Genomic DNA, 65,957 nt, shown 5'->3' on the forward strand with positions numbered 1-65,957 from the left:
TACCTTACTGCTTTTCTTGTTGTTTTATTGGTTTGTTTTCTTTTTTTTTTTTCATTCTGTTTTTTTATTATATACCTTGATGTTACTGTTCTTGTTCTCATGCTTGTTTTTTTTTTTTTTCTTTTCCTGGACCCAAAGACCTCATGTGCATAAGGATCACAGAATCACCGAATGGTCAGGGTTGGAAGGGACCTCTGGAGATCATCTAGTCTAACTCCACTACCAGAGCAGGGGCACCTACAGCAGTGGCACAGGACGGCTTCCAGGCGGGTTTGGAATGTCTCCAGAGTGGGAGACTCCCCCACCTCTCTGGGCAGCCTGTGCCAGTGCTCTGCCACCCTCAAAGGAAAGAAGTTTCTCCTCATGTTAAGATGGAGCTTCCTATGTTCATGTTTGTGCCCGTTACCTTTTGTCCTGTCACTGGGCACCACTGAACAAAGACTGTTCCCATCTCCCTGGCACCCTCCATTTAACTATTTATACGCATTAATAAGATCCCCCCTCAGTCTTCTTTTCTCCACACAAAAAAAGCCCCAAGTCAGCTTTTCCTCATCAGAAAGTTGCTCCAGTCCCCTGATCATCTTTGTAGCCCTTTGCTGGACTGTCTCCAGTAGTTCCCTGTCCTTCTTGAACTGGGGACCCCAGAACTGGACACAGTACTCCAGATGCGGCCTCACCAGGGCAGAGTAGAGGGGAAGGAAGACCTCCCTCGACCTGCTGGCCACACTCTGCTTGATGCCCCCCAGGATGCCATTGGCCTTCTTGTCCCCAGGGCGCATTGCTGGCTCAAGGTCATCCTGTTGTCCACCAGGATTCCCAGGTCCCTTTCCACACAGCTGCTCTCCAGCAGGTCAGCCCCTAACCTGTACTGGTGCATGAGGTTATTCCTCCCCAGGCTCAGTACCCTACACTTGCCCTTGTTGAACTTCATAAGGTTTCTCTCTGCCCAACTCTCCAGCCTGGCCAGGTCACACTGTATGGCGGCACCACCTTCTGGCACGTCAGCCACCTCTTCCAGTTTTGTGTCATCAGCAAACGTGCTAATGGTACACTCTATCCCTTCACCCATGTCATTGATGAATATATTGAACAGGACTGCACCTGAGCTAGATCGAAGCTCCTTGTTTAGACTAGCTTAATAAAGAATCCAGCAGAAAATTAGTTGTATCAACTTCTGCATCTTCACATCTCCCCTGGAGCTGGGCCCCAGCATGCAAGAGGGGTTCAAGAGGCAAATGCCCAGCTGCCCCTTGGAGGTTCAGCCTTGGGGGCCCTTAGGGCTGCCCCTGGCTGCCTCGCTGGGCACTCTGTCTCTGCTGCCTGTGAGTCTGAACTGCTGCTCCCCTTGAGCCATGGCCAAGGACAGCAGGATGAGGTCGTCTTTTCAGTGCTGGTATCTCCACACATCCACAGTCTTCTGTGCTCTTGCCTTTGTGTTACCCAAAAGGTCTTGTGGAACTTGTGACAGTCCTGTTGTCCAGACAGTGGCATCCCTGTGGCTGCAGGCAGGAGCAGGTCACGTGAACCTGTTTACCAGAGCTGGTCTCTGTGCAGGAACCACCATAATCAAAATGGTTTCTTAAGGGAGGGCCCAAAGGCTGAAGGCCTCTTCTCCTCTTTCAGCAGTGCGCCGTGCCCAGAGTAGGTGCTGAATAGCAGCTCCATCACCCAGTTCCTCCTTCTGGCATGTGCAGATACTCGGGAGCTGCAGCTCTTGACCTTCTGGCTCTTCCTGGGCATCTACCTGGCTGCCCTCCTGGGAAACGGCCTCATCATCACCGCCATCGCCTGCGACCACCGCCTCCACACCCCCATGTACTTCTTCCTCCTCAACCTCTCCCTTCTGGACCTGGGCTCCATCTCTACCACTCTCCCCAAAGCCATGGCCAATTCTCTGTGGGACACAAGGGCCATCTCTTACTCAGGATATGCTCTTCAGGTGTTTGGTTTTTTGTGTTTTTTTTTTTCTTTTTCTGAGTTGCAGCAGAGTTTTCTCTTCTCACTGTTATGGCTTACAAACAGTACATTGCCATCTGCCGTCCCCTGCACTACGGGACCCTCCTGGGCAGCAGAGCTTGTGTCCGCATGGCAGCAGCTGCCTGGAGCAGTGGGTTTCTCAATTCCCTCCTGCACACGGCCAATACATTTTCACTGCCCCTCTGCCAGGGCAATGCCCTGCACCAGTTCTTCTGTGAAATCCCCCACATCCTCAAGCTCCCATGCTCAGACACCTACCACAGAGAAGATGCAGTACTTGTGATTAGTATCGTTTTTGGATTTGGCGGTTTTGTTTTCGTTGTGGTGTCCTATGTGCAGATCTTCAGGGCTGTGCTGAGGATCCCCTCGGAGCAGGGGCAGCACAAAGTCTTTCCCATGTTCCTCCCTCACCTCCTCATGGCCTCTGTTTGTCAGCACATCAGCGTTTACCCACCTGAAGCCCCTGTCTATCTCACCTCCCTATCCCTTGACCTGGTGGTGTCAGTGCTGTACATGGTGGTGCCTCCAGCAGTGAACCCCCTCATCTACAGCATGAGGAACCAGGAGCTCAAGGGTGCTCTGAGAAAAATGATGGTTGGATGTTTTTCAGAAGTAGTAGAGTGCCTGTTTTCTTCTGCACAGCATTCAGAGTGTAACTCATTACAGGCCCAGAATGTCTTCTCAGGTTTTTGCTGTGTGTGTGTTTCTTTGTTTTTCTTGTTATAATGTTGTGCTCAGCAAAATTTTATTGTTCTTCCCACTTCTAATTCATTGTGTACCTGTAGAATTTGACCCACAGACTGTGTAAATCAGGTGCAGTGCTCTCTGTGTATTCAAACAAAAGAAAGGACCCTGCAGTGACTTGTTTGTCTTAGATCCTTCCTCTGAGACCTCTGTAAAGACACAGGGCAGTGCCTGTGTGCAGAGGTGGAGGGGAACGAGTCCCAGCACAGCAGCACTGCCAGGGGGCACCAGCCTCGGTCTTGCCAGAGCTGCTCTCTTGCCACTCCCACGCTCTCCTTTGGAGCCCTTGTGTAGGTGTAAGGGCTCAGGGGTCACAGTAGTAAATACCCACAACAGTGACTCCCACATTAGCCTGTCCGTTAATTCTTAACGATAAGCTCTCAACACATTCTTCATCCAGCTGCAGGCAGAGCTCAATGAGTTCCAGTTCTTCTGTCCCATAGAGAGCAACTCCACCACCTCACCCTGCTGGCCTGTCTTTCCAAAAAAGTACATAGCCATCTGTGACAGCATTCCAGTCCTGCGAGCTATCCCACCATGTCTTTAATTGCAATGAGATCATGGCCCTGTGACTGCACACAGATCTGTACTTCTTCCTGTCCATTAACCACACTGCGTGTGTACAGCCGTTTCAGAGAGGTCATCAAGCATGCAGGTTCCCTGGAGGAGAGCGAGAGGATCCATCACAGTCGTACACGCCCTGGAGGTGGTTGGCTTTCTGGATATCACCTTGGGAGTCCGCTAAGGAATATTTGTCACTGCTCTGGTTGGCTGTGGTTATTGCCCAGCTGGATGTGACAGTTTCAAGCCCACCTCACCAAGCTGGCCAGCCTGCTGCCAAAGACTCCCTTGCCTCTTCTAGACAGGTGGATCCCATCCCTCTCTAAAAGGCCATGTTCATATTTTATTGTCATAAAAGCAAAAACCCTCATGATAGCACCAGCCACGTAGCCAGGAGTTGACATGCATTATGCGTCCGTTTCTGGCTGCTCCCTTCTCTACCTGGTAAAACAGAGGAAAAGACTTCTATGTAGTCTAAATCGACCCTCTTCTACCTTAGAACTATTACCCATTGCCCTGTCGCAGCAGGCACTGCCCAAAGGGCAATGATGCCACGCTTGGTTTGTTCCTGCGAGCTGTCAGCAGGCAGTGCTCGGAGCCAGGCGCTGTTGCCTGCCACGGGGCCTGCACACCCTCATCCCACGAGCAGAGCATGCAGCGGGCCAAAGAGCATGGCATTGGGTGGGTGTATCACATCCACTACCATGCACGAGCCTCTGGGAAGATCAAACGATCCAACGGACTGCTATAAACTACACTGAGAGCCATGGGGGTGGGACCTTCAAACGCTGGGATGCCCATTTAGCAAAGGCCACTTGGTTAGGTAACATTTGAGCATCTGCTATGGAGCTCTCCCTGCCCAGTGAGAACTTTTTCATACTGTGAAAGGAGATAAAGTCCCCATAGGGCACATGAAGAATATGTTCGGGAAGAAAGTCTGGGTTATTCCTGACACAGGCAAAGGCAAAACTATCCGTGGGTTTTCTTTTGTTTAGGGCCCTTGGTGCACTTGTTGGGTGATGCGGGACGATGGGGATGACCAATGTGTTCCTCAAGGGGATTTGATTTTGGTGAGAATGGCAAATGAATCAAATGATATGATATTTATTGCTAAATTACCACTCTATGTCATCACTACTACAGTTGCTATATGCTCTATCTATGGCATTGCAGTGAAAGTGACCTAAATTAATGAAGAATGAACTTTGATGAAACTGAGCAAAGTGCAGAAGTGATGGAACCAGAAGTGGCTGCAGTAACTGGCACCCGGGAATTGTCTTGAGATTGACATCTTCAACCCACAGATGATGGGCATGGGCCCTGCCGGCTACACCAGCTGTGAGCTCCAGATGCAGCACGCAACAATTCAACACCACACACCACGTCTCCTGCCGGGAAAGACAGTTACAACAGATGGAGCCCAAAGTCATGGACTAAATGAACTCAAGGGACATTTCAGTGGGATGGGCCATGGACTAAGGGAATGATATCTGTGTGCATATATACATATATGAAAGACAGGAAAATGGTGGTGATTTAAAGAAAAGTGTAAGACCTGGGCATGAGGTAGATGGTATAGAATAAGGGGCGGACGCTGTCCTGGTTTTGCCTGGGATAGAGTTAATATTCTTCCTGGTAGCTGCTGTGTTTTGGATTGACTATGAGAATAACATTGCTAACACGTATTGTTTTAGTTGTTGCTGAGTGATGCTTATATTGTCATGGACTTTTTCAACTTCCTGTTGAAGGTGAGGGGCCACAGACAAGACAAGCTGGCCAAAGGAATATTCCATCCCATAGATGTCATGCTCAGTATATAAATGGGAGTTAGCAGGGGGGCAGGGATCGGTAATCACGTCTCCTGACAGGCTGGGGAGTTAATCATAGGGAAGTGACAGCAATTTGTGTTGCATCACTTTATTTTGTTTATTATTATTATTATTAGTAGTAGTAGTAATAGTATCTTTTCTGTTACCGTTCTTTTAAACAATATTTATCTCAGCCCATGTCTTTTTTTTCTGTTTCTCCCTTTTCTCCCTATTCTTCTTGGGACATCCCATTAAATTTAAGAGCTGTTATCTGACCAGCTACATCTGACTCAGTGTTGTGCAAGGGTCAGACACAGTAGGATCAAGCCTCAAAAAAAGTAGTATAAACCCAGAAAAATATCAATAAGCAGGATTATCACCAGAGAAAAATTCAGGCTCGTGGTCTAAGATAAATTCTGGGCAATGTGCAGAGAAGAGGCGGTAGGTTATTGTCGGTGAAACAGTGTCCATTGGGCCTGTTTCCGCACGGCAGCCTTGAGCTCCTGGTTCCTCATGCTGTAGATGAGGGGGTTCACTGCTGGAGGCACCACCGAGTACAACACTGCCACCACCAGGTCGAGAGATGGGGAGGAGATGGAGGGGGGCTTCAGATGGGCAAACACTCCAGTGATGATAAAGAGGGACACCACGGCCAGGTGAGGGACACACGTGGAAAAGGCTTTGTGCCGTCCCTGCTCAGAGGGGATCTTCAGCACAGCCCTCATGATCTGCACATAGGACACCACAATGAAAACAAAACACGCCAATGCTAAACAGACACCAACCACAATCAGCCCAGCTTCCCTGAGGTAGGAGTGTGAGCAGGAGAGCTTGAGGATGTGGGGGACTTCACAGAAAAACTGGTCCACGGCATTGCCCTGGCAGAGGGGCAGTGAAAATGTATTGGCCGTGTGCAGGAGAGAATTGAGAAACCCACTGCCCCAGGCAGCTGCTGCCATGTGGACACAAGCTCTGCTGCCCAGGAGGGTCCCGTAGTGCAGGGGTTGGCAGATGGCAACATAGCGGTCATAGGCCATGACGGTGAGGAGAAAATACTCAGCTGAAATAAAAATGAGAAAGAAAAAGAGCTGGACAACACATCCCCAGAAGGAGATGGCCCTGGTGTTCCAGAGGGAGTTTGCCATGGCTTTGGGGAGAGTGGTAGAGATGGAGCCCAGGTCAAGAACAGAGAGGTTGAGGAGGAAGAAGTACATGGGGGTGTGGAGGCGGTGGTCGCAGGTGATGGCGGTGATGATGAGGCCGTTTCCCAGGAGGGCAGCCAGGTAGATGCCCAGGAAGAGCCAGAAGGTCAAGAGCTGCAGCTCCCTTGTGTCTGCGAATGCCAGGAGGAGGAAGTGGGTGATGGAGCTGCTGTTGGACATTTGCTGCCTCTGGGCAGGGGCACCTGTCCAAGAAGGAAAAGGCAGTCATAAACTGGGAGAGACTTCTCTGAGGAAATCCCAATGCCATTCCTCACAGAAATCCCCCTCCCACAGCTGAATGAGGAATGATCCAGCTCATTCCCAACCCCACAAACTCAGTGACACTCTCCCTTATCGGGTAAAATACTACTTCGTCACCTACTTTCCATGAGGGCACCTCTGGGGCACGAGTCAGAGGCAGAGTCAGAGGCAGAAGAGAAGCTGACCCGCACCCCCTCCCAAACTCCTTAGATGCAGAGTTCAACAGAGGGGTGGGGAAACAAGGAGAAACACGTCTGTGCTCTGAAAAAAGGAAGCGAGGAGAGGGAGTCAGGCAGGCGTGCAGTGAAGCCTTCTCCTCAGTGACATTGTCTCCAGACAGAGACACTGCATGGCACTTGCTTTTATGTTGTGCATCACTTGTAGGACACAAACACATCTCCTTGACTGGAGGTGCAGCTGCTGAGAAGGCATCTTGGGCTCTGGACCCTTTGGCTGTGGGGCAGGCGGGAGAGAAGAGCAGAGGCTTGCTGCCGAGAAGTTGTCTGAAGTTCAGGGGGTGGCCGGAGGTGCCAGGATCATCCTGCCTGGGCACTTCTGGCAGGAGCTCCCTCTCTGTCCCTGCCTGTGTCTGGGCTGCCAGGAGCTGCCCCTGCCTGGAGCTGCTTCTCTGCCCCCGGGTCTCCTCCCTGCCAGTGCCCCAGAGCCCATCCCACCCGCTGTGTGCTCAGCTCTGCCCTGCAGACCCCTCCTGGCAGCACAGTGCTGCCCGGGGGCATCTCTGGGTGTGCGGGGGCTCAGGAGGGGTTCAGGGAAGTACTATCGAGAACGGGGGTCTCTGTGCCTTCTCCACAAAGGAGAAATCCATTCCCACCACCCACTGCCCACCCAGCAGCAAAGAGGAGAAATCCCACAGCACAGACTTGTTCCCTTTCAGGGGAAAGGTGCCTCAAAGTCCGTCTTCAAAAGGACTCTGTGCAAATGTCCTGGGGGTGATGTGGATCTGGGAGCAGCCCTGACCCACACAGGTCCATCTCAGCAACAGAAGGCATCTGCCTTGCTGGCAGTCACTCCTTCCACCCACTGCTTCTCCCCACAGAAGCTCCGTGGGAGCTCCCCGGACAGGCGCAGAGCTGACCCTGGCAGAGTCCCTGCCCCGGCACACAGCCCTGGGGTTCATGGATCCTGCTGGCAAGGACAGCCCTGGCCACCACTGCCTGCACACCCCTACGCACACCTCCACAGCCATCCCCAGCAGAAGGCAGCCCTCGGGCCCTGTCCCTCTCACCGGGCAGCAGGGAAGCCCTGCTCTGGAGCACATCCTCCTCCTCTACAGCACTGAAACTGAGAGAGTCCTCCTGACAGAGCCCAGCAGCTCTCAGATGGACCACCTTGAGGAGATTCCTCCAGGAACTGGAGCTGCATAGCCTGGCACCCCGAGACTTACCACGCAGAGGGCGGTGAAGATTTCTGCCCCATTGAGCTCTCAGCACCCCCCACTCCCTACTGCCTTTAAGCTCTCTCTGCCTCGCAGGTCTCCCCTCTCTGCCTGCAGGCAGTGCCCCCAGCCCTGCTCCTGGGCAGAGCTGTCTCTCTGCAGCGCTGCCCACTTGCCAGGAGCTCCCTCCGGCCCAGCAGCCCGGCCCAGCTCAGCAGCAGAGGACCAGCCCACGGTGGCACTCTCTCTGTCCCCTCTGGGCTCCTCCTTGGAGGTGTCCCTGCGGCTCCAGGGGAACCGCCTGTGAAAAAGGCTGATGCAATCTCTCATGTTCCCTCCCTCCGCTGCGCAGAGACACTTACTTCCAGCAGTGTTATTTCTCCCAGCAGAAGAAGAGCTGGCCATGAGTACCCCGTCTTTTTGTCCCACCAGTAGCACACACGGGTTCTTGGACTCTTGGTACCAGGAGTCCTTATGGCAAGTCACCGCTTGCCTGGTGCCACAGCTGGGGGGCTTCAGCCCAAAGGTGCAGCAATGATCTCAGACAGGGGCACAGACAGGACGAGCTGGAGCCGTTCCTGTGGCAGACAGAGCTGTGACATGGTGGCAGAGCTCAGTCCAGCTGGTCTTCAAGGACAGCCTCCTCCAAGCTCTGCTATAGTCCAGATCGCAATTCAATCTAACCCCGAAAGGCAATTCAAGGGCACCAGAATGAGTGCTTACTCCTTCAGGAAGTGTTCAAGGAGAAACAAAGCCACTGTGTGGCCACTGCTGAGTTTCATAGAGCAGGTGGAGCTATATCGGAGATTCTCTACATCCTCTTTGCCTCAGTCTGCCCCAGCAAGGTCTCCCAGAGCTCTGAGACTCGGGGCAGGAATCTGGAGGAACGCCACCAGCAGTGGATTGTTCCCAAGTCACCTTAACTAAAACAATCCTTACCAGTCTATGGGACAGGAGGGGTGGCAGCTGAGGGAGATGACAGGGTAAGCCAATGTCCCAGCGTGTCCAATGACACTCCGTAATCATTGAAAGGCCATGGAGGTTGAGGGAGGGAACACAGAGGGACATAGACAGGCCAGAGGGATGGGCCAAAAGTAATATCATGATGTCCGATAAAGAGAACTCTGAAGTCCTGCCCTTGAGGTGCACTAACCCCGTGCAATGACAGAGGGCAGGGGCGGTGTGGCTGGGTGGCAGCTTTGCGGGAAAGGCTCTGGTGGTCCTTCAGTTTCATTAGGCAAAACAGGAGCCAGGGGCAAAGAAGGCCAACAGCATCCTTTGCTTCTCTTTCCATTCCCTGAAATCCCGAGTGCTTCTCTTTTATTCTCCTAATACCCTCCCAAAAGAACAGCCCACCTGTGCTGGTTTGAGGCGAAACAGAACTCATTTTCTGTTCAGTAATTTGACTTTGCAGCCAAGCCTCCTCGAACTAACTGAACTCTCTGAAATTTAATGCATATTGGCCATAAGATGTTGGCTCTCAGAGTGACAAAACCTGATTATTTATAATTTATGCCAAGGCATGGTATGCAGAGAGGCTCTTGCTTAGACTTTTTGCTATAACAACCAAGGGCAGCTCACTTTGTTATATGCCCCATTGGAGGGTCGGAAGCGGTAAAGTGTAGAGGGGATGCACCTTTGGATAGGATCAGAGAGGACAGGTAACCCAAAACTGACTAACTTATCTAAACTGACAAGTCCTTTCTCTCTCTCCCTCCTCTCCTTGGAAAGAGAGGTGAGGGAGAGCATCTGTCGTTTGTCGCAGTGGCCAGGCCGGCCCAAACCACAACAAGGGTGAAGGAACTGCACTGTTGGACTGAAGGCAGTCCTTGCTCCTGCACACAGAATTCCAGCCACAAATAACTTCATGTTCATTTAAGATTTGGTTGGCTGCCCCGAGGAATTGTCCCTGACACACCCTTGGCTGGGCTCAAGCAGCATCTTGTCTGGGAAGCTCTCCTAACAAACAGCCTCATCCCAACTTCATTGCGTGGTCTGTAAATGGAGAGGCAAGCTCTGCAGTCAAAGTGGAAGGTTTGTGGATGATGGTGGTGACTGAAATGACCCACAATGCACCTTTGGTGTGGCTTTCTGGGTGCTCAAAACCAATGGACCTCTGAAGGAAAGTCAATCTGGAATTGGAGCTTACGGAAAACACATTTAAAACTCTTTTCTGCTGAGTCGTTTGGAGTAGCAAAATTCCTGTTAGTGTTTGCCTGTGTAAAGGCTGTATGGGAAGTGCACAGCATAAAACAGACCATGCAGCTTGAGCTAAAATATACGTTAAGGAGGAAAAGGATGTTACAAACTCAATAAGCAGGTGATTGAACCAGGGCAATGCCCTAGGAGATCCCACTGTCTTAAAGTAGCAGATCCTACTTCTCCAGCCTGTCAAGTTTACGTTAGTCATTGCAAAGTGAAAAAGGAAGCCGGTGCCATTGGAACCCTGTGGTGTGGCATGTATGATTCACAGGATCTCCTGAGAGAAATGGATGATGAGGTAAAGAAAGTGCAAAAAAAACCCCATCTGTAAATTGAAGGAGGAGGAATTTCCCAAAATAAAGACAATCATCTTAATCAAAATTTGAGAGGAAGATCTCAGGGTAAACAGATATAGACCCTGGTTACAAATTAAACAGCTGGACTTGGAAGTTGGACAAGCACAAGATTTAGAAAGAGAACTAAAGGTTTTAGAAACTGAGCTACAGAAAGCTGGAACAGCAGCTCAGCTTCCAGCAGAGTAATATATAGCCATGAACAGAAGTCACAACCAATGCAGTGCACTCCCCTCAGTCTGGGAATTCAAGAGTATGTCTAGGACAAGATCCATAGGGTCTACTCGGAAGGCCCAGGTTCCTGTGGGCTGGCACCAGGGGTTCTGGAGTGCTTGCCAGCAGATTCTTGGGGATAACCCACATCTGAAGTGGCCATTGGGAATAGGAGAAACTTGGCCCTATTATTAGCGGACACATGATCATGCACGGACCCTCTTCATGTATGGCAAACTCAGGCTGAATAACTCCAGAGTAGAGTCACTTTGAGTGGCTATGAGAGAGCCCATCGTCTTGACCCAAGGTGGGAAAATGTCATCTTCCAAGCTGGGCAATGAAAGGGATTAATGTGAAAAGACCCATCAGGTGAACCTGCATCGTAAGGGAAAACAAATTTTCCTTGTCTAACACAGACAGAAGCCCCCCCTTGCAAAACCAACGTAATGGCCACCACTGCCAATCTGCTGCTTTAACTGTTCCACACCATAGAGTCTGATCTCAGCACTGACTTTATCACAATAATTATGCATGAGCTCTGCAAAGCCTAAACATAAGATGTGCTGCCCTGTCTCTGGCAACCAGTGGGGCAGAGGAGAGGGAAAAGCCAGTAACGGGGTTTGGATGTTGAAGGTGGGGTCCAGCAGAAATGAGGAGTCAAGGGAGTGGATGGGGAGAGATAGGCAAAGGTGAGACAAGTTCTGATCTTGATTGTGGGGCCACTACTGTTGTAGGAGCATGACTGGCTGGCAGCTGGCCCCAGCAGTTTGGGGACAAGAGGTTTATCACAAAACCGCTCTTCCCAGCAGAGCCAAGATAGGGGCAGAGGGAAAGGGGAGTGGCAGGCCAGGGGGAGATGGCTGGCATGGTGATGATTCTGAGGGCACTTCCACAGCAGCAGCCTGGTTGGCCCTCAGGAGACATGCCGGCCAGCATGCAGGCTGAGGTCATCCAGCGCATCAGAGACCCCACCCAAGAGGAATTCCGTCCTTGGGGAGGGGAGGGGGTGAGGCAGGTGGAAGAGGCCCACCTGGGTTCTGATCCTGGGGGCACCTCTGTTACAGCAACCTGACCAACCATAGCAGACAGAAGGGCAGGCAGGGCTCATGGCCACCTGGCTCAGGACGAGCCCTGACACTGGGGCACTGACATCTTCTCCTTATCTCCAGGTTGAACATCCCCTCTTACACCCAACACTCATCTTTCATCCTCTTAATATGCACTATGGTGGAGATCCTATCTCGGCATTTTTTATGACCTCCTCCTAGGTTCTGACAGGCTGCAAGGAGGTCCCCCTAAGCCTTCTTTTGCTCTTGACCTTCCTTGCAACCACTGGCTCAAGGGGAGCTTTGCCTTCCTAAAAACAATGACGTCAACAGAGATAAGTTTCTTCCTTGTCATGTCCTTGCTGTCACCTCCGGGCAGCTGCTTCATGGCCCCTGTCAGAGCCAGCCTCGTCCCTCTACTCACCCAGCCTCCCTGCCCCACAAATGCATTATCACCATGGGAAGACCCGTGGTGCACGAAGAGGTTTCTAGGTCAATCAAAACCACAGTCAGTGGAGAAAGGGAAACAAGGGTGGGCTCTTTGTGTGCTGTATTATGTTAGTGTAAGATATCTACCCATATAGACACACAGCAAAAACGGATCCTTCCAAGAGCTGGTCTGACACCTTCCATGTATCCAGAACCTGGCCCCAGGATCCCCTCGTCCCCCTGATCCCCCCAGGCACAGACAAGCACACGCTCACGCAAATGGCTCTCTCCAGCACAGAGTCACAGAACCATTGAGGTCAGGAGCCAGTCAGCGTCCACCTTCTCTGGGCTGCCCCTTCATGCTTCATTTTAGTCAGGACCTCCTTTCTCACCCATGCCAGGCTCCTGCCAGCTTTGACAGACTTCCTGTATGATGGGGTGGACTGTTCTGGAGCTGCAAGAGTCCATCCTTGACTAGCAAAGAGCTCTCTGCCCCCCTCTTCTCCGCATGGCACTATCCCATGGGATTCTTCTGATCAGGTCCCTCAGAAGGCCAAAGCCTGCTCTCCTGAAGTCCTGCTCTTGGCCTTGTTCCCTTCTTTCAGGAGCCTCAACTCTACCTTCTCACCCCTGACTGTGACATCCCTGACAGTGGGAGATGGGAAATTTTTTTTTCTCCACTCTGGAGCAGGCACGGAGACCCCAGTTCTTGTTAGCGTTTGTCTGAGCCTCTTCTTGTCCCCTTGACATGCAGAGATGTCCCTGGGCAGTGCCCTGCTGCCAGGAGGGATCTGCAGGGCAGAGCTGAGCACACAGCGGGAGGGATGGGGTCAGTGAGCACTGGCAGGGAGGAGATGTTGGGACAGAGAAACAGCTCCCGGCAGGGACAGCTCCAGGCAGCCCAGACGTGGGCAGGGAGTCGGAGGGACCTGCTCCCACAAACACCTTGGGAGAGGGGACTTGGGCACCCTCCCTGCCATCCCCTGCAGTGCAGACACCCACTCTGAAGGAACGCCCTGGTCTCCTCTTCCACCCAGCAGAGCCCAAAGTTACAGTTACTGCAGCGTACATATTATTCTCTTTAAATTTTAATACATGAAAAAGGAAGAGGAAAACACCCACGAGTACCCATTTTAAAGAAAAGATTGTTCTAAGAGTGTCACAGAACGACTGGCAGGAGGGGCGAGGATGGGGGGAATTTAATGTTTAAGGAATGAAAACGCGTTACAGGTCTTTCTGTTTCTGAGAAGTCCCATCCCCAAGTCTTTAATCACATTCAAATTTATCAAGACGGTAGATTACCAAACTGAAATATCATACTGGGTAATACGAAACCATTATGATCTCTGAGAAACAGGCACCTTTGACTAGATTTAAAAGAATTTAAGACTTCTCTAAGAACATTGCTTACATATATTCACCATAAATGTTCTACCGTAAAACTTCAGTACTGCCCTGATATGGTTAACTTGTAGTACCAGGGAAAAAAATACAGTTAGAAATGAATGATGAAATGATGCTCAGTAGCACTTGAATGACAATTTCTTTGGTGTAGAAAAGAAGTCACGTTAAAAAGAGATTCCAAATTGTCATTTAGATAGAGAGAAAACTCGTGTGCAAGATGGCTTTCAAGGGCCTGCGTAGATTATACCTCACAGATACACTCTTGATCCAAAATGTTGCTGGTGAGCAGTTTCTGCAACTGCCACAAAACCAGTTCTCCAATGCAGTGGAGTAAAACAAGTTGAAGACAACATTAAGTCGCCCAAACCACTTTTTCCTCAAATTGCCCTTCCGTTCTGTTTCTGTCCCTTTCAGCGCTCTCCACCAGCTTTCAAAGACATCTGGCAAGTTTGTTCTTATAAGATATCCTCCCACATTTCCTCATCGTTTTACCTGGCTGAGCCCAGCGCGGCCTCTGCTCCCTCTCTGGCACGCAGCGCTGCCAGGCCTGACCGGTCACTATGGCCACGGGGACACGGCACGCCGCCCCCGCCCAGCCACACCTCACGCTCATTGTGACAAAAGGCCTGTCACCAACCCAGGCCGCTGCTGTCCCTGCTGTCCTGTGACCTGTCTCAAATGGGTCTCCTGTCCCCCCAAGTCTCTGGGTCCCTCCTGTCCCCCAGGGGCCTTCATCACCCGGAGTCACCTCCCGGCAGCCCCTGGGCCAGTGCTGGCTCTCCCCACAGCCCTGTGCCCATCCTGCCACCCCCTATGCCTCTCACCGCCTGCTGGCCCTCCTGTCACCCCCTGGGCTGTCACCTCCCGGGCTGTCACCCCCGCTGTCCCCTCCTCTCTGCAGCCAGCCGGGGCAGATGCAGCGGGCTTTGCCCTGGGGCACCCGACTGCCCACGCTGCAGGGCCAGCCAAGGCAGGGGACATCTCGGGGACTCTGAGAGCACCTTGGGGCAGGGACGGAGAGTTCAGCCAAAGAGGCCAACGACCACCTCTGTTTATTTCCATAAACCAATGCACTTCCCAACCGCGGCACACACACAGTTGCTGCTTGAACTCTGCGGAGGAGGACGAAGGAGTCAGGAATGAACCGTCAGCATCAGGATGTGCCCCAGGAGACCATTTCTTGCTCTCTCAATCACCACAGCTGCTGCTGACACAGCCCTAGCGCATGGAATCCTGCCTTGAATGACGAGGTCTAGCTCTGCTGGTTGATACGCTGAAGCTTGCAGACGCTTCTGGGAACACTGCTGATTTCTCAGCCTTCCTTCCTAGGAAAGATGCTGCAGCCCCTTAAATCAGCTTTGTGGCCCTTTGCTGGAAGTCCTTTAGGAGGTCAAGAGCTTCCTTGCACTGGGGAGCCGAGCACTGGACACAGTACTGCGGATGTGACCTCACCAGTGCTGAGGAGAAGAGATAGGTCACATCCCTCCAGCTGAAGACAATGCTTTTCCTAACACAGCCCAGGAACCTCTTGGCCTTTGCTGCAGCGGTGCATTTTTTTGGATGCTTGTGCAATGCCTCACACAACTGTGGCCTGGGTACTCATAGACAACACATATCTCATCATTTCCATAGTGTCAGTGTCAGTGTGTGTGCCTTCGGAAACCATGCACGTGCTAACAAGCAATGGGATTTGGGTGAGTGACGTGTTTGTACAGTGAATATGAACTACAAATTCAGAGAATCATAGAATCATAGAATCATAGAATTGTCTAGGTTGGAAGAGACCCTTGGGATCATCGAGTCCAACCATCTACCCTACTCTACAAAGTTCTCCCCTACACCATATCCCCCAACACCATATCTAAACATCCCTTAAACACACCCAGGGATGGTGACTCAACCACCTCCCTGGGCAGTCTATTCCAATGCCCGACCTTGTGACCTTCATACCCTTGGGAAGGCAGGATTTCAAAAGTTTCAAGCAAAGTCTTAACTGTCAACAATGTTGAGTTTATTTTTTTTTTTTAACTAAGACAAAGTTAGACTTTCTTTTTTTTTAAATACATCCCCTGTGTCCCCCCTTCCACTCTTGCTCGCCCAGCAAGACTGCAACCTGCTGCCTCCTGTTCTGCGGGTCGTGAGCCATCCATTGCAGAATGGCCTTGAACATGGCCCCTTCTTTCCCACTGAGATCCTCCTTCTGCAGGACGCGCTGAAGCTCGTTGACAGAGAGCTCCAGAAACTCTCTTGATACCCTGGTCACCCTTTCCAAGTGATGGGGGATGAACGCGTGGGCTGCTTCCCGCAGGTCAGGACAGTATTAATACTTGGTGAATCTCCAGAGGCCGACGCAGTTCTCCAAGCACAGCTGGGACTTTAAGAACTCGCAGCACAGTCTGACGATGCCCATGATGTTGAACTGGTTGGCCGCTATCAGCAAACGTTCAACGTTGTTGGCCGTGACCGGTACTGTGCCGGTGTAGGCGTACTAGATAATGAGCCGCATCATTTCAGGTGAAGTCCCGGGGATTTTATAGACAACGTTCCTGGCATTGCTCCAGCGGGTGGAAAACAAAACCCTGAAAAAAGCAAAGCAGTGCTGGGGGAAAAGCATCTTTGCTGCGTTAAACCCGGACCCTGTTATGCCCTGTGCCTCCTTCCTGGGGCACCAATTTGGGCACGCGCTGTAGCCAAACAGGGAGGCCGTGGGGTTTATTAATTCATGTGTTACGAGCCGGTTGTTTTAACAAGGAGTCACCGCCTCTGTTTTAGTTGTTGCTGAATGATGCTTATACTAAGTCACGGACTTTTTCCACTTCCTGTAGAACGTGGGGGGGCACAGACAAGACAAGCTCGCCAAAGGTATATTCCATCCCATAGATGTCATGCTCAGTATATAAATGGGAGTCAGCCTAGGGTCAGGGATCCATCATCGCTTCTCTGGACAGGCGGGGCAATTGATCATTGGGTGGTGACAGCAATTTGTGTTGCATCACTTTATTATCATCATCATCATCATCATCATCATCATCATCTTTTCTGTTATTATTCTATTAAACAATATTTATCTCAGCCCATGTCTTTTTTTCCTTTTTCTTCCTTTTCTCCCTATTCTATCTGGGACATCCCATTTTATTTAAGAGCTGTTATTTGTCAGGCCATATGTGGCACGGAGTTGTGCAAGGGTCAGACACAGTAGGATCAAGATTCAAGACAAGTAGTATAAACCCAGAAAAATATAAATAAGTGGGATTATCACAAGATAAAAAAGCAGGCTCGTAGCCTAAAATAAACTCTGGGCAACGTGCGGAGAAGGGGCGGCAGGTTATTGTCGGTGAAACAGTGTCCATTGGGCCAATTTCCATAGGGCGTCCTTGAGCTCCTGGTTCCTCATGCTGTAGATGAGGGGGTTCACTGCTGGAGGCACCACTGAGTACAACACTGCCACCACCAGGTCCAGAGGTGGGGAGGAGATGGAGGGGGGCTTCAGGTGGGCAAACACGGCAGTGCTGACAAACAGGGAGACCACGACCAGGTGAGGGAGGCATGTGGAAAAGGCTTTGTGCCGTCCCCGCTGTGAGGGGATCCTCAGCACAGCCCTCAAGATCTGCACATAGGACACCACGATGAAAAGAAAGCACCCCAATGCTAAACAGACGCTAACTACAATAAGCCCAACTTCCCTGAGGTAGGAATGTGTGCAGGAGAGCTTGAGGATATGGGGCATTTCACAGAAGAACTGGTCCAAGGCATTGCTGTGGCAGAGGGGGAGTGAAAATGTATTGGCCGTGTGCAGGAGAGAATTGAGAAACCCACTGCCCCAGGCAGCTGCTGCCATGCGGACACAAGCTCTGCTGCCCAGGAGGGTCCCGTAGTGCAGGGGTTGGCAGATGGCAACGTAGCGGTCGTAGGACATGATGGTGAGAAGACAAAACTCTGCTGAAATGAAAAAGTCAAAAAGAAAGAGTTGAGCGGCACATCCTAAGAAAGAGATGGCCCTGGTGTCCCAGAGGGAATTGGCCATGGCTTTGGGGAGAGTGGTGGAGATGGAGCCCAAGTCGAGGAGGGAGAGGTTGAGGAGGAAGAAGTACATGGGGGTGTGGAGGGGGTGGTTGTAGGTGATGGTGGTGATGATGAAGCCGTTTCCCAGGAGGGCAGCCAGGTAGATGCCCAGGAAGAGCCCGAAGGTCAAGAGCTGCAGCTCCCGTGTGTCTGCGAACTCCATGAGGAGGAAGTAGGTGATGGAACTGCTGTTGGACATTTGCTGCCTCTGGGCAGGGCGACCTGTTCAAGGAGGGAAACAGAGTAGGTCAATGCAGACTTCTGTAAGCAAAATCAAAGCCATTTTCGGTGGGCTCTGTCCCTGCTGCATACACTCCCTTCCTCATGTCCATGGCTGAAGCTCTGGTTGGCGTTGGCTGCCTGTGCCGTGAGGAGCAGGCCTCTGCCCAGTGGCTGCCAAGGAGTCAGCCCTGCTCTGCAGCAGGGAGTTCATAGGGAGGGTGGTGGCAGGAGCCAGTCCTGGTGTTCTGCTTTGGCTGATGAATCCACTCCTTACGCAGATGGGCTTCTCAACATATGAACACCCACTGCTACGGAACAGGGATGGCCGAAGGCAGTTGGAGAGGCTTTGGGTATTTTACAGCTCTCCCACCTCCCCTGAGCATTTTTCTGGGATGTCAGAAACCCTCAGCATTTCTGCTGCACTCCAGGAGAACAGAGGGAGTGCTGTGAGACATGAGGATTGCCTGGGGCAGAGAGCAGAGTCAGGGGAGATGGTTTGTCCCTCCATCTTGCACCGTCATGAGATGGAGGGGGATTACCCTCTTCTATTATGCAATCAGACAGTGCTGAGAGCAGAAGGATCCATCTCAGACCATGAAATGTCTCACCCTTTCTCAAGGTCTCAGCACCCCACCTCTAGCCAAGGACACCCACGGCTCATTTCACCCACCCAACGGCTTTTCCTCAGTCACAGAGTCTCTGTGTTTCTCTGTGTGTCTTCTCGATAACACAAAGGTGCTATGGGACAGGTTGGCATCCTGGAGGGCAGCTCACAGCTTCCATGGACACCCAAAGGACATACCCAATTTATGGGATCTCACTGAGAGAAAATGGACTCCTTCCCCACCCACACAGCCTGCATTGCCCACAGCCCCACAGGTCAGAGGAAAGCTGGGACACTGGTTCCCATGGACACACCGGCAGGAGTGGAAGAAGATCAGTGTGGGACTCTGCAGCTGAAATTCCCATCCCAGGGAGGCTGACAGCAATAAAAAGATAACTTTAAAGGAGACATGTGGAGAAACCAGGAGAAATCCCATGAGGATCTGACTGGGAGAGTCACGGGGAGAGGCAGCCGGGCACTCAGGACAGCGTTACCCTCACCCTGCTGGGCCCGCCACCGCCCAGACACTGATCATGCAGGGCAGGTGCCCTCAGCCCCACCGCTGGGCAGCAGCAATGGGGCACGTGGCAGGAGGGATGCCCCTCGCCTCTCCTGCTGCTCTGCCGGGCACAGAGCTGACTCCCACCCCAGAGCCCATGGCCGTGAGGGCTGAGGGCTGTGCTGGGTGGCTCAGGGAAAGCATCTGCACTGCAGGGGTGGCTGGAGGTGCCCCTATCTCCCCTGCAGCAGGGCTTCCAGGAGCAGTCTCCCTCCTTCCCTGCCCATCTCCACTGCCTGGAGCTCTCCCTGCCAGCAGCCTTTTCCCTGCCCCCACATCTCTTCCCTGCCAGTGCTCGCAGACCCCATGGCAGCCCCCGTGTGCCCAGCTCTGCCCTGCAGCCTCTGTGTGCGTGCAGTGGCTAAAGAGCAGGTGCCACAGACCCTGGTAAGACTGGAAAGGGGATGCTGGTGCTGTCTGTAGCCCCCAGAGCTGGAAACCAAAGACACAGATTCAGGAAAGCTCCTTATCTCTACAGGGTCCCTCCTTTGGTCTTTCATTTGAAAGTCCTCTTGGACATGTGCCACTGCCCACCCAGCCAACGTAGAGAAGAAAGAGCAAAAGAAATTTACCTTCATATTAAGGGAACTCCATCTTGAAAAGTCCCTCCAGGAATGACCAGAGGTCATCTGGAGGTGTAAAGAGCCCTGACCCACAAAGCACCCTCTTCAAGGTGAAGGACATTGCCTAGCCAGGGGTTGCTCCTTCCACCCACAGCTTCTCCCCACAGAAGCTACGTGGGACCTCTATGGGCAGGCGGAGAGCTGACCCTGGCAGGTGGCAGAGTCTCTGCCTGGCACACAGCGCCTGAGGTGCAGGGACCCTGCTGGCAAGGACAGCCCTGCCAACCTCTGCCTGCACACCCACCTTCACAGCCCTTTGGCCATTCCTGGGAGAAGGCAGCTGTCATGCCCTGATCCTCTGATGGTGAAACAGGGAAGCCCCAATCTAGAGAATGTCCTCTTCTTCCACAGCAGAGAAGTGTCAGCGTCCTCCTGAAAGATCCCACGGGCTGTGGGAGGTGCCAGCTTTTGGAGATCTCTCCAGCTACTGCAGCTGCTCTGCTTTGGGAAGAGTTCTCCCCGCATTCACCCTCAGCATCCTCCCTCTCCAGACTGCCTTCAACCTCTCTCTGCCTCCCTGCTCTGCCCTCGCTGCCTGCAGGCAGTGCCCTCAGCCCTGCTGCGCTGTGCAGAGGAGCTGCTCCTGGGCAGAGCTGTCTCTCTGCAGCGCTGCCCGCTTGCCAGGACCTCCCTCCTTCCCAGTACCTCAGTGCAGCTCAGCAGCAGAGGACCAGCCCACAGTGGCACTCTCTCTGTCCCCTCTGGCCTCCCTGGAGGTGTCCCTGGGGCTCCAGGGGAACCGCTTTTGAAAAAGGCTGATGCAATCTCTGATGTTCCCTCCCTCAGGTGGGCAGAGACACTTACTTCCAGCAGTGGTATTTCTCCCAGCTGAAGAAGAGCTGGGCAAGAGTACCTCTTCTTCTTGTCCCATCAGTAGCACACATGGGGTCTTGGACTCTTGGTACCAGGATTCCTTGTGGCCAGTTACCGCTTGCCTGGTGCCACAGCTGGGGGGCTTCAGCCCAAATGTGCAACAATGATCTCAGCCAGTGTCTGAAGGAACTGGGCTTTTTTAGCCTGGAGAAAAGAAGGCTGAGGGGAGACCTTATTGCTCTCTACAACTACCTGAAAGGCGGTTGTAGAGAGGTGGGGCTTGGTCTCTTCTACCAAGTAGCAAGCGATAGGACAAGAGGAATTGGGCTTGAGTTGCACCGGGGGATGTTTAGATTAGACATTAGGAAAAACGTCTTGACTGAGAGGGTTATCAAGCATTGGACCAGACTACCCGGGAAGGGGTTGAGTCACCATCCCTGGAGGTATTGAAAAGACATGTAGGGGTGGTGCTGAGGGACATGGTTTAGTGGTGGACTTGGTTAACAGTTGGAGTCGATGATCCTAAAGGTCCCTTCCAACCTAAACGATTCCAGGATTTTATGGTTCTATGATTCCATGATTCTATGATTCCATGATTCTATGATTCCATGATTCTATTCTACATAAATTCTGAGAGCCAAGTTACAAAGAAAGGGAAAAATAGGTGAAGCTGTATTTTCTAGACTCACTAATACTCAGTCAGTAAAGAGAAGGTCCCACAGCCTGTGGCACGTTTTCATTAGTTGGCCCTATGGGAAGTTTTGTTTCTTGGGTCTCTTGGCTCGAGCCTGCTGCGTTCCTATTTCCAGCAAGGGCAAAGTTCCCGTTCAGGTATCAAACTTTTGCCCATCCTGCCCGGAGAGCCAGGACAGTTGTGTCACACAACATTCAGTGTCAGAGTGAAGATGGAAAAGAAGTGTGAATTGAAATGATTTGTCCTCCAATGGAAACTCAAATCCTGAGCTGGCTGGACCACATTGGCTGCAGTTAGACATAAGTTACTTGAGACGAATGTGAGTTCAGACCTGGTTGGCAGAGTTTCTCACAGCCCTCACTGAGGAGAGCAGGGTGTTGCGAGAGGGGAGCACATATCTGTTCCCCAAAGCCCAAGGTAGTGCCCAAACCATCTTTCCCTTGGCCTCTGGCATCTCATGCCTTGAGATGCAAGAAATGCTGGGCCTTCTGTCAGTAATCCTCCAACAATCCTTCAGGCGGTTGTGTGAGTTCCCTATCAGTATCTAAAAAAGTAACACCCTCCCCCAAAACTAAACAAACAAAAGCCCCACCAATCACAAAAAAACAATCCAAAGCCACCCACAAACATTAATCTGCCTAAATCTAAATGCAGCAGTTTGCATCTTGGACAGCCGCTCTGGGCAGTGCCACTGAAATCAGTATTTGCAGCGTGAGCCGTGATACCCCATCCTCAAGAACAAATCCAAAGCAGTTCAGAGGAAGGGTGGTCTTTCAAAAGTCACTGTTTGAGTCCTCAGGGGGCATGGACACTGCTGATTCCCAACTCCAGAGCGGCAGAGGCTGGAGCCCCTTTGCAGGATGGGCTTCTTGCCAGGAAGCCACAGCTATGGGGGTATCTCACCTGGTTCTTACTGTCCCTTAGCTCAGCATCCATTTCCGTGTATTTCACTCTTTTCTATGTATGTCTACTCTTTCTACATGTCGGAATGACAGAAAAGCAAACATTTCCTAAAAGTTTGTCATAATGTCCTTGCTATAGACAAGAAGCCCATCAACCCTGGAGGCAGCCAAGAACATTGCCATGAGCACCAAGAAGATCCAAGAAGCTCAAGGCCTCTTCTGAAGGGCAGCAAATTCTTGCAACTGTGATTTGAGCCTGGAAGTGGGAAGGAATTTTCGTCTGTGCTTGGAGGAGGAATAAGTGTGTTGTGGCAGTATGTCAGGGCCGAAGGCCCTTGCGCAAATCAGGGATGATGGAGACATTTCCATCTTGTGTGCATGCCTCAGGGCAGGAAATGGGGCACGCCCGCTGCTGGGGGTGTGTGTACTCAGTCATGCCTCATGACCTGACCTTGTTCTCTCATGCAAGAAAGAAGAAAATAGGAGGACTGAGTTTGCCATACCTCAGTCAGCCAGTGGGAAACAAAATAGTAATGACATTGGGAGAGGAGGGTCGGAGAGGGGGAGGCAGATTAGGAGGAGGAAAGAAGGGGGAAAGTGATGATTGCTGTGTTAAAACATTGGGAAGCCAAGACCGAGCTTGTTTGCCTGTCTTCTGAAGATGGATCTTGGTTTTTCTTTTCGGGGGGGTGACCCTGTCAGACTAGCTTTCACAGTTGTCCTCTGCTAGGAAGCCCAGAGAACACGAGGGCTGGCATGCATCTACTGGAATTTAGACGTGTCCACTAGAGGGGCTTGATTCAGCTGCCCACTTCTCACTGCCAATAGGGAGGTGCCCTGAGGAGTCCCAGGCATGCAAGAATGGCAGCCCTCAGCTTGGCTGGGTAACGGAAGAGGAAACAGCATGTTTAGCGTAAGTTTTCTCCCACTCCTGGGCAGGTGTGGCATTTCACAGCTCCCACCTGAAGGATCACAATCGTGTTTACTTTAAAGAAGGAAGCAAGCCAGGGAAGATTTGACACTCTTCAACACCAGACCTGTATTTCTTTATGACACAAATTCCCCTCTCCCACTTCTCATTCCACAACCAGTCCACAGATTCTGCACTTCTAAAGATGGACCTGGGACACAAAATATGCACTTACGAATTGTCCATGCTTGGTCAAAGGAGACCCACAACCTGTGTCTTCCTGGTGGATCTCAACTAGTATGAGCTCTCGACGCAGGCCACAGTTTTTCTGAGTGCATTTCCTAGAGCCCCCTTGACCTCCCTGTTCCGCAGGCTGTAGAGGAGAGGATTGACCATGGGCGTGAGGATGGTGTAGAAAAAGGAGAGCACTTGATTGAGCTGCCTCAGTGAGGCTGTCCTGGGTATCATATAGACAACGACGAGGGTGCCATAGAAAACAGTGACCACCATGAGGTGAGAGGAGCAGGTGGAGAAGGCCTTCTGCCTCCCCATGGTGGTCGGGATCCTCAGGATTGCAGCTATGATGCAGATGTAGGATACCAAAGTGACTACAAACGGGACGACTACATCCAGAAAACAGATTATGAAAGTCACCAGTCTAAGCACGGTGGTGTCACTGCAGGCGAGCTCTAGCAACGGGGCAAAATCACAGAAGAAGTGATCAATTGCATTGGGACCACAGAAGTGTAACTTGGAAAATTGTCCAGTGACTATGGTAGACATCAGTAATCCTGCTAGCCAGGACCCAGCCGCCAGCTGGAGACAGAGCTTCCAGTTCATGAGGCTTGCATAGAGCAGGGGTTGACATACGGCCAAGTACCGATCATAGGACATGGTGGCCAGCAGGTAGCACTCAGCACCTGCAAAACAGCCAAAGAAAAAGAACTGCGTCATGCAGCCTTGAGCAGAAATGGTTCTGTCCCTGGTTAGGAAGCTGGCCAGCAGCCTGGGCAGGATAGTGGAGGTATAGCAGATTTCTACACTGGATAAATTCCCCAGGAAGAAGTACATGGGAGTGTGAAGATGCCGATGTGCCACCACCAGCACAACAACGAGGATGTTTCCAAACATGGTCACCATGTAGATCATGAGAGAGAGGATGAAGAGAGGCACCTGAAGCTTGGGGACGTTACTCAATCCCAGCAGGAGGAACACCACTGGTGAGGTCTGGTTGTCCCATTCTTCTTTCTCCATGAGGTGCTGTAGGACTTTCTTTTCCCCATGAGGCAGGAAGGGAACCTGGGGAAGGGCATGCGTTTCTGTGTTTTTTGTGAAAATGAACTGGGAAGAAGTCACTGCCAGAGACAACATGGAGGTTTTCCCCCATTTGACTGAATTCCGACTTGGTTTAGGGGCACTATTCCTGGCGAAAGGGCAAGAAAAGGTTCTTTGAGAGGGCCAAACTGCTCTTCTTTGAAGAATCTCCTTTGATTAGAGAGGTGAGTTGCCGCATCGAGGTGCCTATTTCTGTGGAATGAAAGAGAATGTTCATTTGATCATATTAGATTGTGATGCGTGAAGTTATTGCCAGGAGTACCCAGCATAGGTTTTAGCCAAATTTCAAGCAACAGAAAGACGGGCCAGAGAGGAAAACTCCATCATGCAAAAAAGCCTTTAGGGGAACGCATCGTGCCATAGACAGCTTCTTTCCACTGAGGAAGAATGGACACCGAAGAGGGCTAGAGGTCTCAACTCCCTGAAACATTTGCTTTCTGATGACGCAATTCTGTCCCTGGACAGTCCATCTCTTTCCACTGACCAAGAGTGGCCAGGACTTACTAGCTTGGTAGCTGAAGGCACTGCAAAGGGTCTGTTAGACAGGAGACTCACAAGCAGATATGAACTTGGGAGAGAAGGGTGGGGAAAACGGGATTCCAGAGAAGAGGTACCTGAGGTTCTAAGCCAAATGAGGAAAAGCGATGTTGCACAAGGAGGAGGCAAAAAGGACAGGGGTGACGATCATTTGCTGGACATCTCTTCCTCCTCACCTTACATTTCTGGGTGCATTTGGGCTGCCTCCCTGCAGCAGCGCAGCACCTGGACCTCAGCATTGCCACCTGAGTGCTCAGGGCTCCCTGTTCAGCACTGCAATGAAGACACAAGAGTGTCCTGGGGGTGAGTGGGGGCTGAGGCGGTGCAGGATCCTTATGAAGCACAGGTTTCCAGTAAATGCCTGATACACACCTGATTGCCTGCCCAGGGAACGCCTGTGGCTGAAAGAGAAAGCCTACACCACCTCTCTGGGCTTCCATAACACTCGGGTCAGACAAAATACTGTCTCTGATGATGCTCTGCCTCAAACTTCACACATTTGACAGAGAGTTGGAGATGGCCAAGGCAGGCACCTGGAGAGCCCAGAGAGTTCCTGGGATGGAGGAGCCCTTTGACTCAGTGATTCAGTGCACCTACACTGGGATGCATTGTTCCAGAAGGTGCTTCCATGGGGAGGGTGCCCCAGAGTCAGTGCTCTCAGTAAATCACACCCCATGTGGATGGCTGAGAGACAGCTGTGAGAGAGCTGAGGCATTGAGGTGAAGCCCTAAGACACAAGCAAGATGGAGAAAGAGACAGAGAGAGAATAAGAGTTGAGACATTAAAGGACGTGTGTTGGCACGCTGGCCCCATACCCTCCTCTCCAACCTCTTCATGTCCACGGAGGTGTCCGAGTGCCCATCAGCTGATGCCCCGCAGCTCTGTCTCTGCACTGACAACCACGCTGCCTGTATCTGTTCAGTGGTGTCAAAGACCCAGGGAGGGTATCCAGAGGAAAGAGTGAGCTGGAATAAGAAAACGTGCAGGACAGGGCTGTACCAAGACACATGGCCCCACTTCCTAGTGGCCGCTGTGCAAAGAGCCACTGGCACATTAATGATACCCACCTCAGCAAACACAGCACCTACCTGTAGTCCCCAGCAGGATGTCACAGCCCTTCCTCTGAGGGGAATGGAGCATGAAAGGCAAGGTCGGGGGCTATCTCCTGCCTCTTCCCCATTCCACCCTCCCCTTTCCAATTCTTCCTGCAGACCCTGACCCATGGCTTAGTCGCTGCTCTGTCCTTGCACTCACCTGTCACCATCTCCTTCTGAGAGTCTTCAGCAGCACCTGAATATCCCCTTCTCTGCAGTGCCTCCCAGGTTTATAGAAGAGGCTCCTGAAGGTTCCTGCTGCAGCTCAACTCTCTGTGTCACAGAAAGTGAGCCCTGTGCAAGTGAAGCCCCGGGGGGATGAAAGCCCTGAGCTGCCCTCCCTTGGACCTCTGTGCTCTTCGGAGGCGGGGAAACAAGCTGGGGAATGAGCCGTGATCTCTTCCAGCTCACGGAGCAGAACTATAATGAGATGCTCCTCACAGCTTCTCCTTCTAGACTCCATGAATGGTTGTTGGGGAGGGAGGAGTGATTTCCTCCAAGCTAAGGAGACTGGAAATGTGGGACAGAATAAGTCCCTCACAGGGGTGCCAGGCTCTGCCCTTTAAGGAGAGAGGAAACCCAAACCTTCCCCAGAGGCCAAGGTGCTTCACTTGCTGGGGACTAAAGTGAGCTCAGCTGCTGATCTAGAGTGACAGTTAGGACTCCACCCTCCTAGAGGAATGGTGCACAGGGTTCTGCTTGGCTCCAGCTTTAGGTTAAGGGAGCTGACTTAGGTTCAGCTCTGCTGACTTGCTCCTCATGACAGGTGGACCCCTCAGGTCTCTCCTCTGAGTGCAAAGGGAGAGAAAGACCCTGAGACATCATTTAGGGTAGCAACTGCACAGAGCATTGTCTCCAGTGGAGTCAGACTTGGTGGTCAGGGCTGTGTCCCAGTAGGGTCTTGAAAACTTCAAAGAGTAGACATTCCATAGCCTGCCTGGACAACTTGTTCCAGTGTCTGCCTGTCTGATGTTCTTCCTGTTCCAGGTCAGAATCTCCCGTTTCAGGTTATAGAATCATAGACTCCTAGGATGGTTAGAGTTGGAAGGGACCTTAAAAATCATCTTGTTCCAACCCCCTGCTATGGGCACCTTCCACCAGTCCAGGTTGCTCAAAGCCCCATCCAGCCTGGCCTTGAACACCTCAAGGGATGGAACAGCCACAGCTTCTCTGGGCAACCTGTGCCAGTGTCTCACCACCCTCAGAGTGAAGAATTTCTTTTCCCATATCCAATCTAAATCTCCTCTTTTCCAGTTTGAAGCCATTCCCCCTCGTCCTATCACTACATGCCCTTGTAAAAAGTCCCTCTCCAGCTTTCTTGTAGGCCCCCTTTAAGTACTGGAAGGCCACTGTAAGGTCTCCCTGGAGCCTTCTCTTCTGCAGACTGAAGAACCCCAACTCTCTCAGCCTCTCTTCATAAGAGAGGTCTCCATCCACCTGCATCATAAGAATGGAACCATGTAGTTACCAAGGCTAATGGTTTCTTCATGTCGTGGTTTGGCCTCAGCCAGCAACAGAGAACCACGCAGCCGCTCGCACGACTCCCACAGCCGTGGGAAAAATCAGCAAAAAAAGGGCAAAACTCGTGGGTTGAAATATTATAATTTAGCAGAACAGACAAAGGGAAAAAGAAAGAAAGAAAAACAATAACACCGGTAAAGGAATACAAGAACGCGATTACAGTACCGCCGCGAAGCGCACCGACCGGACCCGCACCGCCGCGACCCGCCCCCGAGTGGCGACTGACTCCCCCGCCCCGGCTAGCTCCTTTTATAGCGGGCATGGGTCACGTGGTATGGAATACGTGCCTCCCCTGCCGGCTCCTTGGAAATTAACACCATCCTTGCCGGAACCAGGACATTATCCACCCCTTATTCCATACCATCTATGTCATGCCCAGATCTTTCAGTTCCCATAGTCTATGAGCCATCCCTTAAAAATGTCCATTAAGCTCACGTAGTCCATGACAGTAGGCTCCAGCAGTGAGAACAGTCTCTCAGGGCACATAAGATGATGTGTAGTGCTGAACTGGTGGGTGCTGTATTTGAAGCTCGTGACTGGGGAATGCAATACAGTCCATGCCCATGGTCCACAGGTTGAAGATGTCGATCTCAAGGAAAATTGCTGGGCGCCAGATACTAAGATCAGTTCTTATTACATCATAAAATTATTCACTGGCTATTCTCACCCAAAATCAAATCCCCATAAGGTACACATCGGACCTCCCCATCCTCTCGCATCACCCACCAAGTGCACCCGGGTCCTTGTGCAAAAGCAATCCCACGGATGGGTTTGCCTTTGCCTGAGGCAGGGCTAACCCAGACTGTCTTTCCTAACATATTCTTCATATGCACTACAGGGACTTTATCCCCTTCTACTGTACGTGGAAGTTTTGATTGGGCAGGGCCAGCTCGATTGGCAGATCCCCTAGTGTTAACTAACCAGGTGGCTTTTGCTAAATGAGTATCCCAATGTTTGAAGGTCCCACCCCCCATGGCTCTCAGGGTAGTCTTTAGCAGTCCATTATATCGTTCTATCTTACCCGAGGCTGGTGCGTGATAAGGAATATGATATACCCACTCAATGCCATGCTCTTTGGCCCAGGTGTCTATGAGACTGTTTCGGAAGTGAGTCCCGTTGTCCGACTCAATTCTTTCTGGGGTGCCATGTCGCCATAGGATTTGCTTTTCAAGGCCCAGGATAGTGTTACGGGCGGTGGCATGGGGCACAGGGTATGTTTCCAGCCATCCAGTGGTTGCTTCCACCATTGTGAGCACGTGGCGCTTGCCTTGGCGAGTTTGTGGGAGTGTGATATAATCAATCTGCCAGGCCTCCCCATATTTATATTTTAGCCATCGTCCTCCGTACCAAAGAGGCTTTAACCGCTTGGCTTGCTTAATGGCAGCACACGTTTCACATTCGTGGATAACCTGTGCAATGGTGTCCATGGTCAAGTCCACCCCTCGGTCACGAGCCCATCTATATGTTGCATCTCTTCCTTGATGGCCTGAGGCATCGTGGGCCCACCGAGCTATGAATAGTTCACCCTTACGTTGCCAGTCCAGATCCACCTCAGCCACTTCAATTTTAGCAGCCTGATCTACCTGCTGGTTGTTTTGATGTTCCTCAGTGGCCCGATTCTTGGGGATGTGGGCATCTACATGACGTACTTTCACAACCAGATTCTCAATCCGGGCAGCTATATCTTGCCACAGTTCAGCAGCCCAGATGGGCTTACCTCTGCGCTGCCAGTTGTTCTGCTTCCACTGCTGTAACCACCCCCACAGAGCATTTGCCACCATCCATGAATCAGTATAGAGGTAAAGTACCGGCCATTTCTCTCGCTCAGCAATGTCCAAAGCCAGCTGGATGGCTTTTACCTCTGCAAACTGACTCGACTCACCTTGTCCTTCGGTGGCTTCTGCAACTCGTCGTGTCGGACTCCACACAGCAGCCTTCCACTTTCGATGCTTTCCCACAATTCGGCAGGACCCATCAGTGAACAGGGCATGTTTCTTCTCATTTTCTGGCAGTTCATTATACGGTGGGGCCTCTTCTGCACGCGTCACCTCTTCCTCTGGTGATATTCCGAAATCTTTGCCTTCTGGCCAGTCCATGATCACTTCCAGTATGCCTGGACGACTGGGGTTTCCCATTCGAGTTCGCTGGGTGATCAGTGCAATCCACTTACTCCACGTAGCATCAGTTGCATGATGTGTGGCAGGGACCCTTTCTTTGAACATCCAGCCCAGCACTGGCAGTCGAGGTGCTAAGAGGAGCTGTGCTTCAGTGCCAACCACCTCCGAAGCAGCTCGAACCCCCTCGTATGCTGCCAATATCTCCTTTTCTGTTGGGGTATAGCGGGCTTCGGATCCTCTGTATCCCCGACTCCAGAACCCCAGGGGTCGACCTCGAGTCTCCCCTGGTGCTTTTTGCCAGAGGCTCCAGGTAGGGCCATTCTCCCCGGCTGCAGTGTAGAGCACATTTTTAACGTCTTGTCCTGCCCTGACTGGCCCCAGCGCTACTGCATGAACTATTTCCTGCTTAATTTGTTCGAAAGCTTGTCGTTGCTCAGGACCCCACTTAAAATCATTCTTTTTCCGCGTCACTTGATATAGAGGGCTCACAATCAGACTGTAATTTGGAATATGCATCCTCCAAAAACCCACAACACCTAAGAAAGCTTGTGTTTCCTTTTTACTAGTCGGTGGGGACATAGCTGCTATTTTGTTGATCACATCCATTGGGATCTGACGGCGTCCATCTTGCCACTTTATTCCTAAAAATTGGATCTCCTGTGCAGGTCCCTTAACCTTACTTCGTTTTATGGCAAAGCCAGCTTTCAGAAGGATTTGAACTATTTTATTCCCTTTCTCAAAAACTTCTTCTGCTGTGTCGCCCCATACAATGATGTCATCAATGTACTGCAAATGTTCTGGAGCTTCACCCTGTTCCAGTGTGGTCTGGATCAGTCCATGACAAATGGTGGGGCTGTGTTTCCACCCCTGGGGCAGTCGATTCCAGGTGTACTGGATGCCCTTCCAAGTGAAAGCAAACTGTGGCCTGCACTCTGCCGCCAAAGGGATTGAGAAGAATGCATTGGCGATATCAATCGTTGCATACCACTTGGCTGCCTTCGACTCCAGTTCGTATTGAAGCTCTAGCATGTCTGGCACAGCAGCGCTCAGCGGTGGTGTGACTTCATTCAGGCCACGATAATCCACTGTTAGCCTCCACTCTCCATTAGATTTTCGCACTGGCCATATGGGACTATTAAAGGGTGAGCGAGTCTTGCTAATCACTCCTTGAGTCTCTAGTTGACGAATCAACTTATGGATGGGAATCACAGAGTCTCGGTTAGTACGATATTGCCGTCGATGCACCGTTGTGGTAGCAATCGGCACCTGTTGTTCTTTGACCCTCAACAACCCTACCACAGAGGGGTCCTCTGAGAGACCAGGCAAGGTGGATAACTGTTCAATTTCTTCCGTCTCCAAGGCAGCTATGCCAAAAGCCCACCGGTATCCTTTTGGGTCCTTAAAGTATCCTCTCCTGAGATAGTCTATGCCAAGGATGCATGGAGCCTCTGGGCCAGTCACAATGGGATGCTTTTGCCACTCATTTCCAGTTAGGCTTACTTCAGCTTCCAGTACAGTCAACTCTTGTGATCCCCCTGTTACTCCAGAAATACAAATGGGTTCTGCTCCTCTGTAATTTGATGGTATTAAGGTGCATTGTGCACCAGTGTCCACCAGAGCCTTATACTCCTGTGGCTCAGATGTGCCAGGCCATCGAATCCACACAGTCCAATAAACCCGGTTGTCCCTTTCCCCCACCTGGCTGGAGGCAGGGCCCCTCTAATCCTGATCATAGTATACATTACTCACCTGTTGCAAAAATGATTTGGAAGTCCCTTCAAGAGGATCGGAGGTTAGATCAGGCCTTCCATTCTGTCTGGGGAACTGTCTGCTGGAAACAGGAGCTGCACTTTTTCTGGAGGGATCCCCTTTTGTGTTTGTTCTTCCTTGCAGCTCACGTACCCGTGTCCGTAGTGCTGAGGTAGGTTGTCCATCCCACCTCCTCATGTCCTCTCCGTGGTCACGCAGGTAAAACCACAGGGTGCCTCGTTGTGTGTACCCCCTGTACTCTTCCTCTTGAGTAGGGAAACGCCTGCTCCTAATAGCTGAGATGCTGGCCTGTACAGGTGGGGAGTAGGACATACTCTCTTCAAGTTGCTGGACCTTCTGGGACAGTTTCTCCACAGCTGAAACGAGGGGGGAAGATAGGCTTTCTTCATATTGATGGAGTCGTCCAGCCACCTCATCCACCGTTGGTCCCTCTTCACCTCTCCATTCCATCACTGCCAAGGAGTTGGCATATGATGATGGTGCGCTCCGTACAAACTTCCGCCATATGGGCCTTGTGCACTGGACTTCATCAGGATCTGTGGGTAACTGCGCATTATCTGGGTCAAAGTAAATCATCTCTCGTACGGCTAATTCCCTTAGGTACTGGATACCTTTTTCCATGGTGGTCCACTTGCTTGGACGACATACAACATCTTCACTGAAAGGATACCTTTCCCTTACACCTGCCAGGAGTCGCCTCCAGAGGCTGAGGGCTTGTGTCTTTTTCCCAATTGCCTTGTCAATGCCTGCCTCCCTAGACAAGGATCCCAGCTGCTTAGCTTCCCTGCCCTCTAATTCCAAGCTACTGGCCCCGTTATCCCAGCATCGGAGCAGCCAGGTGACAATGTGCTCACCAGGAAGTCGACTGAAATCTTTTCGCATATCTCGCAGCTCACTCAGGGATAGGGATCGGGTTATTACCTCTGGTTCTGTCTCTTCCTCCTGTTCCTTTGATGGCCCTGGTTCATCATCATCCTTTACTATGCGAACTGATTTCTTGGTGTATTTCTTCTTCTGTATAGGAGCAACTGATACTGGCACAGGTTGGTTGTCCAATTCAGCTGCAGTGCCTGCCACTGGGGTTTGAGTGGCTGCATTGCCTGTCACCAGGGTTTGAGTAGCCACAGTGCCTGCCACTGGAGTTAGAGTAGCCTCATTGTCTGCCACCGGAGTTGGAGTAGGCATAGTGCCTATCACTGGAGTTGGAGTAGGCTCCTTGTCTGCCACCGGGGTTGGAGTAGCCTCCTTGTCTGCTGGTCTGGCTTTCCCCTCTTTCCCCTGAGGGTCCTGCATAGTACTGAGCAGTGTTTGGTAGATACTGGCCAGGGCCCAACACAGTGCCATAAGTTGTGCCTCTCTGGAATAGCCACAGCATTTTCCTTTGAAATATTCTATTACTTTATCAGGGTCCTGTAGTTGTTCAAGGGTGAAGTCCCAAACCATTGGAGGTGAGAAGTTCTCTAGATATCTGCCCATGTTCTCCCACATCCCATGCCACCCCTGACTATCTGGCCTTGGGACAGATTTCTGAGTGGTAGTCTTAAACAGCTTTTTTACCCTAAAAAAGACTTGAAAAACATTCAGGAGACATAGCAATAGGAACACGCTGGTTTGAGCATCCCAAGGGTATTCAAAATTCTCAAGAGGTGTTACACCTGGCCCAAAGGAGAAAAAGGAGGCAAAAGAGCTGGGGAAAGTATCTCCCCCTGTTTCTCCCATAGATTGGGTGTGATTATTGATAACTTCTGAGAGACGGTAACCAAGGTATGGACAGGACAGCAATACTACATAGAAACCCCAACAAAGCCACTTGAATAGTGATGTTACCATATCATAAGCTGATATTGCACAGGACAGCAAAATTATAGTCCTGATCCCTCTCCCTGAGATAACAAACAGCATCACAGGGAGTACATACAGCATATAAGAATTTACATAACACAGCCATGTAAACAAACGAAGCAACATTGTAACCGGCTACTATTTAACTAATAGGAGAAATACATATAAGAAATCCGTTTTAACAAGCTCTGGTCAGATCTGTTGTTATTACAACCCTTCGAGCCCCACGTTGGGCGCCAAAAAGGACTGTCGTGGTTTGGCCTCAGCCAGCAACAGAGAACCACGCAGCCGCTCGCACGACTCCCACAGCCGTGGGAAAAATCAGCAAAAAAAGGGCAAAACTCGTGGGTTGAAATATTATAATTTAGCAGAACAGACAAAGGGAAAAAGAAAGAAAGAAAAACAATAACACCGGTAAAGGAATACAAGAACGCGATTACAGTACCGCCGCGAAGCGCACCGACCGGACCCGCACCGCCGCGACCCGCCCCCGAGTGGCGACTGACTCCCCCGCCCCGGCTAGCTCCTTTTATAGCGGGCATGGGTCACGTGGTATGGAATACGTGCCTCCCCTGCCGGCTCCTTGGAAATTAACCCCATCCTTGCCGGAACCAGGACACTTCACAAGCAGAGTCCTTTTGTAACTGTAAGGTTGCAGCTCTTCCTGGTGGGGGTCTCTGCAGATCCATCTCTGATCACACATGAAGCCTTGCTCCAGATGTGCCCCAGCTGTTGGTGGCTTTCGATGTGTGTGACGCCAGAGCGGGGGGACGAGGGGCCCATGAGCAGCCCTCCCTTGGCAGATCCCACCACCCTTCAGGCACACTAGCTGAAGGGGGGTTTAGCAGGTGGGTGGGACAAGACAATCTCCAGAGACCCCCTCCAAAACCCTACCGGTGTGATCCTGGGATTCTGTGAGTGATCTGGTTTGAGCCAGTGCACCTGAAGGAATTTTTTCCTGGATGATATTTACGTTCACTCTTGGCTCTAGTTAAGGTCTGACCCACGCTTTGACTCCAGGGGAGCTTTTCTGTGAAAAAACAAGAGCATTTTTCCTTTCCCACTTGGGTTCTGATAGTGACTCCCAGACACCTTGGCCACCTTTTTCCTCTACAAGACAGCTTGCTTCCAGACACTGCTCCCCTGACTGAAGGGAGCTGAGGGTCCTCACTGGTGCCTACCTGAGGCTGGTGGCAGCTGAAGAAGTGTGTCCTGATCAACCTGTGCAGGTACAGTCTGGAGAGTCAGGCCCGGCAAGGAGTCAGAGCCCATTTTGCCAAGTTGTACCATGCTGCTCCTCCAGGAGTTCCTCAGCTCTTGCAACGTTGAGGTCTATGGTCAGCAGGGCCCTGTGAGCCTTGTGCAGAGGGCAGGAGAGAGCCAGTCAGCCTTCTCCAGCCCATGAGTCTCTCTAAGAGAAGACCCAGGTCTGCCTTAGGCACTGGTTCTATCCAGCTCCTGGACCCTGGTCATGGTCTCCTCATTGCCTGCACCCAGTCATTGGAGTCCAGGATGTTTGCAGCCCTGCTCCAGTTGCTGGAAGACAGACCTCGTATCCTCCTCACCGGTGATTCCAGCTTGAAGTTCACTGCCATTCACACATGCCCACTAAGAACAGAGGATGCGCCCGCACAGAAGGTAGTTGGAAATCGGCTCCAATGAGAACACGGGACACAGGCTACTGCAGGGCTCCATCAGAGAAGCCTGCTGACTAGAAACCTGTTTCCACTCACACGGTCCCTTTTCCCCCCTTTGCTCTGTTTTCCTATTTTTTTGCCAAACCACTTTCCTGCTGGTTCTGTTTTCCTTTACACTCAAAAGGAGTTTTCCAGGGCTACACACAACAGGGACTTATCCGAGAGTCCCGATTTCAGTATGTATATAGCAACACACGGATTATGGTGCTGTAGGCATCCTAGTCAAGGGAAGGCTTAAAGGGAAATTGCAAGGAGACTTTTGCAATGGCTGCGTTGGTCTGTAGAAGAGATGCTTCTGAAATGATCATAGAATTATAGAGTGATTGAGGTTGGAAAAAGCCTTTAAGATCATCGAGTCCAACTGTTAACCTAACACTGCCAAGTCCAGCAGTTAATTTTGAAGGTGACTCATTTTGGCTCATTTTGGAGCTGGTTAATTTTGAAGGGGGTGACTCAACTCAATCCTTTGGTTCCACGTCAATCCCCTCTCTCAGACCAGTGTCTCCTCTTGCCGATGTAGATGATGAGTTGGGAGGGTCCCTGGACCACCCAGGGGATTAATGACTGAAGTGCTCTGGCTGCACACTTGCACAGGCTTGATGCCCAGCTACACCACCATGAGAAATGTAACAGAATTCATACAGCTTTTGCCAGAAATATCAGTTCCTAGCTGGCAGTCCAGAATACCCATGCAAACCAGCAAGGCTGGAGAGGCATTTCCTGAGTCTGAAGACAAGTGGGCTGGATCAATATTTGTTTCATGCCACTGGGTAAAAACACAGAGAAAAGCAGAATCCTTACAGAGGGCAGTTCTGGTCTCCCATTTCAAGAAGGAAGAGGAAGCCCAAGAAAAGGGAAGGAAGGGTCAAAAACACAACATGGTATTAGTTACCCTTGTCATGCGTTCAACTGACTGGGTACAGAAATGGATCCTCACAACCATACCACATCTTTCCTGAAGACCTTTCCAGTCATTCCAGAGTGGAAAGTCCTCCTTTTCACACTGCTGCTGGTGATTTATCTGCTCACTGTCACGGGGAATGCAGTCACCATTGCCGTCATTTGACTCTGCCGCTATACCACACCCCCATGGATCCCTTCCTCAGCACCTTGTCCTTCTTGGCCATTTGGTTCACTTTGGTCATTCCCCTAACATGTTTGGCAGTCTCTGTGGCTGCTTACAAGTCACAGACCTTCTCCTCTGTCTTCCTGGGCCCAGCTGAGTTTAACCTATGTGCTGGGATGTGTTTCCTTTGCTGCAGTGCCATTTGCAACCCCTCATACTACTCTGTCCTTACGAACTCCTGGTTGTGCTCCATGCTTATCTTTAGCTGCTGGGCAATGACAACTCTATCCATGCTCAGCCCCACCAACTTGTATGCCATCAGACCCTCTGTGCCCAGTGTAGAGACTGCTTCTTCTGCGGCATTGTCCCTTTGCCGGGAGCAGCCCGCGTGGGCACCAGCTACTATGAAACATGAGCGTTGCTCTCTCCTCTTATCTTCAGATAATTTCGGTGTCACCCAACAGAGTAAGAACACACAACTCTTTGGGTGTTTGAACTGACCCAGAAATTGGAAACTGGGACTGTGACCTCTGATTCACTGACTCACTATGCTCATCCTGCTGTAGGTGACTGAGCCTGAGCCGCATACAGCCAGTGGTTTAACCTCAGAAAGTTTTCCAGGCACAGCCAGTGCAGAAATTCCCCTGTGCCAGACTAGAGGCAAAGAACAAGCCGGGCGATTGGGTTCTAAGACAAGCCTGAGCCCCAAGCTCAAATGTCCATGCAAGCATGGGGCACCGCCCTATACTGAACTTCCCATTTTACTCCTTGGGTAAGTGCTACCCATTCTGCCCTGGGACAGAGCCTGCAGGGACAACACAGGCTGTGGAGAAGCTTTGCATCCCTGCTTCAAACCCACCATCTCCTCCCCACCCTCTCCTCCCCTTGCATTTTGAATCATCCTAATTTGGGGGGTCATCTGCTCTGCTTCTTTCTATGTCTAAAAGCAAATGCAAAGATGAAGAGAAAAACATCAGTCTTTAATGCGCTATTTTTTCTTGTGCTTCCTTCTGTTAGATGTGTATTTTGATGTAAAAAAAGAAAACCCACTAAGTTAATGAGTCAGAGATTTGAGACTCGAATAATGAGTTTCATGTACTTCGTTGCAGGTGCCTATGAGAACTTGCTTCCCCAAGGCTCCCTCTACAGTCAATGGAGACACAAGAAAATGCTAGAGGCTGGGTCCTCCCAACCCATAACTGGCATGCCAAAGAAAGATTACAAATCTCTTCCAGACACTCTTCTCTTGCCCTGCATTTAGGTCAGGACATTTGGTAGTAATAGCAATGAGCCGCTGTTTGGAAACCACTGCATTTCGGCCCAGACGAATGTCAGAGGAGACCGTGTGACAGAGTGTGTGGAACCATGGTAAATTTCAATCATTATTTAGAATACTGAAGAAGACAAGTTCTATGTGGTCCCTATTCCACCCCCTCCCCCTTTCCTGAAGAAAGCAAGAAGAGAGCAAGAATCTGTGGAAGAGAGCAGGGGATTACAAAAGAGGTGCTTGATATTACTTGGTTTGAAATCAACAAATCCTCAGGGATTCCTAGCCCAAAAAGGCAAGTACTGAAAAGTACAAAAAAGAGCTTTCAACATACACATTTGATTTGATTTGATTTGATTTGATGTTTAACATTTGTGCAATAGAAGATATGAGTTTGGCACATAGGTATGACAGACGTTTGCAATAGGTCTGAGTGAATTTGGAATTTCCCAGGAATGGGCTGAAATGGCTAAAAGCCTCTTTAAAATCTTCTGTTCTGCAGAAAGAACCCTTTGTGAGTGTTTGAAAAAGGTAGAAAGAAGACGACAAATACTCTGGGGACTCTAACTGAAATGTAAAACGTAAAAGCCAGGGTGTGAGAAATGCTTGGAGGACTATCTCTGTGTTCTATAGGAAGACTGCAGGAAAGCAAAGGCGTAGAAGAGGAAGGATAGACCTTTTCATCCAGACCATGAAATTATCACACTTGGCTTTGTGCCGTGTTCCTGTCTCGGCAGGATGAACTGAAATTCAGCATGGGACCAGAAAATGAAACTGCAGTTACTGAGTTCATTCTCGAGGGTTTCTCGGGGCTTGATCAAAGACTACAGCTATTTCTCTCTCTGGTCCTTCTGCTCATATACCTGACAACAGTGATGGGGAACACAACCATCATTTTCCTCGTGTGTGTGGATCACCGCCTGCAAACCCCCATGTACTTTTTCATCAGCAACCTGTCCTTCCTGGAAATCTGGTTTACGTCCTCCACGAGCATCAAATTGTTTGTGATCCTGGGTTCTGGTAGGAGAACAATCTCACTAAGCAGCTGCTTTGCCCAATCCTATTTCTATTTTGCCCTGGGCTGTACAGAGTTTGTTCTACTTGTTGTCATGTCCTTTGACCGCTATGTTGCCATCTGCCAGCCTTTGCATTACACTGCCATCATGAAGCCTCAGCTCTGCGTCCACCTGGTTCTTGCTGCTTGGGTCATGGGCATCACACTCTTGACTTACCGTCCGGTCCTCCTCTACAAACTGACTTTCTGTGGCTCAAACAAGATCCATCATTTTTTTTGTGACAACTCCCCCTTATTCAAATTGTCCTGCTCTGACACCAGCCTGATTTGGAAAATAGACTTGGTTTTATTTTCGTTTGTCATTCTCGGTTCCTTATGTTTAACTCTGACATTTTACATAGGCATCCTTCCCTGTATTCTACACCTCCCAGCAGCCTCCGGCAGGAAAAAAGCCTTTGCTACATGTTCTTCTCATCTCACCACCTTGGCCATTGTATACGGGAGCTGCATTGCTCTCTATGTGCATCCTTCAGGAGATGTTTCCTTGGAGGCAAACAGAATGGTAGCTTTGCTGAACACTGTCCTGTACCCATTCTTAAATCCATTCATCTACAGTCTTAGAAACAAGGCTGTGACACTGGCCCTGAATGAAGCCATTGCCCGTGCAACACGATAGCTTTTGCCTCAATCACGATGCCTTTCTGGACAGCAACTCCAATGATCTGCTCTCCTATGTTAAATAATACCAATGAATATGCATATAACCTCCAAACGCAGATGTCTCAGGAGATTTATGTTCTCATTGGATTGTTTTAGGTTGAGTGATAAGAAGCTCATCTGCAACGGAAGAAGGCACAAGCAATGTCAGGGGTGTAACTCACTTAATGTCCTGCTCCCCAACCCACCACAGCAGAGCCACCAGCTCATCAAGAGCCCATCTCCAGAAATCAAGAAGAGCACAGAGGCACAGTGGCAGATGGAAACCCCAATTACAGACTCCTGAGGAAGGAACAGCTCAGCTCAGCTCCTTCCAGGGCTGCCCTGGAACAGCCATCAGCCCCAGGTGTGAAATCCATAAAGAAGAATCACAGAGAGCAGCTCTCTGGATCACCATTTGGACTACGGGGATTGTTGCCTAGGGCTGTAGGACACATTATGGGTACGCTCCTTTTGATGCAGCCCAGGATGTGGTTGGCTTTCTGGGCCAGTAGTTCCCTGAGCTGCACTTTTGGCCTCCTTCAAAGTTGGGTCCAACACTTGATTGTCCTCTCTCACAAGACCTCTACAAATCCAATGACCTTTCAAAAATTACATTCCACAGAATTATAGATCTTCCCCTGTGACTTCATTGCCACTATTCTGCCTGTTAATAAAGTGGTTTGAATTTCCCTCAACTTTCAGACATGTATCACCTGTTTATATACAATGACCATTTCTAAAGTCAGCTTTTCAGATGCAGACTGTCTCGACAAAGGCCTTTTCTATTGCACTCCACTTTTCTCCTGCCCTTCCTCTTTGGTCATTCAGATTCCTGTCACCTATCCAGCTGCTGCTTTGAGCTTCAGGGAGTTACAAGTTTGGCTGTCTTTCCGTCGTCTAATTATCTCCTTTAGCCAAGTCTGTAACTACGTTTATATCTCTCTTTTTGTACGTGTCCATCTAAAGCATTTCTGATAAGATCATCCCTTGTAGCAAAGCAACCTCATTAGAGGCAGCTTGTCCTGAGCATCTGGTTGCAGAGGGTGTTTTATTGTTTATCAAACTTGATCATGCTTTACTTTTCTCTGCTTGCGAAGAGGAAAACTCCTCCTGTGCCTGGGTGCAGCCAGGTCTCTGAGGAGCGCAGGAGGGAGATGGTGCAATGGAGCTGTAACACCCCGCTGCAGACTTCAGTGGAGAAGTCTGAGGTAAGGAAAAGTGATGCAAATCCCAGTTGGCCAATGACAGGGATGGGGAGGAAGGGGAGGTGAGGAGCAAAGCTGTCCATACAGTCTCAGACCTCAGGGGACTGCTTTTCCTTGCTGTCCAGACCTCCTGAGGAGACCCTCTGCATCAATATCAACTGCTGACTGCTTCTATCGCATCTTTCTCACTGAAAAGTTAATAAAAAGAACCTTTGAAATAAATAAAAAAATATTTTCTATTAGGTTCTCTGTAAAATCTTCTTTCTAAATTACACTATGAAACATCTCCAATTATCTTTCTTGAAGACTTGAAGAAAATTACAGGGAAAGAAATAGCTCATTAGGACTTTCTGTACCTTAACGAGCCCCATGATGTATTTGGCCCTGACTCCATCAACCTCAGACACTGAGAGGAGACTGAACAAGGGCTCCAGAAGTCCAAGTCAGAAGCAAAGTACCTTGAAGCCTTGATTGGCCCCACTGAGGGTCGTTACTGCCAAAGTCTCCCCAGGGACTCGTTAGAGAAGATAACTGGAGGCTGTGGCTGCAGATAGGCAAAGGCACTGTGCAGGTGGCTGTAATGCTGAGGAACCCCTTGGTTTGGTTGATGCAGCAGAAAGGCCAACACCTGACCCCCAGGCCCTGGGAAGGCAGGTCCTGCCCCTCACTGGTGGCTCAGGGCTCTTCCTGGGGGCAGTGGGGTGTGAGGGTGAGCGAGGCCGAGTGTAGGAAAACCGCACACCACCTCCCGGCTTCCCCGAGCAATGGGGAAGAAGAAACCAAGTCCAGAGCCTCACCATAAAGTTGTGCCTGTGTTATGGTTTGAGAAACCCCTCACAATTTATTGTCCTTTAGACAATCACTCTGTCACCCGATGACCCCTGCCCACCCAGGAAGGGGAATCAGGCAAAAAACAAGCAAACACATGGGTGGAAATGTCAACAGATTTAATAGACAAAGATTGGATAATTTACATTACTAACACCAAAGAACCAATACGGATCCAGATACCAATACAAAATATACAAAGACTACACTCAGCCAACGATATCAGTCGGAAGCTGTGCACTCCCAGCAGTGGACAGTAAATGTGGGACACGGTGAGCGCTACGGCTTCGGGAGGAGGGGGAGGGCTGGGGGATCTGGCACTGGGGAAGAAGTTCTCAGGATGGCAGCCATCAAGGGAGAAAATGAACTTTGCAGCAAACTTTCTAATCTATATTGAATGTGACGACGCTCATGGTATGAAATAACCGTGGTGGCAGCTTGGGTCGAGTGCTGAGGTCTCCCTCCTGAGGTCCCCGCACCGGGAGAGCTCGAAAACGCTGAGACCTCGAAACCCACACACCACAGCTGGCTATAAAGTAAATATAGTCACAAATTCAGACACTAGAGTCCTCTAAAAGTGCAGTCTCACTCAAATTACTGTTATATTTGTCTTCTAATGTATATATACACACACACAAAAAAATATAATTCTCTAAAGTGATGAACTATTCCTTTACGAGGTCTGTTGAATTTCTGTAGTTCAAAACGAGGAGTCCCATCTATCGTAATTGTCAGCAGAACTGCTACCCTGGACTTCCGGAGGGCAGACTTGGGGCTTTTCAGGAGCCTGGTTGACAAAGTCGCCTGGGAGGCAGTCCTCCAGGGCAAAGGAGCCCAGGAAGCCTGCATGTTTTTCAAGAAGGAAGTCTTAAAGGCGCAGGAGCAGGCTGTCCTCCTGTGCCGAAACACAAGCCGTTTGGGAAAAAGACCGGCCTGGCTGAACGGGGAGCTAGGGTTGCAACCTAGGGAGAAAAAGAGGATTTATGGCCTTTGGAAGGGCAGGCCACTCATGAGGACTACAAAGAGGTAGTGAGGCTATGTGGGGAGAAAATCAGAAGGACCAAAGCCCAGCTAGAACTAAACCTGCCTTCTGTTGTCAAGGGCAACAAAAAAAGTTTCTATAAATGTATTAGCAATAAAAAAAGACTGAGGATAATCTCTATCCTCTAGTAGATGGGACCGGTAACATCGTGACCAAGGATGAGGAAAAGGCTGAGGTACTTTATGCCATCTTTGCTTCAGTCTTCAGCAGTAGAACCAGTTGTTCTCTGAGTGCCCAGACCCTTGAGATGGAAGACAGGGATGGGGAGCAGAATGAAGCCCCTGTAATCCAAGGGGAAATGGTGAGGGACCTGCTTCAGCACCTGGAGGTACACAAATCAATGGGGCCAGATGGGATCCACCCAAGGGTACTGAGGGAGCTGGCGGAAGTGCTCACCAGCCCACTTTGCATCATTTATGAGCAGTCCTGGCTAACCAGGGAGGTCCCAGCTGACTGGAGGTTGGCAAATGTGACAGCCATCCACAAGAAGGGCAGGAAGGAGGATCCAGGGAAGTACAGGCCGGTCAGTCTGACCTCGGTGCCTGGGAAGGTCATGGGAAGGTCATGGAACAGATCATCCTCAGGGCCATTACATGGCACATGCAGGAGAATAGGGTGATCAGGCCCAGTCAGCATGGGTTTGTGAAAGGCAGGTCATGCCTGACAAACCTCATTTCCTTCTATGACAAGGTGACCCACTTAGTGGATGAGGGAAAAGCTGTAGATGTAATCTACCTGGATTGTAGCAAAGCTTTTGACACCGTTTCCCACAGCATTCTCCTGGAGAAACTGGCTGCTCATGGCCTGGACCACGTGTACTCTTCGCTGGGTAAAAAACCATCTGGATGGCCGTGCCCAGAGAGTGGTGGTGAATGGAGTTCAATCCAGTCGGTGTCCAGTCCCAAGTGTTGTATCCCAGGGCTTGGTGCTGGGGCTGGTTCTCTTTAATATCTTTATCAATGGTCTGGATGAGGGGATCGAATGTACCCTCAGTAAGTTCGCAGATGACATTAAACTAGGTGGGCGTGCTGATCTGCTTGAGGGTAGGTTGGCTCTGCAGAGGGATCTGGACAGGCTGGACTAATGGACCGAGGTCAATGGTGTGAGGTTCAACAAGTCCAAGTGCCGGGTCCTGCACTTGGGTCACAACAGCCCCATGCAGCACTACAGGATGGGGGCGGAGTGTCTGGAAAGCTGCCTGGCAGAAAATTACCTGGGGGTGTTGGTGGACAGACAGTTGAATATGAGCCGGCAGTGTGCGCAGGTGACCAAGAAGGCCAATGGCATCCTGGCCTGTATCAAGAATGGTTTGGTGAGCAGGACTAGGGAGGTGATCATCCCCCTGTACTCGGCCCAGTGAGACCCCACCTCGAGTACTGCGTTCAGTTTTGGGGCCCTCACTACAAGAAGGACATTGAGGTGTTGTAGCATGTCCAGAGAAAGGCAACGAAACTGGTGAGGGTTGCCAACAGTCTGGAGGATCTTGGGATGACTTCTTAACACAGCTGCCAGGTGGGCCAGGAAGGGCGATGCTCACCTAGCCCAGGTACTGGCCAACATGGAAGAGCTGGTCAGGGTGTGATCATCAGCGTGAGCCTTGGCTGTCATGACCAGGAAATAGTGGTGTCCCAGGTGCCAAAGAGGAGTGAGGAAGGCCAGCAGCTGAGCACAGATGGGGAGAAGACGACTTTGACGTGCGTGGGAGACTGATACAAGCGGTGCCCTGGGAAGCAGCTCTGAAGGGTGAAGGAGCTCAGGGAATCTCATAGGCCTTACAGGACAGCCTCCTCCAAGGGCAGGAAGGATCTCTCTGAATAGCCATGAAGAGAAACATCCCTCTGATGAGGCTGCTGGTGTAAAGTGAGTGAGCGCCAGGGCCAAAAGGCAGCAGGCAGGAGGTGGAAGCAGGGGCAGCTGCCAAGGAGGAACTGAGAAGCCTTGGCCCAGCATGGAGGGAGGGTGTCAAAGCCAAAGCTGCCATGGGCTGGAGCGTTGCAGTGCTGGGGAGCAAAAGCCCAATGAGATGATGCAGGCTTGGAGGGTCATGGGGAACGAGTCAGCCTCTGCCGGGAGGCCTGTGACAAGTGGGCACTGCAGAGGTTTGCATCTTGAATGCATGCCTCAGCCTAGGAGAGGGGGGTGTCTCCTGCAAGGGATGGTGCGGGGGCTGTGCCAGTCCATCCATATGGCTCTGGATGGTGCCGACTCTACTTGAAGTCATTCCTCTAAGCCAAACGCATTGGCATTAATGCAAAACTGGCTAGTTAAAATCAAACCTTTTCTTCCCTTTGTCTCTCTGCTTTGACATCTTTTCACTTTGGCTACACTCCCAAAATCTCTTAAACGAGCCACATCAGACCTGAAGACTAAAGGAAAATTAGGCCCCGACTTGGTTCCTTCGGGTGTTTTTTTTGTGGGAATGAGCCCTCTGGTGCCGAGTTCCTGAACTGCAGCTCCTGAAAGACTGACCAAGCTTCTGGAGAAGCAGCAAACCTGGAGGTTTCTGAGGGTGTTGGCAGGCCCTGCTGACGTCCCTCACTGAAGAGACCATGGAGGGAATGAGCAGACAATTTGCCATCCCTGGGGGCTGGTGAAGCAGGAAGTTGGAGGAAAATGAAATGTGAAGATCATTGTTAAAGCCCTCAATGTGCTTCGTCAAGCAGGATGACCAAGCCCAGATCCCAACCATCGTGTAAGAGCATAACCTCATCAGCTGAATCAAGTGAATACTTTTGATAAAGTGTCAATGTTTTCCCATGAGATCGAATTGAGGAGTTTTCAGGATGTGCATTGATAGCAAGAGGAGACCTATGGACCTTCCCCTCTATTTGCTTTGTCAGGACTCCCTCTCTCAGGCTCTGAATTTCATCTCCCTCATCTTTCACTTATTTCCACCTCTCCTAACTAAACCGACCATGTCTGAAGGCACCTTTCCAGCAGTGCATCTGCACAGAAGCACTTGTGATTGCTCTCTAGATCTCTCTTCCCCTTTTTCTTTCATCATTCAGACACCTCTCAACAATCCAGTTGCAGCTTTGAGCTTCAGGCAGTTAAAAGCTTGTGGGTCTTTCCAAAATCTATGGCTATCAGTCTTCAGGAACCTCTTTAGTTTTGTTGATTTTATAATTTCCATCTGTCTAAATCATTTTTTGCATGGTTATGCACTGTGGAAGGTGAACTCCATTGGGGACAGCTTGTACTTGACATAGAGTTTTTGAGTGTGTTTTGTGAGGCAAATCTTATAACTTATTTGGTTTGTTAGAAATAAGAACAAGCCCCTCTTTGCCTTTGTGCCTCCAGGTCTCTAAGGAAAGCCGTGGGCGCTGGTGCAAAGGAGCTGTAACCTCCAGCTGCAGAGTGCGGTGGAGAAGTGTGATGTGAGGAAAAAGGAGGCACGTCCCAGGTGGCTGAGGAGAGACGTGGTGGGGTTGGGGAGATGCGGAGCAAGGTTGTCTATGCTGTGTCAGACCTCAAGGGACAGCTTCTCTGACCAGTCCAGATGTCCTCAGCAGAGACCCTGGATCAACATCGATCAGAGAGTGCAGCTATAGCCTCTCCTCCATTTTGAAAATAAACAGTCTTTTTTCTTAGAAGCTCTTTGATACCTTTCTCCATAAGTACACTGGGAAACTGTCCAATTAACTGTACAACAGTAGAAGAAAATTGCAGGAAGAGACATGTTTTTTCAGGGCTTTCTTCACTGTAACAAGCCCCATGGCATTTTTGCTGCTGAGCCCTTGAACCTCAGGTACTGAGAGGAGATTGCACAAACCTCTCATGAAGAAGTCACAGTCAGCAGTGAAAAAGCACCTTCAAGTATGACTGAGCCCCACTGAGGGTGGTTACTGACCAAGCCCCCCCAGGGACTCGTTCGAGCAGACAACTGGAGGCCATGATTGCAGGTAGGCAAAGGCCCTGTGGGGGCAGCTGAGCGGCTGAGAAAACCCTGCCTTGGCTTTCTGAAGCACAAAGGCCGAGCCCTGAGCCCCAGGCCCTGGGAAGGCAGATCCTGAGCCAAGGGTTTGGGTGCACCCTTGAAACATCTTTGCCGATGTGGTGGTCACACTGCTCCCACATTTATGCACCCTTGCGTGTTCATCTGACGTCCAGGTTGTGGTGTGCATGGGTGGGGACTAAAGAGAAAGGAGCCCCTGTGTCCCAGTGTAGATCTCGGGAAGGGCTTGGAGCCTGACAGAACCATCTAAGGGGCAATGGGAAAGGGCTCCTGCTGCTGCAGGAAATACAATGGCTTCCAGAGGATGGGGCATACAAGCCCACCAGGCAGTGATGGGGACCACACAGCATGCTGAGTGCCACACCTCCCATCATGACCCCCATCCAGGACAGGGGTTAGGGGACCAGGCATCTTGGCTCTGCTGGGCATCTTTCCAGTGAGTCCAGAAATCCCAACCCAGGGGAGAGAAAAGCAGAGACATTTCACTGCTGAGAAGGCAAAAGCTGTCTGAAGCCTTGGGAACACTACTGCAGGCATCCCAGCACCTAGGGAAGAGTCCAGGAAAGTTTCCGAGAAGAAGAGACCTCACAGGTGCCTAACACAGCTACAAACCTGATCCTTGCTTAAGAAGATATTCACAAAGAAATGACTTCACAAACACAGATCCCGGTCACGGGCCTTCTACTGGCCAGTCCAGTGTCCAAGCAGTGGTGACCTCACAAGTAACCTCTTGCTGCTGGCATGTTCCATACATGCTGGCATGCACATATTGTATGTTACATACACACTCCTGCTGCTGACATGTTCCATAGTTGGGACCTCACGAGTACCAAGCCAGGTCATCAACCCTCTGCTGCCCTAAGAAGTGCTCTGAAACACAGCACGTCCAACACCCCTGAGCTTGCTCATGGTCTCTCAGGTTCTCCGGCAGCAGCACCCTCACAGTTGGCATTCAGGTCATTTGCCTGCTGCTGACCTGTTAAGGACTCAGGCAGAAAGGACCTGCAAACATCAAGCTCACCCATGAGGCTGGTGCTGGCCTCTCAGGCACTCAGAGAGCGCTGACCTCCAAATTCATATCCAGGTGATCTGCCTGCTTCTGGCCTGTCAGAGATTGTGGCAGCACTGACCTCAGAATTAACATCCAAACCATGGGCCTGCTGCTGGGCTGTCTGGTACTCATGAAGGAAGGACGTCATGGGCACTGAAGCCAGCGTTGAGCCTGGGGTTGGCCTGTCACCTGCAGAGACAGCAGTGGCCCCAAAATGAGCATTCAAAGCAGACGCCGGCTGTTCAGGTATCTGGGACTCTGGCAGAGGTGACCTCACAATAACATGCCAGGCCTTGGGCTGCTGCTGGCCTGTTGCCTTCTCAGGCAGAAGGGACCTCAGAAGCATCTACCCTAGACATAAAGCCTTTCGCTGGACTTTCATGTCCTCACAGTACCATGTAGATTGAGAGAGGTCTTTGGAGATCATCTACTTCAATCCCCTGCCTAAAGGGAGTCGGCCAGAGCAGGTTGCTCAATAGCATGCCCAGGTCTGTTTTGAATATCTCCATGAATGGACACTCCACAGCCTCTCAGGGCAGCCTGGGCCAGTGCCCTGCACCCTTGGTGCCACAACCTGTTTTCTTAATTCCGGTGGAATTTCCTGGTTTTGAGCCCTGGGGCCTAGAGCACGTGCCCTGTGTTGGAACGCTGAGGCAGGTGGGCTTCTTCAACCTGGTGAAACTCCTCCAGCGAGGGTCATCATCGTCACTAGAAGTATTGGAGAGAGACTGATGGGAAATGATAGGTATAAAGACACGGAAGGATTTGGCTGAAGAGCCCATTAGACTGCTGAAAGACAAGGGCGGGCTTCTAACTCTCAAGCAGCACCTGGGTAGTTGAGAGGGATCAGACTGAGCGAGCAGTAAGGGGAAGGGGAAACTGGAGAGCAATGGGAAGGACATCGGTCCGGATGGTCTGCTGAGAAGGTGCCTTTAGACCCGGTCATTTTGTCAGGACAGGTGGAAAGCGTCAGGAGATTGAATACACAGGAGCACAGGCAAAGTCCTGCAAGGCAAGTCCAGGGGAAGGCCAAGATTTCTTCTCCTGTGATTAAAACACTTCCTGGAAATTCCCATTCTGGCACGGTGGGAAAGAATTGCCATTTTACAAAAAAGATACCATCATCGCAGCTGGTGAAAAGGTGCTCATGTGTTTTGAGAAGTTGCAAGCTGTTCCTGGCAGACTTCAGCTCTCTGACCGCAGACATCCAGGACCACCTGTAGAAGCCCCAGCGTAGCTGAGTTGTTGTCTGGGACAGGCCAATGTCACACGCGACCTGCAGGAGACCAGAGCCCCTTGGGAGCTGCTGATAGAAGGTGTCAGGGCACCTGCACGGGCACCAGGCATCTGTGTCCCTGTGACTGAAGACATCTGTGTTTGTGTAGCTGCACCCACCCAGGCTCTGAAGATCCCTGTCTGTCCTAGTTTGAGGTAAAACAGAACCATTTTTCTGTTCAGTAATTATACTTCCCAGTGAAGTCTCTTCTAACTAGCTGCACTCGCTGAAATTAACGGCTCCTTCTTCAGACTGTGTCTGTTTCCAGAGTCACAATACCGCAATGGTGTGCAGAGAGGCTCTCGCTTACGCTCATTGCTATAACAGCCAAGGGCAGCTCACTTGGTTATGTGCCACGTTGGAGGGTCAAAAGCAGAAGAGCGTAGAGGGGTCCCACCTGCGCGGAGGTGCGAACAGGACAGGTGACCCCAAACTGACCAACAGGATCTTCCACCCCATCTGCCCCATGCTCAGTGTAAAAGCTGAGTGGTCAGAGGGTCAGCCCTCTTTCTGCAATGGCCGACGTCTGAGGAGGACTCTGTCCATCTGCCTTTGACCCCGATCCATGTGTTCCTGAATCCAGATCCGGAATCCAGTTCCCGTCCAGCACTGAGTCCATTCTGGGCCTTTCCCAGTGCCTGACGATGATGTCATCATCATCCAGAGAGCTCAATACACTTTACATACAGTGTATCTATAACAGTATTTCCTTTATAATTATTATTATATTATTAATATTTTCACGAAAGTAGTTTAGTTTTTAAACCCAAGTGTCTCTTTCTCTGTCTCCCTCCTCTCCTTGGAGACAGAGGTGGTGGAGAGTGTCTGTCTTTTGTTTCAGAGCCCACTGCAGCCCAAACCACAACACACCCTCACAACTGGCATTCAGGCTATGTGCCTTCTGCTGGCCTATCAAGGACTCAGGCAGGAGATGGCCACAGAGCAAACCTCCCCCATGAACAGGGGCGAGTGGCCAGTGCTGGAAGGAGCTGAGGGGAGAGGCTGGGGGTGACGAATGCCCTGGGCACCTTCCCAGTCTGCCCGTGGCACCGAGGGCACAGACCGGCCTCCTCTCTCCTGCACCCGCATGTCTCAGCTCCCTGCCACGAGACCGGGCTCTGCACCACACACTCCAGTGGGTGTGTGTCCTCTCCCGGGCACGTCCAAGGCCAGCCAAGCCCCTCCCAGGCTCTCCCCAACTCCCCTGCCCTCTCCCCAGCCCAGCCCCACAAAGCAGCCCCCTCTGGGCTGGCCCCATGGCCATGCCCACCACAGGGTGCTGCAGAGCTCTGGCTGCTCCCCCCACAGCCACAGCCCCTCTGAAGGGCACAGCAGCTGCTGGGGAACAGAGAGGGCTCTCAGCCTCCCCATCAGCCCCAGGGCTGGAGGCTACACGTGGCAGGAGGATACGGAGGTCCGTGAACCTGCAGGAGCCCTGATCTCGGGCCAAGGAGGTGCCCACAACAGGCGGCCTCTGCCCCCTCAGTGCCAGCCCCTCTCCCCAGGCCGGCACAAGAGTCCTGCTCCAGAGACGGAGCAGCCTGCCCCGAGTGGGTGCTGCAGAAAGAGCTTTCTCCTTCTCATGGGTTCCTCCCTGCAGGCACAGAAGTGCTCCCTTGCTCTTCCCCCTGGACACCCCTTCTCCCCAGAGACCCTTTCCCCAGGTGGACATTCCTGGTTCCCACCCTGTGCTCCCTGCATGGCCCTGAGCTGGTGGTGCTGCTGTGCAGAGGGAGGGGGCTGTGGTGCCCTGGGGCCATGAGGTAAGCCTGCACTGGCCATGCTGGTCAGGGTGGGCAGCAGACCCAGCCAGAAAGGGATGACTGCTGCTGAGCCCCGTTCCATCTCCCCTCCTGGCTCAGGAAGAAAGGACAGGGCTGAGCAGGACCAAAGGGTGTCTCCAATGGCACAAAGGACAGGACAGGGCTGCACTGGATCCAGCCCTTGAGGCTTTCCGAGAGGGTGTCCTGAACTGCTCTCCAGTCTTATGTCCCTTTTCCTACTGGGTCCTCACAACCTGTCATTGCTTTGAAGTTTCCTTCTTAGCCTATGGGCTCCACAGGTTGACATTTTCAACCTTGGATGGTCACTCATTTTATGAGGTGCCGCTCACTGCCCACCCAGACTCACGCACTGTCCCGGAAGATCCCCTGAGCTCTCCTGGTAGTGCCTGATTCCTCATCTTTCATCAGCCCCACTGCAGGTGGGACAGCACCAGGCAAATAAGTCAAAGACCAGTTGCTGTCTGAGTGGACATGTGCAACACAAAGGGAGGTCTTCACCCAGTCCTTGGTCCCTCACAGATCCCCCTGGCACTCTGAGCCTGTCCCCCTAAATCCATCAAGGTCTCAAGAAGAGAAACGGTCCTTTGAGGGAGCAGTTCCCTGGGTGCATTCCTGACACCAGCTTTGGAAGAGGCATTCAGCCTTTGGGCCCTCCCTTAAGAAACCATTTTGATTATGGTGGTTCCTGCACAGAGACCAGCTCTGGTAAACAGGTTCACGTGACCTGCTCCTGCCTGCAGCCACAGGGATGCCACTGTCTGGACAACAGGACTGTCACAAGTTCCACAAGACCTTTTGGGTAACACAAAGGCAAGAGCACAGAAGACTGTGGATGTGAGGAGATACCAGCACTGAAAAGGTGACCTCATTCTGCTGCCTTTGGCCATGGCTCAAGGGGAGCAGCAGCTCAGACTCACAGGCAGCAGAGACAGAGTGCCCAGCGAGGCAGCCAGGGGCAGCCCTAAGGGCCCCCAAGGCTGAACCTCCAAGGGGCAGCTGGGCATTTGCCTCTTGAACCCCTCTTGCATGCTGGGGCCCAGCTCCAGGGGAGATGTGAAGATGCAGAAGTTGATACAACTAATTTTCTGCTGGATTCTTTATTAAGCTAGTCTAAACAAGGAGCTTCGATCTAGCTCAGGTGCAGTCCTGTTCAATATATTCATCAATGACATGGGTGAAGGGATAGAGTGTACCATTAGCAAGTTTGCTGATGACACAAAACTGGAAGAGGTGGCTGACGTGCCAGAAGGTGGTGCCGCCATACAGTGTGACCTGGCCAGGCTGGAGAGTTGGGCAGAGAGAAACCTTATGAAGTTCAACAAGGGCAAGTGTAGGGTACTGAGCCTGGGGAGGAATAACCTCATGCACCAGTACAGGTTAGGGGCAGACCTGCTGGAGAGGAAAGGGACCTGGGAATCCTGGTGGACAACAGGATGACCTTGAGCCAGCAATGTGCCCTGGGGACAAGAAGGCCAATGGCATCCTGGGGGGCATCAAGCAGAGTGTGGCCAGCAGGTCGAGGGAGGTCTTCCTTCCCCTCTACTCTGCCCTGGTGAGGCCGCATCTGGAGTACTGTGTCCAGTGCTGGGCTCCCCAGTTCAAGAAGGACAGGGAACTGCTGGAGACAGTCCAGCAAAGGGCTACAAAGATGATCAGGGGACTGGAGCAACTTTCTGATGAGGAAAAGCTGACTTGGGGCTTTTTTTGTCTGGAGAAAAGAAGACTGAGGGGGGATCTTATTAATGCGTATAAATAGTTAAATGGAGGGTGCCAGGGAGATGGGAACAGTCTTTGTTCAGTGGTGCCCAGTGACAGGACAAAAGGTAACGGGCACAAACATGAACGTAGGAAGCTCCATCTTAACATGAGGAGAAACTTCTTTCCTTTGAGGGTGGCAGAGCACTGGCACAGGCTGCCCAGAGAGGTGGGGGAGTCTCCCACTCTGGAGACATTCCAAACCCGCCTGGAAGCCGTCCTGTGCCACTGCTGTAGGTGCCCCTGCTCTGGTAGTGGAGTTAGACTAGATGCTCTCCAGAGGTCCCTTCCAACCCTGACCATTCTGTGATTCTGTGATCCTTATGCACATGAGGTCTTTGGGTCCAGGAAAAGAAAAAAAAAAAACAAGCATGAGAACAAAAACAGTAACATCAAAGGTATATAATAAAAAAACAGAATGAAAAAAAAAAGAAAACAAAACAACAAAACAAGAAGAAAAGCAATGAGGTAAAATGCACAAGTGAAGAAAAGTTAGTCCTGGTCTTTGCTGTAATACTGTGGGTACCCTTGTGGGATAATGGGCACCATATTAATTGTGAGTAGATTGTATTGCAATAATTTGTACAGGGCATTCTTGATTTCCTTGTTCCTCATGCTGTAGATGAGGGGATTCACTGCTGGAGGCACCACCGAGTACAGAAATGACACAAGAAGATCCAGGGGTGGGGAGGAGATGGAGGTGGGCTTCAGGTGAGCAAATACAGCAGTGCTGATAAACAGGGAGACCACGGCTAAGTGAGGGAGGCACGTGGAAAAGGCTTTGTGCCGTCCCTGCTCAGAGGGCATCCTCAGCACGGCCCTGAAGATCTGCACATAGGACACCACAATGAAAACAAAACACCCAAAACCTAAGAAAGAACTTAATACAAGAAGCCCAAATTCCCTGAGGTAGGAGTGTGAGCAGGAGAGCTTGAGGATGTGGGGGATTTCACAGAAGAACTGGTGCAGGGCATTGCCCTGGCAGAGGGGCAGTGAAAATGTATTGGCCGTGTGCAGGAGAGAATAGAGAAACCCACTGCCCCAGGCAGCTGCTGCCATGCGGACACAAGCTCTGCTGCCCAGGAGGGTCCCGTAGTGCAGGGGTTGGCAGATGGCAACGTAGCGGTCATAGGCCATGACGGTGAGGAGAAAATACTCAGCTGGAATAAAAATGAGAAAGAAAAAGAGTTGGACAGCACACCCTCCATAGGAGATGGCCCTGGTGTTCCAGAGGGAATTAGCCATGGCTTTGGGGAGAGTGGTGGAGATGCAGCCCAGGTCCAGAACAGAGAGGTTGAGGAGGAAGAAGTACATAGGGGTGTGGAGGCGGTGGTCGCAGGTGATGGCGGTGATGATGAGGCCGTTTCCCAGGAGGGCAGCCAGGTAGATGCCCAGGAAGAGCCCGAAGGTCAAGACCTGGAGCTCCCGTGTGTCTGCGAACTCCATGAGGAGGAAGTGGGTGATGGAGCTGCTGTTGGACATTAGATATTTCTTTTATGGGGGCTCTGTTAAAGGAAGGAAAAGACAGGAAAAAATCAGGACAGAATTCTATGAGCCCATATACTCCATTTTTCATAGATATCACCCTCAGTTGAAATGCATTTTTTCTCTCTGGGTGGTGCTGGCTGAGTGTGGTGTGAGGAGCAGCACCTCTGCCCCTGTGCTGCTGAGGAGTCAGCCCTGCTCTGCTGCAGTGGGTACAAGGGAGCTGCTCTGTGACAGCTCCAACCGTCACAAGGGGTGTCAGATGTAATCCACCTGTAATGGAAAAGTTCAATATTTGCACTCATGGCTCTCCAGAGCGTGGGCTGCAGAGCAGAGGGTTAGCATGTCCGTATAAATTTTTGCCTGTGCTTTTTATTTTCCATGATAACATCTCATTAATGTAGAAATCCTCATTTTGATGACTAATCATGTTACGATTCTTCAGACGGGACAGACGAGTTCAGCTCTCTTTGGCTTAAAGGAGACTCAGGAGAGCTGCACTGTCCATCGGGGTTTTGCCCATCTGCCCTCTGCTTTTGTTTCACCTGCCTTCGAGATGACTCCACACACAAACTACTTTTTAAAAAATACCAAACAGCTGAACTCATATGGGATGAGGGGAGCACTGGTTGAGAGGGCAGATCTGCAATCTCTTCCCTGTCCCAGCGCAGAGATGGAGCTGTGATGAAGAGAGCAGGACACCACCCCTCCCCGAGAGAAGCAAAGCACTCTGAGAGGAGACTGCCCACCCCCGAGGAAAGGCTCAGCACTCCCCAGGACCCGACGGCAGCGCTGTGCCTTGCTGGGGGCAGCTCGCAAGCCCCACAGGACCAGCAGAGCGGCAGTCGGGGTGCCGCAGAGGAGATGATGTGAAGAGAGAGTGCGCTCAGGTCCCAGCAGACAGCGCCCAGCAGACACCTCCATGGAGGAGCCCAGGAGAGCTGGCTGAAGGCAGCCTCCCCCCGGGCGTGTTGGCAGTTTCCCCCCAGCCCTTGCTCCTGTCTCTGCTGCCTGGGGCTGTCCCTGCCAGGAGCTGTTGCTCTGTGCCCAGGTCTCCCCCTGCCAGTGCCCCAGAGCCCATCCCACCCGCTGTGTGCTCAGCTCTGCCCTGCAGCCCCCTCCCAGCAGCAGGGCACTGCCCAGGGCCACGTCCCTCTGTGCGGGTCCTGAGGAGTGGAGCAGATCCAGCCTGATGCTGCAGGCAAAGGGGATGCTGGTGCTGTCTCTGGGTAGAGGAGAGAGTGCAGGCACTTGATGAGGTTTGTGGCAGACCTGCTGATCCCTCAGTGTCACAGTGACAGCTCCTTTCCCTTAGGAGAAAGCTGCGAGCACAGAGCCGGGAAAGGTCTTTGTCTTTAAGGTAGCCCCTGCCTTGACTTTCCCCTTGCAATGCTGCCTCTGCCGATGTTCTGGGGGTGGTCAGCAGCTGTGAGCAGCCGTGACCCATGCAGCACCCTCTCAACAATAGAAAGACCCTGCCCTGACAGGGGTCACTCCTTCCTCCCACGGCTTCTCCCCACAGCACCTCCGTGGGAGCTCCCCGGGCAGGCGCAGAGCTGACCCTGGCAGGCGGCAGAGTCCCTGCCCCGGCACACAGCCCCCAGGATGTGGGGACCCTGCTGGCAAGGACAGCCCTGGCCAGCCCTGCCTGCACATCGGTCTGCAAACCCCGGAGCCATCCCTGGGAGAAGGCAGCTTTCCGTCATTGTCCCTCTGAAGGTGCAGCAGGACATCCCTGCTCTGAAGCACATCCTTCTGCTCCACACCAGACAAGCCAGGAGAGCGGTCCTGACAGCTCCTATCAGCCATGGCATGTGCCAGCTCTAGGAGACACTGCCAGGAACTCATCTGCATTGCCCCACAGCCAGAGACTTACCATGTGAAAGGCTGTGAAGGTTTGTCCCCCGGTGAGCTCTCTCCTGTCCTCCCACCCCAGACTGCCTTTACCTCTCTCTTCTCTTCTCTTCTCTTCTCTTCTCTTCTCTTCTCTTCTCTTCTCTTCTCTTCTCTTCTCTTCTCTTCTCTTCTCTTCTCTTCTCTTCTCTTCTCTTCTCTTCTCTTCTCTTCTCTTCTCTTCTCTTCTCTTCTCTTCTCTTCTCTTCCCTCGCTGCCTGCAGGCACTGCCCTCAGCCCTGCTTCTGGGCAGAGCTGTCTCTCTGCAGCTCTGCCCACTTGCCAGAAGCTCCCTCCGGCCCAGCAGCCCGGCCCAGCTCGGCAGCAGAGGACCAGCCCACGGTGGCACTCTCTCTGTCCCCTCTGGGCTCCCTCAGAGATGTCCCTGGGGCTCCAGGGGAACCACCTGGGAAACAAGCTGAAGTCATCACTGATCTTTTCTCCCTCTGCTGGGCAGAGAAACTTCTTCACTGCAGTGCCATTTCCCCTTTCGGAGACAGAGCTATGTCCAAGAATCCCCTCTTCTTGCCCCACTGGGAGACAGCACACCCAGGCAGTGAAAGGCAGGAGTCTCCTGTACCTCCTGTACCCATGCAAAGCACAGGTGACACATGAGGTGCCAGAGGTGGTCTAAGACACGTGCTCGTAACTGATGGAAATATTAAGAGGGACAGGGCAGTGTCTGGAGTCATCATTTTGAGGCTGGTGGGGCATGGTGGTGACACTCTCTCTCCTCCACCAGCTGTCTTTACCCCATCTCCTTTGGCACCCATGGCCCGTTTCTCACAGACACCCCTACAGTGCCCAACCTCATTCAGGGCAGCTGCTCCATTGGAAGGTGACCTACACCCTGTGGCGCTACGGGAGGTGCCAGGGCTCTCCTGCACAGCCGCATGCAGCCAGCAGGGACAGCACAAGACCTGCAGGAACATGATCGCCATTCAGAGCAGCCGTGTAACACACCCCAAGAGAACCACTGGGACGTTCAGTGCTTTCATTCAGGCAGCTGCAGTGAGGCAAGTCCTGTCCCATCTCCATCCAGTAGATGTAGGCAGTGCTTCTCCCACAGCCTTTAGTCATCCCTTTGATGATGCAATCATGGAACAGAGCAATGATTTACCCCATGTTCTTGGATCACAGGATGTCCATCGCCGAGGACATTTTCCAAAGCACCGTGTCTTTCCTGGAGATCAGCTTCCCCTTGCACCACAGGCCCTGCAGGCCTGCAGAGACGTCCCAGAGAGCAAAGCCCTCTCCTGCCAGGGCTGCACAGCCCAGCCCTGCTTCTCTCTGGTCCTGAGGGTTTGCTCTTCTTCAGGTCACCTCATTTCCTCTTTCTATTGCCATCTGCCATCCACCCCTGCATGCTCTGAACAAAACCTTTGCCTTGCATAGAACCTTGGGCACTTGGCACCAGATTCCTTTGTTGCACATCTGAGTGTGGTCCTCGTACCTTGGCTGAGGTCCAGCACAACCCTGCTCTGACCTAAAGAATCTATAATGAGGGAGAAAAAGGGGACAAATTCTTATCTTATTTACATCTCCCTTTCACAGCTAAATGGAGAAGTTGAAACACGTGTGGAAAAGGCCTTGGTGTAAGGTGTGTGTAAGAAGTCCTCCTCTTGAGAACTTTGATGTTGGTCTGTACATTCTCATGTTTTTCATAAGACAGGCCAGCAAGATGATACTTTCTCTGATCCTATGTACGTAGAGATTTGTGCAGCCATCTGCAAAAACACATTTCCTCCAACAAACTGAATGTAGAAAGTGTGTTCCGAGAACATGTTTCTATCAGGACGTTTCACATCTAAATGGCGCCGGGAGCAATGAAGTTTGGGTAAACTGGATAGATCCTGCTTTTATTTCTTTGCTATCCAACATTGCCCCCACCTGCTAGCGCTTCCCTCCTGACATCCCTTTCTTTGAGAGGGTCAGTGCTAGATGGCAACTGATCCACATATTGCCCGAGTTCATCCAGTCACCTTCTCTTCCAGGCACACAGAAAAGCAATCCAAGGGGACATGACCTGGGACATGTTCCTCATTGTCGTGGTTTAGGCCAAATCCACCACTGGGGACCCGAGGGACCCCAGACGGGACCGACAGATGCTCCCCTCTACCTCTCTTCAAAGAGAGAGGCAGAGGAGGAAAAAGAGACTTATGAGTTTAGAAGAAACTAAACTACTTTAATGAAATATTAATAATAAAATAAAAAGAATAATGAAAAATATATATACAACACCGTATCAAGCTCCTGAGATGACAGTCATGTCACCGGCTGGCACTGGGGAAGTCCCAGGCTGGACTCAGTGATGGACGGGAACTGGATTCCGGATCTGGATTCAGGATCGGGATCACAGGTAGACGAACAGAGTCCTCCTCAGACGTCAGCCATTGAAGGAAGAGCCCGTGACCCTTTGATCCCTCAGCTTTTATACTGAGCATGAGCCAGATGGGATGGAATACCCCGTTGGTCAGTTTTGGGTCACCTGTCCTGTCCGCTCCTCCCTGCAGGTGGGACCCCACTATGCTTTTCCGCTTCCGACCCTCCAACGTGGCAAATAACAAAGTCGGTTGGCCTTGGCTGTTATGGCAATAAGTATAAGCAGGAGCCTCTCTGCATACCATGCCTGGGCATCAGCTATAAACAATTGGTCTGATCACTCTGAGAGAGTGAACATTGTCTGCACAATATGCAGTTAATTTCAGTAGTTAGAAGAGGCCCAGCTAAGAAGCGAAGTTACTGAACAAAATTGGTTCTGTTTTACCTCACACCAGGACACTCATCTAAAGTGAAGCTAAGCAGCCTCAGCTCTGCAGCTCATCCTCTGGATCTTTTGGAAAGATGCATGCCACGTTGCTTTTTGCAGTTGTCATGGAGTCCCCCAGCCTCCAGGACCTTTCCAAGATGATAGAGAGTGGCCTCACTGTGACATTCTCTTCCTTTCTCAGCACCCTTGCATGCTACCTCTTTTCCCACATACTGGTACTGGTTGACTTTGCCCAAATCACCTTTGATTTGATTCCCATCCAGCCCTGGCTCTTCTCCTCCAGAGTCTTGCCTTGAGGCACCAAGGCCTGGGAGACCTTGCTGGTGAAATCTGAGGCAAGACACACATGGAGTATCTCAGTTCTATCTACGCTGGCTCCTACTCAATTCAGCAGTGTCCAGTCAATATCTTTGTTTTCTGCTTTAATTGCTCCTGAGGTAGGCAAAGATCATTATGATTCCCTTGAATTTGCCCTCAGGTTTCAACTGGGTTTTGATACAGACAAATGCTTGGAAGATGCTGTCCTTGAAGACCAGCTGTAGTGAGCTCTGCTGTCCTTCAGTGCTGCTGCTGATTGGATCCCCACTAAAACTGCCCAGAACAGTCCCAAGTCTGCTCTCTAATGCCCAGCATCTGCAGTCTTCTATTCTTGTCCCTCCCTCCCCTCGGGACCTGGGGCCCCCCTGTTTCGGGGTCATGACAGCCAATCTTCACATCCCGCACCAGCTCTTCTTTGCTTGCAAGGATCAGATCCGGGTTTGTATTACCCCTGTTGACCCATCTGGTCGCTGTGCTAAGGTGTTGTCCTCAGACATTCCAGAAACTGCCTGCAGTGTGCACGCTGCCGTATTCCCCTTCCAGAAAATGCCCGGGGCACTGCAGTCCCCAGGGAGACTCGGGCTTCTACAGCCAGAGACTTCCTTGGCATGCTGAGCAAAGGCTATGCCCACTTCCTCGCCCTGCCTGCAGGTTCCTGAACTCCCACTATGGGAGGCCACTTCTGCTAGCCTCTCCTCTGACCTTCCCTCACAGGGGCTCGTCAAACTTTTCACCTGGTCCACAGAGTAGCTCCATACATCCAGTAAACCTCTTCACTTTCAGTGAACCCCACCCCAGATCCTTCCTGCCTGTCTCTCCTGGAAAGCCGAATCATAGAGTCATAGAATGGCTTAGGCTGGAAGGGACCTTGAAGATCATCCAGTTCCAACCCCCCTGCCCTTGGCAGGGACATGTCCCACTACACCAGGTTGCTCAAAGTCCCATCCAGCCTGGCTTTAAACACCTCCAGGGATGGGGTAACCATAGCTTCTCCGGGGAACCTGGGCCAGTGCCTTACCACCATTGAAATGAAAAATTTATTCTGAATATCTAATCTAAATTTCCCCTCTTCCAGTTTAAAACCATACCTCCTGGTCATATCACTACATGCCCTTGTAAAAAGTCCCTCCCAGGCTTTCCCGTAGACCCCCTTTAAGTACTGCAAAGTCACAATGAGGTCCCCCTGGAGCCTTCTCTTCTGCAGGCTGAACAACCCCAACTCTTTCAGCCTGTCCTCAGAGGAGAGGTGCTCCAGCCCTTGGATCAACTTTGTGTCCCTCCTCTGGACCCGCTCTGACAGGTCCATGTCTTTCCTCTGTTGGGGGCTCCAGAGCTGGATGCAGTAGTCTAGGTGGGCTCTCACCAGAGCAGTTCCCTTGACCTGCTGGCCACGCTGCTTCTGATGGAGCCCAGGATGCGGTTGGCTTTCTGAGCTGCAAGCACGCATTGCCAGCTCATTTCGATCTTCTCATCAATCAGCACCCCCAGGTCCTTCTCCTCAGGACTGCTTCCAGCCATTCTCTGCCCAGCCTGGATTTGTGCTTGGGATTGCCCCAACCCAGATGTAGGACCTTGCGCTTGGCCTTGTTGAACTTCATGAGGTTGGCATGGGCCCACCTCTCCAGGCTGTCCAGGTCCCTCTGGATGGTATCCCTTCCCTCCAGTGTGTCTACCTCACCACACAGCTTGGTATCATCAGCAAACTTGCTGAGGGTGCGCTCGATCACACTGTCCATGTCACCAACAAAGATATTGTCCCAGTATCAACCCCTGAGGAATGCAACTCATCACTGCTCGCCACTTGGACATCGAGCCGTTGACCACAACACTTTGCGTGTGACCGTCCAGCCAGTTCTTTATCCACCAAGTGGTCCATCTGTCGAATCCATGTCTCTTCAATTTAGAGACCAGGATATCGTGTGGGACAATGTCAAAGGCTTTGCACAAGTCCAGGCAGGTGACATCAGTTGCTTTTCCCTTGTCCAGTACCACTGTAACGCGTTCATAGAAGGGCACCAAATTTTGTCAGGCATGACTTGCCCTTGGTGAAGCCATGTTGGATGCTACCAATCACCTCCTTATTTTCCATCTGCCTCAGCAGAGTTTCCAGGAGGATCTGCTCCATGATCGGGCCAGGCACAGGGGTGAGACTGACTGGCCTGTAGTCCCCCAGGTCTTCCTTATTTCCCTTTTTGAAAACAGGGTTTATGTTTCCCCTTGGCCAGTCAGCAGGAAGCTCACCAGACTGCCACGACTTCTCAAATATGAGGGACAGTGGCTTAGCAACTTCGTCTGCCAGTTCCCTCAGGACCCGCAGATGTGTCTCATCAGGTCCCATGGACTTGTGCACCTTCAGGTTCCTCAGGTGGTTTATACATGATCTTCACCTACAGTGGGCAGTTCTTCATTTTCCCACTCCTTGCCTTTGCCCTCTGCATCATGGGCATTGTGGCTGCAGTCTTTGCCAGTGAAGACTGAGGCAAAATAGTCATTGAGGACCTCAGCTTTGTCTCTGTCCCGAGTGACCAGTTTTTGTATTTCCTACTGGAGAGGGCCCACATCTTCCCTAGTCTTTCTTTTCTCGCTGACATACTTAAAGAAGGATTTTTGTTTGTCTTGATGCCCCTGGCCAGATTTAGTTCTATCTGGGCTTTAGCTTTCCTAACCTGATCCCGGGCTGCTTGAACAATTTCTCTGTATTCCTCCCAGGCTTCCCACCCCTGTTTCCACCCCCTATAGGCCTCCTTTTAACTTCTGAGCATGTCCAGGAGCTCCTTGTTCATCCATGCAGGCCTCCTGGCTTTTCTGCCTGCCTTCTTCTTTGTAGGGATGCATGACTCCTGAGCTTGGAGAAGGTGAGCCTTGAATATTAACTGGCTTACTTGGGCCCTTCTTCCCTCCAGCGCTTCATCCCATGGCACTATATTGAGCAGTTTCATCAAGGAGCCACAGTCAGCTCTGCTAAAGCCCAGGGTGGTCAGCTTGCTGCGCACCTTCCTCGCTGCCTTGAGGATCTCAAACTCGACCATTTCATGGTCATGGCAGCCCAGGCTGCCCTTGAGCTTGACACTGCCTACCAGCCCCTCCTTGTTGGTAAGGACAAGGTCCAGCAGAGCTCCTCTCCTCGTTGGCTCCTCTACCACTGGGAGAAAGACGTTGTCAATACAATCCAAGAACCTCCTGGACTGCCTATGCCCTGCTGTGTTACCCTTCCAACAGATGTCAGCAAACTTGCTGAGGGTACACTCTGTGCCCTCATCCAGGACGTTGAGTAACATGTTGAACAAGACTGGCCAGTACTGACCCCTGGGGAGCACTGCTACTTACAGGCCTCACAGAATCACAGAATCACAGAATCATCAGAGTTGGAAGGGACCTCTAGAGATCATCTAGTCCAACTCCCCTGCTAAAGCAGGATTGCCCAGAGCACATTACTCAGGACTGCATCCAGGCGGGTCTTGAAAATCTTCAGAGAAGGGGACTCCACAACCTCCCTGGGCAGCCTGTGCCAGTGCTCTGTCACCCTCACCGTAAAGAACTGTTTCCGTGTATTTGAACGGAACTTCCTGTGTTCTAACTTGTGCCCATTGCCCCTCGTCCTGTTACTTGGAACCATTGAAAAGAGCCTGGCTCCATCCTCCTTCAACCCACCCTTTAGATACTTGTATGCCATAATAAGGTCTCCCCTCAGCCTTCTCTTCTCCAGGCTAAAGACTCCCAGCTCTCTCAGCCTTTCCTCATAAGGGAGATGCTCCAAGCCCTTAATCATCTTAGTTGCCCTTTGCTGGACCCGCTCCAGCAGTTCCCTGTCCCTCTTGAACTGGGGAGCCCAAAACTGGACACAGTATTCCAGTTGTGGCCTCACCAGTGCAGAGTAGAGGGGGAGAATGACCTCCTTCGATCTACTGGCCACACTCTTCCCTATGCAGCCCAGGATTCCATTGGCCAATGGAAAAAGGACTTCACCGAGAGGTTCAAATTAACAGTCTATTTGGACTTCACTCACAGGTCCAATACGTCACTATTGCAAGTTCTAGGTGTACAGTGGCAATTACACTATTGCAGTTTAAAAGAAATTAGCGTGATACACAATTGTGAGCTACAAATGCTCCCAACAAGTAACAACACAAACCACAAGCGCGCTAGATATTAATACCTTAAAAGAGTGCACCAGTCACAAACTTAATAGCATACCATATACTGTATGTCTGTTTCTTAGTCACTTACCCTCTCTCTCTCAGGTGAGGTCGCTCAGTCCCTGGGAAGTTACCCTGTACAGCATCCTGGACGGGAGGGGAAGGATCTCCTACAGGCCAGCTATATCGTTGGAGGATTCCCCATTTTTTTCTCCTGAACAAAATTGGTCCTTTTTAACCTCAAACCAGGACAGGTGTGTATTGTTTCTCTCAAACAGGTTTATTAGGAAAACATTTTTCTTCAATTGCCAAAACGCTGGTCAGTACAGGTTGGGAGTCCACACTATTTACCAGCTGGGATATTTTGTTGAGCACTCTATGAAACGATTATCAGGTTATCAAGTTATCAGGTGCGTTTCTCACAGCTGAGACATCAGCCTGCAGAGAAACACTCCGCAGTTTCTGCAACATCTCATCAAGTTCCCACCTAGCTTTTTCAGACGATTTTTCCATGGCTGAGGTGTTGACCTGCCAAGGGACATCATCTAACCAGTTGTCCAATACACTGCCACATGCTACCGCAGATTTGTCAAATAGTTTTTCCTCAACTGAGACAGCGGCCTGGTCACGTGACCTGTCCAATGCTGACACACTGTCCTGTGGGGCAGAAAAAGATTATGTGCATAATGCTGCATGTCAGTATCCACATGACCCACCGTCGGTGCCTCACCCTCTTTCCAGCAAAATAATACCAATCCATGAGCATGTGCCGCTGGTGCTCTCCGTACCCACATGCGCCAAGTGGGTCCGGTAATTTTGAGTGCATCTGGATCTAATGGTGTCTGCAGGTTGTCCAAATCAGTAAAAATCATCTGCCGCACAGCTATTTCCCTCAGATTCTGAACATCTCTCTCAATAGTTGTCCACTTGGATGGGTGGTATGGGATAGCGTCCCTATAGGGATACTTGCTCCTCACGCTTTACAGGAGTCATCTCCAGAGGCTAAGGGATTGTGGTGTTCTTCCAAAAACCCTGTCAATACCCAATTCTCTAGTCAATGGTCCCAACCGCTTGGCTTCTCTACCATCTAAGTCCAAACTATCAGCTCCAGTGTCCCAGCAATCGAGTAGCGGAGGAATCACTTGCTCGCCTTCCTGACGGCCGTAATTCTTACATATGTCTCACAGCTCACTTAGGGATAATGATGGAGTGGTTTCCTCAGTTTCTTCATTGTGTGATGTCCCTGACTGCCCGTTGCTATCTGGTCCTATTGCACGTCTTGTCTTATGCATAGAGTTGACTGATACCGGCACTGACTGGGTCTGTAGTTCAGCTGCATCATCCATCACCAAGGTCGGAGTAGGTGTAATACTCGTTGCAGCTGCGGGTCCTGTCATGGTAGCCAGCGGGGACTGGAGAGGTGCGATGTCCGTCATGGGGGCTGGCGGGTGCTGTGCAGGAGAAATACCGTGCGGTGCCTGACATAGGAGCCGGCGGGATCTAAGCCAGCGGAGTCTGGATCGGATGGATGCCTGCCATGGGGGCTGGCAGGGTCTGAGTGTCGCAGGGGACGGCAGGGTCTGTGCAGGCGCGATGTCTGTCACAGGGACAGGTGGGGGCTGTGCAGGTATGATGTCGGCTGTGGGGGCCGGGGAGTTGCCGCTGGACACTTCCCTATACTGCAGATCCACCAATGAAGAAGAAAGAGCCCGCAAAATTTAATTACCCAAGCACAATAACCAAAACATTCCAAGGGTATTCCAGACTTTCAAAAACTGTTGCTATTGATGCCACCAGCACATACAAAGACTCAAGAGACATCCCCCCTCTTGCTAAATGGCCCATAATATAACCCAAGGTGTAATTATACACAATGTCCAACAGAGGCCTCCCACCGTCCCAAGGTGAGTCTGACTGCAGCAATTCGCAAGGTGCAATTACGTAAGGGACAGAAAACGGAAACATTAAAAAAGACCCGATAACATAGCAAAATACTGCCACCCAAAATAAAAAGGCAATGTTTTTAAGTCCCCATCTAGAAACGATAAGCTGCCCTAAACCAGCAGAAAGGGGAAATGTGGAGAAATGCCATGAGTGTTGCTGTGAGGAGGCAAGAGAGGGACAGAGGGTTGGGCTCTGCTGGGTGGAAGAGGAGACCAGGGCGTTCCTTCAGAGTGGGTGTCTGCACTGCAGGGGATGGCAGGGAGGGTGCCCAAGTCCCCTCTCCCAAGGTGTTTGTGGGAGCAGGTCCCTCCGACTCCCTGCCCACGTCTGGGCTGCCTGGAGCTGTCCCTGCCGGGAGCTGTTTCTCTGTCCCAACATCTCCTCCCTGCCAGTGCTCACTGACCCCATCCCTCCCGCTGTGTGCTCAGCTCTGCCCTGCAGATCCCTCCTGGCAGCAGGGCACTGCCCAGGGACATCTCTGCATGCCAAGGGGATAAGAAGAGGCTCAGACAAACGCTAATGAGAACTGGGGTCTCCGTGCCTGCTCCAGAGTGGAGAAAAAAAATTTCCCATCTCCCACTGTCAGGGATGTCACAGTCAGGGGTGAGAAGGTAGAGTTGAGGCTCCTGAAAGAAGGGAACAAGGCCAAGAGGGGGACTTCAGGAGAGCAGGCTTTGGCCTTCTGAGGGACCTGATCAGAAGAATCCCATGGGACAGGGCCCTGCGGAGAAGAGGGGGTCAGAAAGCTCTTTGCTAGTCAAGGATGGACTCTTGCAGCTCCAGAACAGTCCACCCCATCATATAGGAAGTCTGTCAAAGCTGGCAGGAGCCTGGCATAGGTGAGAAAGGAGGTCCTGACTAAAATGAAGCATGAAGGGGCAGCCCAGAGAAGGTGGACGCTGACTGGCTTCTGGCCTCAATGATTCTTTGACTCTGTGCTGGAGAGAGCCATTTGCGTGAGCGTGTGCTTGTCTGTGCCTGGGGGGGATCAGGGGGACGAGGGGATCCCGGGGCCAGGTTCTGGATACATGGAAAGTGTCAGACCAGCTCTTGGAAGGATCCGTTTTTTCTGTGTGTCTATATGGGTAGATATCTTACACTAACATAATACAGCACACAAAGAGCCCACCCTTGTTTCCCTTTCTCCACTGACTGTGGTTTTGATTGCCCTAGAAACCTCTTCGTGCACCATGGGTCTTCCCGTGATGATAACGCATTTGTGGGGCAGGGAGGCTGGGTGAGTAGAGGGACGAGGCTGGCTCTGACAGGGGCCATGAAGCAGCTGCCCGGAGGTGACAGCAAGGACATGACAAGGAAGAAAGTTATCTCTGTTGACATCATTTTTTTTAGGAAGGCAAAGCTCCCCTTGAGCCAGTGGTTGCAAGGAAGGTTAAGAGCAGAAAGAAGGCTTACGGGGACCTCCTTGCAGCCTGTCAGAACCTAGGAGGAGGTCATAAAAATACAGAGATCTCTGGTGCATATTAGGAGGATGAAAGACAAGTGTTGGGTGAAAGAGGGGATATTCAACCTGGAGATAAGGAGAAGATTTTCCGCCAGTGTCAGGGCTCGT

General features: G+C 51.3%; 5 protein-coding genes across 5 annotated transcripts; 1 reads left to right on the forward strand and 4 right to left on the reverse strand.

Moving 5' to 3' along the window:
• Nucleotides 1-5,536: 5,536 nt before the first annotated feature.
• LOC309685486 (olfactory receptor 14J1-like) lies at nt 5,537-6,472 on the reverse strand (the record flags this gene model as incomplete). The annotated part of the gene is made up of 1 exon (XM_082501249.1): nt 5,537-6,472. The coding sequence occupies one exon, from the start codon at nt 6,470-6,472 to the stop codon at nt 5,537-5,539; it is 936 nt and encodes a 311-aa protein (XP_082357375.1).
• Nucleotides 6,473-16,921: 10,449 nt separating this feature from the next.
• LOC309685487 (olfactory receptor 14I1-like) lies at nt 16,922-17,857 on the reverse strand (the record flags this gene model as incomplete). The annotated part of the gene is made up of 1 exon (XM_082501250.1): nt 16,922-17,857. One exon carries the CDS (start codon nt 17,855-17,857, stop codon nt 16,922-16,924), a length of 936 nt encoding a protein of 311 aa, XP_082357376.1.
• A 5,422-nt stretch (nt 17,858-23,279) lies between these two features.
• On the reverse strand, nt 23,280-24,239 carry LOC309685488 (olfactory receptor 8A1-like; the record flags this gene model as incomplete). Its single annotated transcript, XM_082501251.1, has 1 exon — nt 23,280-24,239. One exon carries the CDS (start codon nt 24,237-24,239, stop codon nt 23,280-23,282), a length of 960 nt encoding a protein of 319 aa, XP_082357377.1.
• Nucleotides 24,240-37,986: 13,747 nt separating this feature from the next.
• Nucleotides 37,987-38,922, forward strand: LOC309685470 (olfactory receptor 6E1-like; the record flags this gene model as incomplete). Its single annotated transcript, XM_082501233.1, has 1 exon — nt 37,987-38,922. The coding sequence occupies one exon, from the start codon at nt 37,987-37,989 to the stop codon at nt 38,920-38,922; it is 936 nt and encodes a 311-aa protein (XP_082357359.1).
• A 13,411-nt stretch (nt 38,923-52,333) lies between these two features.
• Nucleotides 52,334-53,323, reverse strand: LOC309685489 (olfactory receptor 14I1-like; the record flags this gene model as incomplete). Its single annotated transcript, XM_082501252.1, has 1 exon — nt 52,334-53,323. One exon carries the CDS (start codon nt 53,321-53,323, stop codon nt 52,334-52,336), a length of 990 nt encoding a protein of 329 aa, XP_082357378.1.
• Between the last annotated feature and the right edge of the window lie 12,634 nt (nt 53,324-65,957).

Source organism: Vanellus vanellus (assembly GCF_965231255.1).
Source record: "Vanellus vanellus genome assembly, contig: HAP1_SCAFFOLD_76, whole genome shotgun sequence".
NCBI lineage: Eukaryota > Metazoa > Chordata > Aves > Charadriiformes > Charadriidae > Vanellus > Vanellus vanellus.